The following is a 72,089-nucleotide window of genomic DNA, read 5'->3' as shown; positions in this document are numbered from 1 at the left end:
AATGATCAGATTTGACTTTGGTTAGGGTGTGAAAACCACAGTACTGCAAGAGTCAATCAGATCCAAGTTGCAAATGACTCTGTCTAATCTTTTCTTAGTCAAATTTCGGCCTTTTCTCCCATTAGTCCAAGTAAAAAAATTACCAATAGCTGGTAAATGGATCAGGTGATTAGAGTCTGACCAATGAAAGAAGTCATTCATGGGAATGCTGGCAGTGGTGTTGGATCCCTTATACTCCTCAGCACTAATGATGGCATTAAAGTCACCAAGGATAGACCAATGGAGATTATTATTAGACAAGACATTATTAAGATTATGCCACAAGTTTCTCATAGTAATGTAGCAAGTAGAAGCATAAATGACAGAGAATCCAAAGGTTTTATTATTAAGACTAACAGTAAATGAAACATGTTGATCATCAATAGATAAAATGTCAGGATTTGGGTAAGACTTACAAAAACACCAGAGATTAGGTAAGAATCCACCTCTGTTATTAAAAGCAAAGGTTTTTAGATCAAACCTATTTAACCATCTTTGAGGGAAATTGGAATAATCCATCCAAGGCTCAGCAATGAAGATAAACTCAGGAGAATTATTTTGAATTAACCTTCTTAGAGCCAGCTTAGATGAATTATTGGTAATGCCTCGGATGTTCTAGTAAAGGCTCTTCATAGAGATATGTTTTTAGGACTAGGCATTTGCCTAGTATTATCTGCAGACTTAGCCTTTCTATTTCTCCTCTTTTTGCTGGTGACAAGCTGAAAGTCTTTTTGTTGGAACAAATCTACTCCTAGATCTTCCATATCAGCCATATTATTCCGAGAATCATTCAGAAAACTTGTAACCTGTTCCTTGTATCTTTCATCAAGTTATGTTTCAGGAACAAAGTTCACCATTTGAGTAGCATCCATAAATTCTCCTTCTGAAGAACCATCAGTCTCCAAATAATTTCCTTGAGATAAGTTTGGCTGAATAGGAACAAGTATAGCCGCCTCATTCCTTACATGTAACTGCTCATTAGGAACTTCAACAATGTTATGCAACAAAGGTGTTTGATTTGGAGTAACTACATCTGCTTCAGCTCCATTGTTCAGATGTGGTCCATGTAGAACTTTAGAGCTCTCCCAGGTGTGAATTTTCTTCCTGTAGGAATGCACACATTTTTATCTTGCTTTTGCAAGATTTCTTTTTCTTTTCCTTTGGCTTCCTTTCTCTTACAGTTTTCAATGGAATGCCCAATGCAATTGCAGAAGCTGCAGAACTCAGGGATCTTCTCATACTCAATATCCACAAAGAAAGCGAATCCCACCCTTTATACCAAAATATTGTAGCTAAGCTCTTTTGTTAGGTCCAGATCTACCAAGATACGAACAAAATGTCCAAATGGCCTTTCAAACGCAGACTTATTTGAGGCAGATTCAATACATATCAACGTCCTGATACTACTAGCTATCGCAAAGAGGATTCGGGGTCTCCAATATTCTTGTGAAAGCCCATGAATTCTGATCCACACCTGCGCTGAGGTTTGTTTTAGAGTAGATGGAATGAAGTCTTTAGTCCACGGGAATAGCTTTAGGACGCCATTTGATAAGGTCCAGGCACTGACTAATCTTACTCTTTGAACATCTTCAAGGGAGGAGAAAGCAACTTCGGAGAATCCTTTACCTAGCGATGTGACACCCCATTTTCCAATCGAAGGCAAAATTTCTATGAGCTTGTTCCGAAGATTGATCACTGTGAGCGGTTGTGACCCTTCAGACCAAACCACATGCCCGGTGATGCTTACAAGCTTCCACCCCCAGAGCGTACTCCTCCTCCGGTATCTGAATGGCTATACGATCACCTTTAAGTCATGGCACCGGTAGCTGGCTTAAGGGTATGTCACAAACGTTGTTTGAAACGACGTTGGCGAATGACTTAGCTTTCGGTTGACCCGACGAGGCATTAGTTACCAAATTGATTTTCTCAAGTCTGGGCGTAGCGTGAGTTTCATGGAATAGTAGAGAAGCATCCATGAGTAAAAGAGGAATATTAAATTAAAAGCATTAGTTGTCAAAAACTTATTATATTTTTTTCTACTTAAATATTAAACTAAAAGATTAATAACAAAAATTAATTATTGAATTTTATATAATAATTAATTTTTATGTGAATCTTAAAGTTAATAATTTAAACGTTTGCATGAATTAGAAATAAATAATAAAAAGAATGAAGACCCATTTTAGTCTGTCACAAATATTATACAAATCAAATTAGTCGCTCATAAAATAAATCGATTTGAGTTAATCCATTACAAAATTTAACCGGACCATATTAGTCTTTTTGTTAATATTTTTTAAACCAATTTTTTTCCAGTTTTAAACCGTGACTGGACTGCCACGTTGAATTTTATTTATTTCTCATTTTTAAATATTAAATTGATTTTTATTTTTAATTTAATTTTTAAATAATGATGAATTAATAATATAAAAAAGCAAAAATTATTTCTTATAAGGAGTTACATTCATGATAAGTAATTCCCATGATTTCTAATATTCTTAAGAAATTCTGAATTTAAAACAAAAAATATAAAATTTGTACCAGTAGGGTCTCGAACTCAAGTCCCTTCAAATTAAATGAGTGTCAATTTACTACAATAGAAATTGATTTGTCTATTTGTAAATGATAGTCACTTTAATAACAATAGAAATTGATTTGTCTAGTTGTTTTTTATAGTCACTTTACTAACCGTAGAAATTGACTTGTCTAGTTGTAAATGATAATCACTTTATTAATTACATCAAAAAAAAAAAAGATAATCACTTTATTAATAATAGAAATTGATTTTTTTAATTGTAAATGATAGTCACTTTACTAACAATAAAAATTGATTTGTCTAGTTGTAAATGATAACCACGTCATTAACAATAAAAATTGATTTGTCTAGTTGTAAATGATTTTCACTTTATTAACAACACAAATTGAGTTATCTTGTTCTAAATATTAGTCACTTTACTATCAATAGAAATTGAATTTACTAGTTGTAAGTGAAAGTCACTTTACTAACAATAAAATTGATTTGTTTAGTTGTAAAGTAAATATTATTAATCTATGTACATAATTTATTAATATTAGTAGAAATTATGAAAATATTTGTCATAAATATACATTTTCCTAGTGGTTAAGACAAAGAGATGTCTTTTAAACACACTAGATTCGATTCTTTATAAGAAACAATTTTGGCTTTTTTGATATTATTAACTCATAATTGTTTAAAAATGAAAATCAATTTAATATTTAAGAAATGAAAAATAAAAAATGAAATTTAACGAGGCAGTTCAGTGACGGTTTAAATTTGGTTTTTTTTATATTATTAATTCATAATTGTTTGAAAATGAAATTAAAAAGTAAAATCAATTTACTATTTTAAAAATTGAAAAATAAAAAATAAAATCTAACGTGACAGTCCAATCACGACTTAAAAGTATGAAAAAATACCAGATTAAATTTACGAAAAAACCGGTTTGTGAAAAATATTAGCAGAAAGACTAATATGATCTGGTTAAATTTTATAAGGGATTAAGTCAGGACAATTTTTTTGTGAGGGAATAATTTGACTCGTGTAATACTTGTAAGAGACCAAAATGAATCTTCACTCTAATAAAAATATTGTCTTAATTTATTTTTTGGTCTTCAGAAAAAGGATCTTTATTATATATTTTTGATTGAAAATAAATAAATTTTCACAAAAATAATCCCACGAAAATTCAAACAAATAAATGATATTCAAAATTACAATGCCTTAGTAAAATTTATTCCTATATTTTCTTTAGGCAAAATATCCTTTTTGGTCCCTTATGTTAACCTCGGGGTTTATTTTGGTCCCTTAACTTCAAAAAGTATCACATTGGCCCCTTAACTCTTCAAAAGGTGTCATTTTATTCCTTTTTGTCACATTGGCCCCTTAACTCTTCAAAAGGTGTCATTTTATTCCTTTTTGTCACATTAGCGACGGAAAAACTCAAAAATTGGCCGCTATTTCCATCGCTAATATGACAAAAATGACTAAAATGACACACTTTGAAGAGTTAAGGGACCAATATGACACTTTTTGATGTTAAGGGACCAAAATAAACCCCGAGGTTAACATAAGGGGCCAAAAAGGATATTTTCCCTTTTCTTTATCAGAAATCTTCAAGTTAAAATTAGCATGTATCTAATTTTCCTAGAAGCTGTCCCATATCAACTAAAAAATATTTTCATTCATAATAGGTTATAAGGATGGAAGTGATAAAATCTAAGGTTAAATATGTTTTTGGTCCTCCTAAATATTTCAGTTTTCGTTTTTAGTCCTTTAAAATATTCTTTTTAGAGAATAGTCACTACGCCAAAATTAAGCTACTAAAGCGCAGCTACTAAAGCGCTTTTACATAAAAGCGCTCTCGTAGGTTTCGCTAAAAACAAAATTAATAAACAAAGGGAAAATGATGAAAAAAGCGCTCTGGTAGGGGGGGTATGAGAGCGCTTTTGAAAAGCGCTCTGGTAGGGGGGGTGTATGAGAGCGCTTTTAAAGAGCGCTTTGGTAAGGGGGGGTATGAGAGCGCTTTTCAAAAGCGCTTTGGTAAGGGGGGCTATGAGAGCGCTTTTCAAAGCGCTGCTATAGGGGGGTTTAATGAGAGCGCTTTTTAGTCAAAAGCGCTGGTATAGACCAGGCTATGAGAGCGCTTTTCAGAAGTGCTTTAGTAGCCTTTATTACTAAAAATTAAAACCAAAAACACGCGTTACTGTTTCTCACTTTCTCTCTTTCGTTTTCTGTTCTAGAACCCTTCCGTCCACCACTGTTCTTCATCCACTGCACGCGAACCCTTCCGTCCACCACCATCGGCCACCACCGTCGGCGTCCCTCCGTCGGCTTCTCCTCCGTCACTCGTTTTCTCCACCGCCGGTGAGTTTTAGGCGTCACTTATTTTAATTTTCAGTGAAAATTTTATTTGGTATCAAAGATTGAACTTGTGCCTGCAACTTGTTTGATGAAATGCCTGAAAGAAATGATTTGAGTTGATAATTGTTGAAATGATTTGAGTTGTATAGCTACTGTTTTCAAGGTTGTTTATTTTCATTTTATTATTAGTTACAATCGTGAGAGCCATTTGATTCTTCTTCAGCCAAAGTGTTGATGTGGGAGATAACACTCGGAACTGCGTATTTCTTGGGGCTCAAACGAACTTACAAGCTCGCTCTCAAGATTCAACGGAAACTCGTTAGCCCTAAGTACCCGAAAACCCGTCGATTTCTTCACAGGTTCGTTTCTTCTCGTTTTTCATCAACTTTTCGGTTATGGGTTATGTGATATTGTTGTCGAGATTCTTGATTCTCTTGCGAAATAATTGTTTCGTTGTGACTTGTGCTGAATAGAACTTCTTGAGGTTAAATATTATTATTTTTAGATTATTAGTTTTTGATTCTCTTGCTGAATAGACAAGTCTGTATACAAATTTATTGTCATATTTCTTCGTAGCTAAATACTATACAGCAATGTACCAGCTCCTTTGAATTATTTTGTACTCAAACTTAAAAAACAGACAAACTAACATATGTAATGCCAATTTTGCTTCTGAATTAAGGACTTGTTGATTCATGAATCTTTGAATTGGTCATCTTAGCAAGATTCATATATTATTCAATTGTATTAAGTATCTAAGGTAGTAGTAATGTATTCTATTATAAGATGACTTATGATTGTCTCTTTGTATCTGCAGAATCTGAATCTCTAAAAGAAAATTGCTTAACCTTGTTCCCAATATATCACCACTCTTCTTTCTCCTTAGTTCAGGTTTGTGCTCTTAACTATACTTAAGTATACTTAAGTTAGGTTGTTATGCTTCAGGTTTTGTTGACTTATTGGAACAATGTTTCGTGAGGTTTTATATAAAAGTATAAGTTTTGAAGTTCTACTGTTATTTTGATTACATGAAAACTTTGGCATACTATTTCGTGAGGTATATTTATATATTTACTTATTTGTGGGATTGAGAATGAAAATTCTATCTTTATTCTAAACCATGATGTAATACGGGGAACTGACTTTTTATCGATCGAAATGTCGCGGTTAAGCAAGAGTCGCCACCGACTTTTATTTTATCCAAACAAATTCAGAAAGGCTAAAAGAAACAGAAAAAACCTTTTAAAGAAATCTAAGTTCGGGGGGTAATTTATGCAAAGGGAAGGTGTAAGGCACCCTTTGCATCCATGGTTTCCCATGGGCTCTTAATTGCTTTGCTTGCTCGTTTGTTTTTAGAAAAAAGGTAGATGAAAGAAAAAGTGGACTTTAGCTCGTAAATGAGCGTAGCCTGTTTTCGAAGAATTGTGAGAAAGAATATTAAAGATGAGCATTGCAAGGCAATTAGGGGCAATTACCTTAAACTCAGATGATAGGTCTCTTTTTAGCCTTTCAGAGTGAAAGGGTCTATCCTTGCCATAAGAGGACAGGAAGCCTTTCGTTTGGAGGTTGAAGGGTCGTCGAAGCATCCTTTGCCATAAGACTGTCCCATGCCATAGAAGGGCAGGTAGTCTAAGGCAAGGATCAGAATAAGCCATTTTTGTTAGGCAACCAGAAGATACCTCAGCCTTTTCCGTAGGCAACTTCCGAGGGTCGAGGTCATATAGTGTATCGAAGGCGGCATCATTAGGGTCGTATGACCTTTATTTATCGAGGCAGCACGGCTGAGGTACCCTCGTATTCGAGGGACATGGCTTATTCTGCAAAACAAACATAAAAGCAACAGGCAACAGGCAACAAGGCAACAAGGCAACAGAGAGGTTACCCCAAAAGGGTGCGTGTGTGCAACAATCACGTGGTTCAATTCAGTTATTTATCTTATAATTACTGACTCTAATCCAGTTTAAATTTGCACTCCCTAAATTACTAACCACGCAGTATATAAACAATTTATGGGAAGGGGGAAAATGAAACCAGCGGATCCCAACAGGGTTTGACATGAGTAATAATAAAAGAAACAGAACAGATTTAGAGTTTAGGGTTACCAATGACGTAGCTTTGGCATTCGACAAACCCTGAAAAGGTGGGAAAAATGGCAAACAAAAGAGGGTGAGTGCGTTATCAGGTTCGGAGGCAAACTTTATTAACCCTAAAAACAAAAGAATAAAGAAATTAAAAGCAAATGAATAAAGTGTACTTAGCTTGGCGTTTGCCTTGCCAGGGTTGGTGGGCAAAGGTTTGCCTGAAGCATTGACTCTGACCATTGAGAATTGAAGGAAGAAACAACAAGGCGTGAGTGTACAGACAGTTCATTGGCATTTAAAATAAACCCTAATTTTTAAAATAGGGAAGATAAACAAAGGAAACAAAAGGAAAGAATAATTTTGCATTAAATATATATATAAATAACAAGAGTTGAATCGAAACTTAGCTTTTAGTCTTGATCGGGTGCATGGTTGGAATGAACCCTGTTGATAACCCTGAAAAGGCGTAAACAGAAAAGAACATGTTTCAGTGTATTGGAATGTTCGTCTTAAACCCTGATTAGGGCATGATTTAAATAAGAAAACAAACGATTTAATTAATTATTGGTCTCGCGACCTAATTAATTAAATCGGGAAGAGAAAAAAAAATCGGACACACAGATATTTTTTTATGAAATTTTTAGAATAAAATAACATATATATGAATTTTGAATGAATATAAATAATTAAATATAATTTTAAGTTAAATAAAAGAAAGGATAAATATTAAATAAATAATTAAAACAAAATAATGATTATACAAAAAGGTTTTTTCTTTTGAAAATATATAATAGTTTAAATATGATAAAAAAATAATTAAAAACAATTGTTAATATGTAAAGAAGATAAATTTATGTAATTAGAAATAAAATAATTTATAAAAATCTTAGCTCTGATTCAATGCTACGCAGGCCTGAGAGTACATGATGCATCCTCGCTTCTGATGCGGTGCATCTATTGCCAGCAAGATCTGATAGTTGTTGGTACGAGGGTATACGGTAGGCGTGCGTGCATAGGAAGCATTGGATCTGCAAGAGGCTTAAAGCATACAAAATAACAAAATTTAAGGGTCGCGTGTGGGGTTCGAACACGCACAATCCCCTTCGCCTTCACTTGTCTATGCCATTCGAGCTGCAATGGTTATTTGAAAATATACGCCTTAATATCAATATTGTAAAAAAAACGAATCAAAGAAATTCAAACTGAACTGCTCGCGCCCAGCTTCTTCATCTTCAACCTTACGTTTTTCTGGAAAACGCAGACTTTTACCAACGGTTCTGCGCGTGGGTATATCTCTGCAACAACGAAACTCAACAAACATGCAGCATGAATTACATCCAAGTACATGAATCGAACGGAAATCGCATTATGAATTCAATGGTGCTGATAATTAATCCTAATTTTTCTTGTATCCAGAAACCCTAAAGCAAAACCCTAATCATCACCAATGGCATATTGCAATTTAGGCACGAAAACAAAGAATTAAACACTCAAAAACATTCCAAACTTCACGATAATCAACAATATGCAGTCGAAATGCAATTATATGCGACGAATCAATGAGAACGAAACCGAATTAGAAATTTGCAAACCGTGTGTTTATTAGCGCGATTCAGAACGTGTTGGTGAAGGGTAATGGCTTGGACCGCTTCAGAACGCTTCAAGGATCCTTACTTGATGCTTGGGATAGCTTGAATCTTCCCTTATTTCCAAACTCGAATTCCACTTGTTCTTGAAAATTTTGCAGTTTGTATGCTATTCTTGGTTGCCAATCCTTATGAAAATTCGTCCCTAATGCCTTGGCCATGTTATGACTATATAGTAGAGCAATTAGGTCAACAAAAATCTTGCTAAAACTTCTTGAATCCAATATTGAAAGATTTAGAAAATTTGATTTGTGAAAGTTTCCAACTTTAATCAATTTCAATCCAAATTATTCTCAATCTTTCCAGTTTTAATTAGCACGAAATTTGCACTGAATATTGACGGTTATATTTGATTAGAATCAAAGCAAATCAAATTTCTTTTGTATTTTCCTCTTAATTACTTGATTAAATTGATTTTAATGAATAAAAATTCATATAAAAATCAAATAATCACAAATAAATCGTGGCAATCAGATTAGGTCTCCTTAATGTCTTGAGGAACAAGATTGGGCCATAAAAACTTGGGCCCCTTTGCAAAAGAAATCAATTTGAGGCCCCTTTATTTCACATTTTTCCCTCCAAAATAGTCCAACTTTGTCAAGGCCTATCTCTCTCAATTTTTGAGATATGGATGTGTTCTAAGACTTTTTAGAAACCTTAGAGAGTCCTCTGACCAATGTCTTTGGTCTCATCTCAAAATGATTCTCCATGCTCCTTGTGTGTCCTTTTGAAAAAAAATGTCTTTTTGTTGACTTTTGAAAAGGACCTATAATGTATGAAGCCATATCTCTTAAACCATTGACCTATGAGCTCTGATTCTTGGACCATTGGATAGAGGAATGAATTCCCTTTAAAATGAGCTTTAGTGGGAATTTTTCTGATGAAGTATGAATATTTGGTGAATTTTCAAAGTTTGGTTGACTTTTCAGTTCATGCCCAAAAATAATAACTTTTGTCTTTTGACTTTTCTGATATTTCCTTGCAGCATCATGATCAACCCTTGATCAAATGATGATTTTAGGCTTATGAGGATGTCGTTGACCAAATATCTTGAACTTTGACTGTACATTGACTTGAAATGACTATTTTGCCCTTGAGAGTCGACTGTTGACCTAATCAGGATTTGAGGGACTCAATTTGCTCTGATTGACTTGAAACTTTACATGGAGATTCTTTGGGATGTTGGTGACCCTATGGAACCACCTTGAGCCATTGATTCAGTGATTTTCCTTTGAATGACCCAAACCCTAGTTCAGAGCCTTTGTGCAGGAGAATGTGTTTAGGAGCATTATGTTCTGATTTGATCTTGCATATGAGAAATAGTATGGGCAAATTTTGGGGTATGACAGCTGCCCCTGTTCAATTATCTTAGACCTAAAGATGTAGAATGGTTAGTATGCCAGTCGGTATCTGAAGGTAGAAGGTGATTGAACACTAGAATACCCAGAAATTTGCCCTTGCTGAAGTAGGGACCTTTGTCGGAGATGGGTTTGAAGATGCCATCCAAAAGATACCATCCAGCTTTGATAGAATTGAGAACCAGAATACGTCGTACATTAGATCATTTCTGGAGAATAGATTGAGTCATGCGTTTAGTCTGAATTTAGTTTGCATCATCAGATGATGTCTGGAAAACCGTACGTTAGGCTCGAAGGATGAGTCATGCATTAGACTGTATCCAATTTGCATCCGTAGATGTCTGGAAAACTGTGTGTTAGGTTGAAGGATAAGTCGTGTGTTAGACTAAATCCAATATGTTGAGAAGTATTGAGAAGTATTTGTTGGTGATGATAGAAACGGGTCATTCATTAGAGCATATGTGATAGAGGACGTCAGAGCGAATAGACCATATATATTGAAGGATGTCAAAACGAGTCATTCATTAGACCATATCTGAAGAGGAATAGTGAAACGAGTCGTCCATTAGACCATATCCGTCGGAGAGTGTTAGAACGAGTCACACATTGGACCATATCTAAGGAAGGATACCAGAACGAGTCGTACATTTAGACCATATCTGGAAGTAGGACATCAGAACGAGTTATTCATTAAACCATATCTGAAGGAGAATGTCAGAACGAGTCATACATTTAGACCATATCTGATGAAGGATGTCAGAACGAGTCATTCATTAGACCATATCTGAAGAGGAATACCGGAACGGGTCATACATTAGACCATATCTGGTTTGAGAATACCGGAACGGGTCATACATTAGACCATGTCTGATAGAGAATGCTGGCTCGTTAGAGTTGATAAGTTTTTTGATGAAGTTTTGGTATGTAAAAAGACTTGTCAGAATGAATCTTAGGCTTGATTATTTCTGAGAAGAATGCTTGTCGGGGCGGAACCTGAAAACAACGTTAGAAGTATGCAATGTCATGATGCATGTATTATATAGTAACGTATGCAATGTATGTATATGATGTATGACTGATGCTGTTGAGAGTGTTTTGAGAAAATAAATCTCTGTATCATTGTGACTTGGATATTTGATCTTGTTTTGAAGATGTGTAGCTGGGGATTTATGATTTCTGCTTGGGGATGGAAGCGATTTGAATGATTCGTCTTGATGTGCCCTGACTGGGGATAAGAGAGATGAATAACTCTGTTTAGAGAAGAGCAAAGGGTCGGGGAACTGGCAGTTGTCGAAGATGTAAACTCTGTTGGGGAGCCATATCTTTGTCGGGACGAGAGCATTTGAAGATCTCTTCTTAATGATTACTCTGTGGGGATATGATCTTGTGAACCCAGCTCTATGGGGAGACATGGGTGTCTTAAAAGTTGCCCCTAGTATTATAGTAACTACCAATCCTGGATGTCAAACTGGACTTGCGTATATTTGCCTCTGCTAGTAGGGACTTCGGAAAGATTCGCCTCGCGAGGACTTTATGAGATGTGTACTATGGGTGACATGCCCCTAGTAATCATAGGCCCAAGACAATGTCCTACGTTGGTTAAGAAGTAGTTTCAGACCTTCTTGGATGCATGCCCTTGATTGTTCGACACTCCTGAGAGATTCTCTGAATCTTGACTTGATTGCCCCAGATTGATTGAGCAAAACGTGTCATGCCCCTTGTACACGTAGGAGACATTGCTTCTCGGAGTAATCTTGTCTGTCGGGATACTTTTAGTCATTAGTTGTACCCTGTGCCAATTCTTTGCTAACATTTGAAATTATGTAGCAGAATATGTTTAATAATAAATTCATGAGATGCAATGCATACATTTGTCTTGAGTTTTTGAAAAACATTAAAACAAGAGATGTAAAAGCATGATATTTGTAAAAACATGTTATTTTTGTAGAAGCGAAATATCAACTCAGCATTTTAGTAAACCTTAAGGAGTCGGGATACCCTTTTGGTGACAGTATGCTTTTGAACTAACCATGCTTCAATTAGGACTTTCAAGGGTTGTAACGTGGCTTGGTTCACGGTTTAAGAAACAAAGGATAAAGGCTCAAAATTTGATTGTACCCACCCCTCTTCGTGATGATCTTCAATCCTAAGCTCAGTTGATTCAGCTTATGCATTCAGGTTCCAAGAGACTTTTGGATTTGCACTTTTGATAATGATGATGGTTCACAAGCAAAGAGCTTTTTTGAGATGGCAGTCACTTCTTCCTTTTGGTAGTCACAACTTTGTGTTGTTCAGGAATTTATTGACTTCTCTTTTTCATCTTTTTGATATCCTTAACTTTTGCCTGAACTGTCTATTTTGAGCTTACAGTCAGCGGGATGCCTTGATTTTGCCTAAGTCTTCTTTTTGATTTTTTTTTTGACTTAGCAGGCTTTTCTTTGTATGTTTTTCATCATTTTTTTTGAAAGATATTGACTGCCTTACTTAATGATGAACCATCATTGGCTTTTGATTGACATCTCCAACACTTCTTTGATGTGTGCGGATGAACGCTTGTAGTTGAAACCTTTGTTGAAAGGTGTACTGAATAATTCTCTTGAAATAGAATGCACAACCAAATTAACTGAGAACTACCCTGCCCCAGGTTATGATCAAGGGTTTTAATTAGTACAAGAAAGAAACTTCTACTTCTTAGGCTCAAAGGGGGTTGACGAGGGATTAACATCCTTATATCTCCATTGTTTAAGAATTGAACAAATGCCTGTACATCGTCAGCATAGTCTACTCAAAAGCATACTGTATGAGGTTGCGGTATCGTCTTCGTCATTCTCCCTCAAAAGGCATACAACTTTAACAGGAGTTGAATATCACAAAACACATGCAAAGTGAAGACATAATTAAAAAAATGAGTGATAGCGAAATAATTAATTCAAGACAAGCATATGCAATGCACTGATGATGATTATTAAAGCAAATAATGTCTATCATAATTTGAATGTTTAAACAAACAGGAAAGAAATTGCAAATGAAAGCAAATCTAATGATCTAAAAGTCTATCTTTCTAGCCATCCACAGCATTAGCAATCTTGTTGTGATTAGGCATGGTTGCAGGAGAGTCGAACTCAATTTCTCCAGCGTCAATCATATCCTGGATTTTGTTCTTCAACGGCCAACAATCATTAGTGTCATGCCCAATGCTGTCAGAATGATAAGCGCATCTTGCATTAGGATTATATTGATGAGATAAGGTATTGGGCTTCAGAGGAGGATCCTTTAAAGTAATCAACCCTGCTTTCAGCAACTGTTGTAACGCTTCAGCCAAAGTTATGTTAATCTTTGTGAATTGTCTTTTAGATGTGCCTGGTTTACGCTGGTTGCCCCCTTGTCGTATCAGCACTTGATTAGAGGCTAGGACCGTCCCCACAGTATTAGATTCATTCCTCTCATTGTGCGCTTTCTTTGAGGTATTAGAATAGGTAGCCACTTGAATTTTACCGCTTCGAATACCGCTTTCAACACGTTCCCCAGTCAGTATAAGCTCAGTGAATCCAGATGATGAACTTCCCAGCAAATGACTATAAAAAAGGCCAGGGAGTGTATTCATGAACATATCTACCATCTCTCTGTCAGCCAAGGAAGGTTTGACTCTTCCAGCTAGATCTCTCCATTTCTGAGCATACTCCTTGAAACTTTCCTTAGGTCCCATAGACATGCTTTGTAGTTGCATGCGAGTTGGTGCGAGATCGGAATTATATTGGTATTGCTTATAGAAAGCAACAACTAAATCTTCCCAGGTATGGATGTTGGTACTTTCCAGTTGATAGTACCATTCGAGTTGAGTTCCAGATAAGCTTTCCTGAAAGAAATGGATCCAGAGCCTCTTATCAGCAGTGTGAGGCTGAATCTTCCTTACATAAGACCTCAAGTGTAGTTTAGGACAAGAGACTCCATCATACTTAGCAAAGGCGGGAGTTTTGAATTTTGGAGGAATAACGACCCCAGGAACAAGTCCAAGCTCTTCAAAATCCAGCCCAGGTATCTTCTGAATTTCCACGCTTCTCAGACGCTCTTCTAACATCTTGTATTTGTCATCGGGATGTTCGTCCTCATGGTAATAGTCCTCTTCTTCTTCAGAGAGTTTGGCAGAATCGTGGTTACTTTTTGCCTCAGTTTTGGTACTAGCATCATCATCTTGCTCATCTTCGTCACTGTCTTTAGAGGTTTCAGCATCCCTGAGTTGCAAGATCGGTCTAAGCTTTTTCACCTTAGTCTTCTTATCCTCTTTGGGAGTTTCAGCTTCTTCAACCTTTTTTAGAGGGCCTTTGAACCTTCTTCCCAGATTAAGAACACCTTTAGGTTTCTTGGTCTTCTTTTCCTTCTTAGTCAGAAGGGATTTCAGCTCATCTTGCCCCTTGGACAAATTCAGGATCAAGGCTTGGAATTCAGTATTTTGAACTTGGAGATTCTTCACAGATTGTTCGAGATCCATGATGCTGAAATAAACAGCGAGGAAGGACGAGAGACCTATTGTAAGAAACCTGTTATGCGATGTTATGAATGCAAATGCAATATTTTCAAGGATCTTTAGGAATTTAGTTAGCAACATTAGAAATGGTTTAGTCGCGTCTTTGTCAGAAGAATTCTGATTTTTGTCTTTGAACGTCTTTCTTTGAGAATCAAGCTCACCATATCGAGTGGGTCATCGCCTCTGATTCGAGATACCTCTGAATTTGAAAGTATATGGCTAGAGGAAAATAAATCCTCTTGCCCCTTGATAGGTATTGAGTCTCTGAATTGGAAGGCATGTGGCTAGAGGAAAATAAATCCTCTTGCCCCTTGATGGGAATTTAGTCTTTGATAAAAGCACCTGAAATTGCGCGCCCTAAATTCCTAAGATCCTTGAAAGGGTTAGTTAAATTATGTTATGCTTATGATGCCATGATGTCATGAATGTTATGCGAATGCAATTCATTAGGCATAGTGTGATATAGTAAGGGCAAACACGTCCTTTTAACAAAACCTGCAAAGAACGAAGGTTAGTAGCAAACACAAACAAGTCACATAAGTCACGCAAGTCACACAATTTTGCCTTAAGGTTAGGCTTGCACGTGGTCCAGAGGTATGTACCCTCCCCCTGAAGTTTAGTTGGTTCAAACCTGTCCTATATAAAGATCGGGTTCTAGGGAGCTCATATCATTGACCTTTCTCGAAGGCGCTTATCTCAGTTCGGCAATCGAATCGCCAACTGAAAAGGTCCTGAAAGTCCAGTCCATATGAGTGTAGCTTCGAGTATCAACCAACTTCGGTCGGAACCAAAGCCAGCCATCTCGCTACTTTCTAATAGGCTAAAGTCAAGTTCGACTAAGGTTCTAAGGGCGGATTAGTGCTTAATGACACCACGCGGCAGCCAAGCATTTCCTTAGGTCGGATCCCAAGGAACACCAGGACAAACCAATGTGTCACACTAACGATGGCCATCAGATCAACCACATCAGTATACGCTGTGCAGTCTCCTTGATCTCATGCCATATACTTAAGGTACTCAGATCCGGGTTAGGATCTTTCATACAGCAAAATACCCAAAACAGCCCTGCAAGATTAAAGCAAACAAAGCAAACAATAGAAAACATTTAAGGTGAATCCTAAACTTTTAAGGTAACCCCTCTTTTATTGAAATAAATCCCCAGCAGAGTCGCCAGTTCTGTAATACGGTGAACTGACTTTTTATCGATCGAAATGTCGCGGTTAAGCAAGAGTCGCCACCGACTTTTATTTTATCCAAACAAATTCAGAAAGGCTAAAAGAAACAGAAAAAACCTTTTAAAGAAATCTAAGTTCGGGGGGTAATTTATGCAAAGGGAAGGTGTAAGGCACCCTTTGCATCCATGGTTTCCCATGGGCTCTTAATTGCTTTGCTTGCTCGTTTGTTTTTAGAAAAAAGGTAGATGAAAGAAAAAGTGGACTTTAGCTCGTAAATGAGCGTAGCCTGTTTTCGAAGAATTGTGAGAAAGAATATTAAAGATGAGCATTGCAAGGCAATTAGGGGCAATTACCTTAAACTCAGATGATAGGTCTCTTTTTAGCCTTTCAGAGTGAAAGGGTCTATCCTTGCCATAAGAGGGCAGGAAGCCTTTCGTTTGGAGGTTGAAGGGTCGTCGAAGCATCCTTTGCCATAAGACTGTCCCATGCCATAGAAGGGCAGGTAGTCTAAGGCAAGGATCAGAATAAGCCATTTTTGTTAGGCAACCAGAAGATACCTCAGCCTTTTCCGTAGGCAACTTCCGAGGGTCGAGGTCATATAGTGTATCGAAGGCGGCATCATTAGGGTCGTGTGACCTTTATTTATCGAGGCAGCACGGCTGAGGTACCCTCGTATTCGAGGGACATGGCTTATTCTGCAAAACAAACATAAAAGCAACAGGCAACAGGCAACAAGGCAACAAGGCAACAGAGAGGTTACCCCAAAAGGGTGCGTGTGTGCAACAATCACGTGGTTCAATTCAGTTATTTATCTTATAATTACTGACTCTAATCCAGTTTAAATTTGCACTCCCTAAATTACTAACCACGCAGTATATAAACAATTTATGGGAAGGGGGAAAATGAAACCAGCGGATCCCAACAGGGTTTGACATGAGTAATAATAAAAGAAACAGAACAGATTTAGAGTTTAGGGTTACCAATGACGTAGCTTTGGCATTCGACAAACCCTGAAAAGGTGGGAAAAATGGCAAACAAAAGAGGGTGAGTGCGTTATCAGGTTCGGAGGCAAACTTTATTAACCCTAAAAACAAAAGAATAAAGAAATTAAAAGCAAATGAATAAAGTGTACTTAGCTTGGCGTTTGCCTTGCCAGGGTTGGTGGGCAAAGGTTTGCCTGAAGCATTGACTCTGACCATTGAGAATTGAAGGAAGAAACAACAAGGCGTGAGTGTACAGACAGTTCATTGGCATTTAAAATAAACCCTAATTTTTAAAATAGGGAAGATAAACAAAGGAAACAAAAGGAAAGAATAATTTTGCATTAAATATATATATAAATAACAAGAGTTGAATCGAAACTTAGCTTTTAGTCTTGATCGGGTGCATGGTTGGAATGAACCCTGTTGATAACCCTGAAAAGGCGTAAACAGAAAAGAACATGTTTCAGTGTATTGGAATGTTCGTCTTAAACCCTGATTAGGGCATGATTTAAATAAGAAAACAAACGATTTAATTAATTATTGGTCTCGCGACCTAATTAATTAAATCGGGAAGAGAAAAAAAAATCGGACACACAGATATTTTTTTATGAAATTTTTAGAATAAAATAACATATATATGAATTTTGAATGAATATAAATAATTAAATATAATTTTAAGTTAAATAAAAGAAAGGATAAATATTAAATAAATAATTAAAACAAAATAATGATTATACAAAAAGGTTTTTTCTTTTGAAAATATATAATAGTTTAAATATGATAAAAAAATAATTAAAAACAATTGTTAATATGTAAAGAAGATAAATTTATGTAATTAGAAATAAAATAATTTATAAAAATCTTAGCTCTGATTCAATGCTACGCAGGCCTGAGAGTACATGATGCATCCTCGCTTCTGATGCGGTGCATCTATTGCCAGCAAGATCTGATAGTTGTTGGTACGAGGGTATACGGTAGGCGTGCGTGCATAGGAAGCATTGGATCTGCAAGAGGCTTAAAGCATACAAAATAACAAAATTTAAGGGTCGCGTGTGGGGTTCGAACACGCACAATCCCCTTCGCCTTCACTTGTCTATGCCATTCGAGCTGCAATGGTTATTTGAAAATATACGCCTTAATATCAATATTGTAAAAAAAACGAATCAAAGAAATTCAAACTGAACTGCTCGCGCCCAGCTTCTTCATCTTCAACCTTACGTTTTTCTGGAAAACGCAGACTTTTACCAACGGTTCTGCGCGTGGGTATATCTCTGCAACAACGAAACTCAACAAACATGCAGCATGAATTACATCCAAGTACATGAATCGAACGGAAATCGCATTATGAATTCAATGGTGCTGATAATTAATCCTAATTTTTCTTGTATCCAGAAACCCTAAAGCAAAACCCTAATCATCACCAATGGCATATTGCAATTTAGGCACGAAAACAAAGAATTAAACACTCAAAAACATTCCAAACTTCACGATAATCAACAATATGCAGTCGAAATGCAATTATATGCGACGAATCAATGAGAACGAAACCGAATTAGAAATTTGCAAACCGTGTGTTTATTAGCGCGATTCAGAACGTGTTGGTGAAGGGTAATGGCTTGGACCGCTTCAGAACGCTTCAAGGATCCTTACTTGATGCTTGGGATAGCTTGAATCTTCCCTTATTTCCAAACTCGAATTCCACTTGTTCTTGAAAATTTTGCAGTTTGTATGCTATTCTTGGTTGCCAATCCTTATGAAAATTCGTCCCTAATGCCTTGGCCATGTTATGACTATATAGTAGAGCAATTAGGTCAACAAAAATCTTGCTAAAACTTCTTGAATCCAATATTGAAAGATTTAGAAAATTTGATTTGTGAAAGTTTCCAACTTTAATCAATTTCAATCCAAATTATTCTCAATCTTTCCAGTTTTAATTAGCACGAAATTTGCACTGAATATTGACGATTATATTTGATTAGAATCAAAGCAAATCAAATTTCTTTTGTATTTTCCTCTTAATTACTTGATTAAATTGATTTTAATGAATAAAAATTCATATAAAAATCAAATAATCACAAATAAATCGTGGCAATCAGATTAGGTCTCCTTAATGTCTTGAGGAACAAGATTGGGCCATAAAAACTTGGGCCCCTTTGCAAAAGAAATCAATTTGAGGCCCCTTTATTTCACATTTTTCCCTCCAAAATAGTCCAACTTTGTCAAGGCCTATCTCTCTCAATTTTTGAGATATGGATGTGTTCTAAGACTTTTTAGAAACCTTAGAGAGTCCTCTGACCAATGTCTTTGGTCTCATCTCAAAATTATTCTCCATGCTCCTTGTGTGTCCTTTTGAAAAAAAATGTCTTTTTGTTGACTTTTGAAAAGGACCTATAATGTATGAAGCCATATCTCTTAAACCATTGACCTATGAGCTCGGATTCTTGGACCATTGGATAGAGGAATGAATTCCCTTTAAAATGAGCTTTAGTGGGAATTTTTCTGATGAAGTATGAATATTTGGTGAATTTTCAAAGTTTGGTTGACTTTTCAGTTCATGCCCAAAAATAATAACTTTTGTCTTTTGACTTTTCTGATATTTCCTTGCAGCATCATGATCAACCCTTGATCAAATGATGATTTTAGGCTTATGAGGATGTCGTTGACCAAATATCTTGAACTTTGACTGTACATTGACTTGAAATGACTATTTTGCCCTTGAGAGTCGACTGTTGACCTAATCAGGATTTGAGGGACTCAATTTGCTCTGATTGACTTGAAACTTTACATGGAGATTCTTTGGGATGTTGGTGACCCTATGGAACCACCTTGAGCCATTGATTCAGTGATTTTCCTTTGAATGACCCAAACCCTAGTTCAGAGCCTTTGTGCAGGAGAATGTGTTTAGGAGCATTATGTTCTGATTTGATCTTGCATATGAGAAATAGTATGGGCAAATTTTGGGGTATGACACATGATCGTTGTGCACTATGAGCATGTTTGAATGTAATACAAACATTTCAACTCTTCCTCTTGCTATTTTGTAAATTGAAAAAGGTGTCTTAGTTTGGTCTTGGATTTAATGTATGAGTTCATATTGATGTCTCTACTTTATTGCAACTTGGTTTATGGAATTCTACAAGTTTTGAAATGGATTGAACTATATTAAAACATGCTCATATATTAATTTGACTTTAAGAGATAAGAAGGAAATATCTATATTTATTTCTGAAATGAAATGAGATGGGAAACATTCACATTATTCTCTTTCAAATTTTACATTATTCTCTTTCAAATTTTTACTAGTGATTTCATTTTCAACCAGTTTTTTGGTTTGTGGACTTATATTACCTTGAAATAAGGTAATGTCTTCTTTAAGAAATCGGGTATTCTGATTAGGTATTCTATTATGATGATAGCTATTTATTATCTTGACAGAATTCCTTAGTACCTGATAGAGAAACCAAGAAGCATTTGTTTAGCTTAATTAAGACATGGATAAGACATGGATGAATTCAAACCGATTGTCGAAACAGTACGAGAAAGGGGTATGGGAATTCGTTGAGTTTGCGGTTAAGCACTCCGAAGACCCGCTTCGAATGCCGTGTCCTTGCTTGGGTTGCTGTTATGGGGATAAGGTTGACGGGGAACAGTTGGGATCCCATTTACTACGGTTTGGAATTGATAGAAGTTATACATGTTGGACAATGCATGGTGAGAAAAGTAACGGGAATGCTGAGTCGAGGTGTAATAGGAAGTATGCTTCAAACGACGATTGCACAGACACATACGATTGCGATCGAGTCGAAGAGATTGCAGAAGCGCTTGAAGAAGATCTTGCGGATTGTCCCAAAATGTTTGAGAGGTTGGTAAGCGATGCAGAGAAACCGTTGTATGATGGTTGTTCAAAATTCACAAGATTGTCTGCGGTGTTAAAGTTGTACAACTTAAAGGCGGACAATGGATGGTCGGATAAAAGTTTCACAGAGTTATTAGCCCTTATGAAAGATATGCTACCAGAGGATAATGTTCTTCCCAATCGAACGTATGAAGCCAAAAAGATGTTGTCCTCTATTGGCATGAGCTATGATAAGATACATGCATGTCCAAACGATTGCGTTTTGTTTCGAAACGAGTATGCAGCGTTGAATGAGTGTCCTAAATGTGGTGCCCCTCGATATAAGAAAAAGTTGTCTCCTGCTAAAGTCTTATGGTATTTTCCTATAATTCCGAGATTTAGGTGCATGTATCGTAGTGAGACCGATTCAAGACACTTGACTTGGCATGCAGATGAAAGAATTATTGATGGAAAGTTGCGACGTCCGGCAGACTCACCACAATGGATGAAAGTTGATACTGATTATCCTGAATTTGGAAAAGAAGCAAGAAACCTTCGGTTGTCATTGTCTACTGATGGAATGAACCCGCATGGTATTCAAAGTATCTCGCATAGCACATGGCCTGTGATTCTTATGATCTATAACCTACCTCCGTGGCTATGTATGAAGCGTAAGTACATGATGTTATCTATGCTAATTTCTGGGCCTAAACAACCAGGGAATGACATAGACGTATACTTGGCACCGTTAATCGAAGATTTAAAGTTTTTGTGGGACAACGGTGTGGAGGTTTACGATGGGTATAGGAAGGAAAGTTTCAACTTGAGGGCGATGTTGTTTGGAACAATTAATGATTTTCCAGCATACGGAAATCTATCCGGGTACAGCAATAAAGGTCAAAAGGCGTGTCCCGTTTGTGAAGATGAAACCGATACGACACGATTGGAGCTTTGTCAGAAGAATGTCTTTCTCGGCCATCGTAGATTCTTAAATTCTAATCATCACTACCGTGGGTGGAGAAAAGCATTCAACGGAAAGGCCGAACATGGTACAGCCCCGCCTTTTTTGTCAGGTGATCAAATTTTTGAAAAGGTGAAAGATGTGAGCACTCAGTTTGGCAAGCCTTTTGCACATTCACTTGTCAAGGGTGGGTGGAGGAAGAAGTCCATTTTTTTTTAACTTCCATATTGGAAGTCGTTGTACGTAAGACATTTCCTGGATGTTATGCATATTGAAAAAAATGTATTTGACAGCGTCATAGGTACGTTACTCAATATACAAGGAAAGTCTAAGGATGGCCTTAACATAAGGAAGGACATGGTAAACATGGGGATGAGAACTGAATTGGGACCCGTGACGAAAGGAAGACAAACATATCTGCCACCTGCTGTTTACACTCTATCTAGAAAGGAGAAGAAAACATTGTGTAAGTTCCTCAGTGAAGTTAAAGTTCCAGAAGGCTACTCTTCAGATATTAGAAGACTTGTGTCCATGAAAGACCTCAAGTTAAAGAGTTTGAAGACGCATGATTGTCATGTTATAATGGAACATTTTTTACCAATAGGTATACGTTCTATTCTGCCAGAAAAAGTAAGAAGCGCAATAACTAAGCTGTGTTTCTTCTTCAGGTCAATTTGCAGTAAGGTGGTCGATCCCGCGATCTTACCAACATTGCAAAAAGAGATAGTTGTTACTTTATGTGATCTTGAAATGTATTTTCCTCCCTCGTTTTTTGACATAATGGTTCATCTAGTCGTTCATCTTGTGAAAGAGACACAATTGTGCGGACCAGCTTATATGAGATGGATGTACCCTGCTGAACGTTATATGAAAATATTAAAAGGGTACGTGAAAAACAGAAGTCGACCGGAGGGTTGTATTGCCGAACGATACGTTGTTGAAGAAGCGGTTGAGTTTTGTACTGAATATCTGTCAAATGTTCAATCAATTGGACTCCCCAAATCTCATATTGTCGAAAAAAAAGAAGGAAAAAGGCTAATTGGAAATAAAGTTGTGACAGTATCAATGGTCGAACGGGATCAAGCGCACTTGTATGTTCTGCACAATGAGATTGAGGTTGAGCCGTATGTTGAAATGCACAAGGTTGTTCTCCGAGATTTAAATCCAAATAGAAATGAGAACTGGATAGTACGAGAGCACAATCGAAGTTTCATACCGTGGTTTAGGGATCATATTTATTCAAAGTATCGTTCAGATCCTGCTTCAGTAACAGAAAGGTTGAGATGTTTAGCCTATGGTCCAACTGTAATTGTGCTTTCTTATAGCGCATACGCTATTAATGGATACACATTTTATACCAAAGAACAGGATGATAAAAGTACTATGCAAAATAGTGGTGTTACCTTGGTAGCTGAAGCAATGCACATATCAAGTGCGAATGACTTAAATCCGAAATTTGAAAATTTGTCATATTTTGGGGTTATCGAGCGCATTTTGGTGTTTGATTACGCGAAGTTTCAGATTCCTGTATTTGGTTGCAAGTGGGTTGAAAATAATAGCGGCATACGAATGGATAAGTCAGGATTTTTGCAAGTGGATCTCAATAGGGTAGGGTACAAAGATGAGCCTTTCATTCTAGCCTCTCAAACTAAACAAGTGTTCTATGTCAATGATCCGACAAGTACGAAATGGTCTATAGTGCTTTTATCTAACAAAATAGTTGATGAAAACATTGAAGATCAAGGTGATATTGGTGTTGGCATTGAATCTTGTACAAGAAACGATCAAAATGAGAATGAATCTTGTACTAGAAATGATCATAATGAGGGTATTTGGATCAATCCAACCGTCCGCGTTATTAAGAGACGCGTAGAACACAATCCTACCAAGAAAAGAAAGAGACGTTAGTGATAAAGGTAATAGTATACATATTCCGACTAATTTGTTTTATTCAATTTGTACCGATTGTTTTAATCAATAGTATAGTACTTATTCAATTTTGGTGCATATTCTCGTTTTGTACATAACTTTTGAACCATGTATCCGTTTGTCGACTTCTTTACATGTAACTATACTATTTTGACGATTCCGGAGCTGCTCATGCACTTATCTTTACATTTCGGGACTGTTTTTTTATCGGTTTTGCTTCTGCCCGTAATCAAAAGTCGGGCTTAGGGTCTGAATTTCGGAAAACCGACTTTATTTTTGAGTCCGTGGGGACGTTTTACCATAGCCATGTAAATTTCGTTCAATTCCGACAACTTTCTTTTTTGACGCTTATTTTGATTTGTACCGATTTCGTTTCCGATACACTTGTACATGCATGGTTTGACTTCCATTTTACTTGTATAGATTGTTAGCTTATTAATAGTGTACTAATGTGCTTTAGTTTGTTTGATACAGGTTAAATGGCTCCGGATAGAGATGCTCCACCTGAAAACTCACAAGAAAACTCACAAGAAAGAGATGCTCAAGAAAGAGATGCCACGGATACAAATGCTCCACCTGATACTGAAGCAAAAGAAGTTGCACGAGGCATCACTATTATGAAGGGAATCGTTCGACATAGAGACCAAGGATTAGTATACCGTTTGGATTGGAATTCTGATAAACAAGCAATTGGTCCTAATTCTGCAAAGTTGACCAGCTATATTGGTACACTTGTTCGTATGCATATTCCGGTCTCCACAGCTAAATGGAATCTGAAAAGCGAAGAGTTGGATGCGAAAAAAAAAGCGATTTGGGACGAGCTTCAGGTATATATCATATATGGTTAATTGTTGTTATTATCTTGACGATAAATTGTTTAAATTACTTATACTAACACACTATGCGTATGTTTTTTTGCAGAGGACTTTTGAGATACCAGATGATCGTAAACGCTACATACTTAGTTTGGCCGGCAAAAGATATAGAGGGTGGAAAGCCTTTTTGACAAACACCTATCTTAAGGATAAAGATGGAAACTTTCTTGAAGAGGCACCGGGACGGCCAAAAAAGTATGAGATCTTCATTGGTGAAAAAGATTGGGCTGAGTTTGTAAATCAAAGAGATGAAGATTTTCGGAAAAGGAGTGCCACGAATAATGCGAGAGCATCCAAACCCGCGTATCCATACAAAAAAGGGCGTATGGGATATGCACGCTTAGAGGATAAACTTGTAAGTAAATAGAAATGCATTTTAATTAATTGCCTAAATGTGTTTTATTTGACGATTTTATCATTTGTGTCAATGCATAGTTAGAGGAGTCTAAAAGTGAGGAAACCTCACTTCCTGTACATGTGTTGTGGAGGGAAGCTCGTGTGGGCAAGAGTCAAGCTGTCGATCCCGAAGTTCAGAGAGTTTTTACTGAATGTGTAAGTATAATACTGTGTCTTTAATTAAATCAAATGTTTTTTAATATATAAATGATTTTTTAATGTAAATGAATTACAGGAGACCTTGTCGCAATCGGCATCCACCGGTGAGGGGAGCGTACTTAGTAGAGCACTAGATGCTCCTGAGTATCCTGGTCGGGTGAGGGGTAAGGGTCATGGTGTGACTCCAACCTCTTTTTACAAGAGTCCTAGGAGAAGAAATCCTTCAAATGAAGAAGTGTTGCAAAAGTTGGCGGAATTGCAAGCACAAGTCTCTGAATTGCAAAGAGATAAAGAAGTGTATATGAGAGAAAAGTGCAACACTTCATCGGTGAAAGAAACTAGTGATAAGGCTAGTATCAACTATCAAAGGAAATTTCCCGAGGTAATTATAATTTTTTTTCCTTTTAAATTGTTCTATTTTATTAATGATAATGACTTTATATTTACTATTGGTTTAGGGCATTTCATCTTGCCAACTATACTTATCGGAACCGAATTATCGACTAGTTGGCAAGGGAAAAATGCACAACACTTTGGGAGATTTACTTCACCATAGACCGCTCCCGGATGGACACCTGAAAGTATCGGTGGATGTTGTAGTAGATCATGATGCGATGCTACCGGTACCTGACATGGTCTCAGAGACGACATTGTTGCGAGATGCAATAGGATCATTTGTTGCATGGCCCTCGGAGCTCATTACCATTAGTGATGAGGTATATTGAAAACGATTATGAATCATTTAGTTTTTGAATGTCAATTCTAAACCGTTTATTAATTATTTTTTACATTTTAATTTTAGACTGCTCCTATAAAACCCACAGTTAAGGGTAAAGGGATTTTACAGGAGGAGGAGTCCGTTGCATCACTAAAAGAGGTACATTTAAAGTGTTAATAATTAATCTGAATCTAAATCTGCATGATTTTATATTTTACCTAACTTATATGATTTTTAGGCATCCGCTCGGGAGTCACAACAAGTGACGCAGCAAGTTCGTACCGTACCACCCACTGGTCCTCCGAAGCCAGCGGGAAAAAAAGGCGGTGCTTTTGTGCCTCGGTACCGGTCGACGCTCGCAACAATGGTTGATATGTCCGATTTGAAGGATGGTGCTTTACGTGAAATCGTTATGGATGAAAGTGTCTTCGGTATTGAATTCAAGTCACTTATTACAATTGATGACTTGGAGGAGATTTTTAAGCATGATCAACTAGGCGTCACTAACATGCACTCATACATCCGGTAATATTCACTCATCCGATATATTATTTAATTAGTCCCACAATATAATTTATTTACACATTTCAATGAAAATAATCTAATGTTTATTATGTTTTTATTTAAGGTTGTTGTATGACAGAGTGTTGCGCGGGACTCCGTTGTCTAACAGATTCCGTTTCGTGTCTTCCGCCCACTGCAGCGGAATGGCAATTGCTTCGGAACCGGAATCAGTTAGACAGCGCTTAGTAGATAGATTCATGTCCACCGGCAATACAGAAAGTCTGCATCTTTGGGAGTATAATACCCGACCAGTAGGGTTAGTTTCTCATTCTTTGTTCATCTAATCTCTGTTTCTTTTGTGTATAGCAAAATTTTCATATAACCTATTGTTTTAATTTATAGAGCACACTGGTTGCTGCTTGCTATCAACCCTATAAGGGAAGTCGTGTATTATCTGAATTCGGTAAATGGTGAATGGACCAATTATCCGGCCATGAAGGACATCGTTGATTTGTAAGTGGGATCGTTCTAAATATATATTCGTGTATATTTATATATTTACTTATTTGTGGGATTGATCTAAACATATGCTTTTATATATTTGTTAATTAGATCAATACAAGTGTTCCGAAGTCAACGGGACGCACAGGTATCCCGAACTAAATCTAACAACATTACTTGGATTCAAGTGCAGGTACATTATTTTTCACAATGTTGCTTATAATATATTTATGCTACTTGATAAAACAAGACAACTATAGAATCTTATTTGTTTTTCTATGTAGTGTCCGCAACAGCGAAACAGTTACGATTGCGGATACTTTGTTTTGAGGTATATGAAAGAAATCCTTCAGGCGAATCAATTAGAGATTCCGCTCACGGTATGAATTTATAACTTAAGATAATTTCATATAATTTATTACATTTAACTAAATATATCATTCATATTATGTTTTTGTTTTGTAGTACCTTGACGAATTCCGTGCTGCTGCGTACCCGAAGCTTAAGTTGGAAGAAATCAAAGAAGATTTGTGTCAATTTTATATTAAGCGCTTTTTCATGTAGGATTTGTGTCGATTTGAACTATAAAATTATTGATGTTGTAATGATGTATATATATAATTTTGGATATTATAATGGTATTATATTAGTATATATATATATTGTCTTACTGATGGCTGAAATAATATCGTCGAAAATAAATTACAGGTCGAAAATATTACAGGTTGAAAACATATTACAGGTCGAAAATATTACAGGTCGACTGGGAGGATTAAATTACAGGCTGCACATTAAAATACCTCATTTAGCAACGAAAGCGCTTTTGAAAAGCGCTCTTAAAGGCCCACCTACTAAAGCGCTTTTGTAAAAGCGCTGCCAAAGATTAATAAAAAAGCAAAAAAAATTAAAAAAAAAAAGCAACATACTAAAGCGCTTTTGGAAAAGTGCTCTTATAGGGGGGGCTATCAGAGCGCTTTTTCCAGAAAAAGCGCTCTTAAAGCCCACCCTATAAGAGCGTTTTTCCAAAAGCGCTTTAGTATGTTGCGTTTTTTTTTATTTTTTACTCTCACAGGGGGGCCTATCACAGCGCTTTTCTGGAAAAAGCGCACTTAAAGGGGGGCCTACCAGAGCGCTTTTTCCAGAAAAGCGCTCTTAAAGGGGGGCCTACAAGAGCGCTTTTTCCAGAAAAGCGCTCTTATAGGGGGGGCCTACCAGAGCGCTTTCAGAAGCGCTTTTGTTAGCTACGCCAGCGCCACCTTTCACAGCGCTTTTAAGCGCTTTTAAAGGCTATAAAAAGCGCTTTTAAAGCCCTTCCTCATTGTAGTGAGTCCTCCTAAAATTTTAATTTTAACTTTAAGTTCCTCTTGCAACTTAGCAATGGTTTTTACAATTTAACGACAAAAATTCACAACGATTTTAGCGACAGTTTTTTACTTAGCAACTGAATTAGCAACAATTTTGGCAGGAAGAACCAAAAGTTAAAATTTAAATTTTTAGAGGGACCATTCTTTAAAGAACATGTTTTGAAGAACTAAAAACGAAATTTGAGATATTTAGGAGGACCAAAACCATATTTAACCCTATAATCTATCGTTAATGAGGTATAGTTTCTTTATTAATTTAACCAAAGTGGGAAAATAAAAAATTATGATCCGTTTGTTTAAGTTTTAAAAAAATAGTAGTTTCTTACTCGACAACATTTGGTTAAGATGGTAAGGGTCTCTTCAAGTTTAACCAGAGAATTTGCATTCAAAATTAATTTCGAACACCCAATAGTGTTAAATCTTGTGAAGAAGAGTTTTCCCTTCTAATATAATGCCGCTTATTATGGTCTTCTCCAAATCGAGGTTAATCTTTACAATTGCACGCAGAGGAATTCGTTTTTATAAATGGAAAGATTAATTTTGACATCATATAATAAAAATATGCATTACTAAAAAATCAAAACATAGTAAAAAGTTAATTTTAAATATAATTTTTATAAAAAAATATTTGAAATAACTTTAAATTTAAAATTTAAGTAATTTTTCAAAATTTTAATTTTTTTAAAAAATTATAATAAAGAGATTAAATATCTAAAATAGTATTTTAAAAATAATTATTTAAACTAATTTTTTATTTAAAATTAAACAATTTTAAATAAAAATATGTAATTTTTTTATTAAAAAGCAAAATATATTTAAAAATCTAATCTATGGACAAGTTGTACAAAGAGAAATCCAGGTATATAATATTTTAAAAATTATTTAAAAAAACTTAAATAAAAAGACCATATATAGACATTGGCATGGCAAATAAACTCGTCCCGTCCGATTCCGGCCGCTCTCGTTCTAAAATTAACGGGGAAATTTGATTTAAACGAGGTCGAATGTAGGAAAAATCCGATTTTTATTTACGGGGGCGGGGAACGCTAGTACTCATCCCGCACCCACCCCGTCCCGCATCCCCCAATTAAATTAAATTTATTTTTATTAATTTTATTACTTATTTACAATTTTTAATTTTACAATATAATTTAAATAAAAATTATTCTTAAAATGATCCGTTGTTTAGTTTACTTATTAATTTTTATTGTAATTAATATACATATATATATATATATATATATATATATATATATATATATATATATATATATATATATATATATATATATATATATATATATATATATATATGACATATCATATGAGAATGTCTTCTTAATATGTGATAGTGAACATGAATCTGAACCATTAGATTTTAAAATAAATAATCGAGATTATGTGTGAATCTTTTCTTCACTTTTCTACATCATTTATTTTAAAAATGGAACAGAGATAATAAAAGATTCGCACATAATTTCCACAATTTATTTTAAAATCTAATGGTTCAGATTCATTTTCACATTCTCCATAATATATATATATATATATATATATATATATATATATATATATATATATATATATATATATATATATATATATATATATATATATGAGAAAATGGGTCATGCACTGACAGTGTAAAATAATTTTACACTGTCGACCAATCACAACCATGTATCTAATTTTTCCACACTTTTATTTTTAAAAAAATTAATGACATGGCATACTCCTTATTTTCTATTGGATGACAGTGTAAAACTATTTTACACTGTCAGTGCATATCCATTAAACCATATATATATATATATATATATATATATATATATATATATATATATATATATATATATATATATATATATATATATATATATATATATATATATATATATATATATATATATATATATATATATATATATATATATATATATATATATATATATATATATATATATATATATATATATATATATATATATATATATATATATATATATATATATATATATAAATTTAAACAGATGGGACAAAGCAGGTGCGAAAATACTCGTTTTTTGTTTGGAGCGGGGACGGAGAAACAATTATTATCTCCGACTGAGTTTAAAAACGGAGGCGAGTCTGGATCTAAAAGACGGGAGCAGGTCTTTAGAGGGGTCAAAAAAGCCCAAAATTGTAAAGCCCTAACAAATAGGCCCCTATAAGGCCCTTCTTTTTTAGGCCCTTTACAATATAAATAATTTTTTGGCCCTATATTTCAAAGCCCCCTTATATTTTTATTTTTTATGAGGCCTAAGTAAGGGCCCCAAATTATAATTTATTTGAAACTAAATAGTTTGAAATATTTTGGAAAAAAATGGATTTTTTGTCGAAAACATAAAAATTAACTTTTTCGGAAAAAATAACCGTTTTATTTTCAAAAATAAAAAAGTCAACTTTTTCCGGAAAAAAATCAGTTTTTTTCGAAAATACAAAAAGATGTTTTTTTCGAAACTGTAAAAAGTTGGCTTTTTCGGAAAAAATCAATTTTTGTCGAAAATACAAGAAGTCGGTTTTTCCGACAAGAAAACATTTTTTTCGAAAATTTAGAAAATCGATTTTTCCGAAAAAACTGTTTTTTTTTAAATATAAAAAATCGCCTTTTTCTGAACAGAAATCGATTTTTCGTCAAAAATACAAAAGTTGACTTTTGCAAAATCACAATTTTTTTATGAATATATAAAAAGTTGGCTTTTTTTTGAAAAAAACTGAATTTTTATCGAAAATATAAAAAGTCGATTTTTTCGGAAAAAATCGATTTTTGTCGAAAATACAAGAAGCCGATTTTCCAACAAATTTTTTTTTTTTGAAAATTAAAAAAATTGATTTTTTCGAAAAAACCGATTTTTTTGAAATTATAAAAAATCGAATTTTTCGTCAAAAATACAAAAGTTGACTTTTTCGGCAAAATCCCGATTTTTTTACGAAAATACAAGTCGATTTTCCGATAAAAAAAATGATTTTTTTCGATAAATATAGAAAATTTAAATTTTTGTGAAAATAAAAAAAAAATCGGTTTTACAAAAAAAATAAAAAAATAATTTATTTATTAAAAATAAAAAAATATTTTTTTAATGAAAAATTAAAAAGTTAATTTTTGGTGAAAAAGGTTGGGCTTAAGGCCTTACTTCAAATTTAGGGACCTTTATTTTAAGGCCCCATTTATTTTGGGGCTCATTTATATTTAAAAATTTAGGCCCTTTATATTTTTAGGGCCTTAAATATTAGGCCCTAGCTCTTTAAATTGACACCTCTACAGGTCTTAGTGTGCTTAAACCCATCTCCGTTCTCCTGTTGCCATGCCTAGGCCATATATTAAAAGGGAAATAATATTGAGAAAAGGACAAAATGAAATTATCTTTTCTGTTTCTTAACTATTAAGTTTCCAAATCAATTAAGATACTTTTTTTTTCTCTTCAATTGCACAATCTATTTTAAGTTAAATTGATTGATGGCAATTCCACATGCGAATTTCAATAGTAAAACACCGTAATAAAATACAAGAAATTTAATATAAGTTATTTATTAAAAATACAGCTGGTTAATCCTATTTTACTTTTTATATAGCCATATTGCTAGTGTAAAATTCTATTGATTTAAATCTTTATAGAAAATCTAATTCACAATTTTTAATGGAATACTCTTTCTAACCTACATATTTGTCTACCAGACTCAAATCATACTGTATTCAAAAAATTTAAAATGAGTTTCACTACCTGTTTGATTGAGAGTTGATTTTTGAAAGTTTTTTATTTAGAAGTTTAAAAAATCTATGTGTATATATATTTGTAAAAATAATCCGCACAATAGGATGATTTAGCCAAAAAAAAAATAATTTTTTACATGTAATGTTGTGCGAGAAAAGATAATTTTTTTTTTGGAAGTTAATTGACAAATGGGCTTAACCTCACTAGAAAAATGATTTTAGGACTTCAATTTCTCTTTAATTGAAGATGTTAGGTTAGTTAGTAGAATTTAAAGTCAGGCATCTTAAAGTTGTTTGTGTGGTCGGGTGATTTATACCGCAATATTCAACAACAATTTGTAACTCAAATTTGGATACTATATTGTTTGTTTTTAGTGTTGGAGATCCAAATTACTTTTTGTTGTATCTAGTAGTATCAGAACTCTAATTTGCTCAGACGAAATAACTAACAAGTCTAGGTTTAGAAGAATCTTTGGTCGTTTTGTTTGAATTTTAGTTGATATTAATCTATCCACATAGTTGAGGTATAAGATCATGGTTGAAAGAAAAGATTTTGCTTTCTTCGTTGAGATAGATTATGAAAATCCTCTTGGTTTTGTAATGATTGTAAAATAGTAGGTCGTCAGATTGAAAATTGTAAAAGAATTTCCCAAGATCAAAAAGAAATGTGGAACCTAGTGGAACTAAGAAACCAGAAAGAAAGAGAAGAATATAGGGAAGTAATTAATAAGGATTAAGTCCCATGAATTCAAACTTTGATGTTAAAACTTTATGGTAAAGCTCAATGAAAATAACTTATCAATTCATGTCACGAGGTGATCCTATTCGTAATACTAACGTTATTCAAAACACTCATGTTAACCAAGATCTCTAAGTTAAGAAGACTAATTCTTTGAAAATTCAAATTTCCCAAAATCTCGTTCGGAGTAGGCATGAAATACATTCTTTGAGTTCTCAATCTTAGTTTCTAGATTCTACCAAGATAGAAAATGTTGCGGATGATATTGAAAATATTATAAAGAAAGATAGGAAATCGGATATTGTATCACATAAACAATCTGATCTGATTCAAAATAACATGAACTTCCTAAAAAAATTTGGACTAATATAATTGAGATGGATTAGTATTTAAGTTAAAGTAATTAAAAGCATGAAGAACTATTCAAGCTAGTCATTTCTAGGAACAAGAGAAGGAAGAATATACTAAAAATTAATATTGATACAAGCGCATGACATCTAAATAGTTTTACAAACAGCAGTGCTATTCTTACACTGATATCAGTACACCGTAGCTTACACCGTACCCCATTTTCAAACATTTTCTGTGTTACACACAAACCGATGCAAAAAAGAATTATTAAATAAAACAAAAAGTATGTACAAGTGTATATAAATACGGTGTGTGTGTGTGTAATTTTTGGTGTAGATTTAGCATTTCTCTTTTACAAAATATGTATATACTGGTCAAGTAAACCCAACTTTTTCTTATGAAATAAATTTTCTAGAGTATAAGTGATAGAAAGTATAATTATAATATTTAACTTAATTTAGAATTTATATGAATATTTTTATGTATTGTTATTTAGTGGGCTCTTATTAATAGTTGGGCCTTTTAGTTTACTATCCATTAGAGGGTTATATAATGTAGTCTCATTGAGGCATTAGGGATCAATCAATGAAAAGAAATGAAGTTTAATTTTTATAGCTTAGTTTTATCTTTCTCTTAATTTTACAGCTTTTCATAGTTTTATTAGGTTTAGGGTTCTAGCATCCTAACATTGGTGCTTTCATTTTCGATCTCACTTCCGCTTAAAGTCATGACGATATTATTGTTTGATGGGGAAGAAGATGCCTATTGGTGGATCCTTTGTTTTGAGAAATATTTCAAGGAGCATGAAACACCCGAATCATGGAAGGTTTTGAAAGCTGTCGGAGCATTGAGAGGTTCTGCTCTCGAATGGTGGATATGGTGGTCTCGTATTCATTGCAGATATACTTGGGATACCTTTACCATAGCACTGTTATGGCACTTTAAACCGGAATGGCGTGAAATTTTACCACTGTTGGATGAGGAAGAGAAACTAGATCTAGTTATCGAACCAACTCCTACGATTGAAGTTAACCACAAACAAAACCATTCTACAGATCACGGCAAAGAGGAAGAAGATGTGATGGCAGATCGAGATTCAATGAATTTCATCAAGGAAACTTCTGTTCATGAAGATATTGCTGCTGAATCTCGAGTTGTTAGTGAAAGGGTTCAAAATCCTTTTCCAAATTTGAAGCAGCAACTAATTTCATATCCGATTGCAACTCAAACCTTTGTTCCGATCTTAACCCCATCCAACATCAATTCAGAGCTCCTTGTCGACAACGTTGTTAATATGAAATCTGAGTTCCTTTTTCCAGAACAAGTTGTTGATGAAGAACAAAGAGCAACAACATCTTTGTCGCTACCACCTCCAAAGCCACCAGATACTACTTCTAACTTTGTTGTTGAAGAACAAAGAGGTGAAAATAATGTTTCAGTAGAAACCCTTCTGCCAGATCTAACTCTGAAGCCATTTGAGTCTTGCGTCTTCAAACAAATAAGAGAGGGAAATAATGATACCGATATGGTTTTCAAGTTATCGATTTCTAGTCTATTACCACTAAAATCGATACCTAATAAACCTTTGGTAACTCCGTCGCTGCTTTCAGCAACAACATCTTTGTTGCTACCTCCTTCAAAACCTCCAGATCTTCCATGGAAACCACTATTACAAACAACACCTCTGACTTCGTTTTTTCCTCCATCACCATCTCTACCGAATACACTTTTAACATTCTTACATTCACCACCAAACAGAGTTTCGATTCAATCATCACGAGCTCTACCGCCGCCGAAGCCACCTGATTCAATCATGGTACCAGTCAACGCAGGTTTTTCAAATATGTACTTAATTGGATCCATTTTGGAAATCAATAGGGTGGTGTGGTTCAACATATACTATCTCAGTCGGCGAGCAGCCCACACCAAAGCACATCAAGTTTTCTCAAGCAGCGAGTATCTAGTAACCACATCCTTAATATTCAAAGAGGAAATAAGACTCTTCTTCCTTCTAATCTTAGCATAAGTGTGAATTTTTTTTGTGTTTCTGTCTCCCTTAGTATGCCACTTAATACTGGCTTTCTCCTTCCAGAACTCTTCTTCTAATATGAGTTCCTTTTGTAACTCATATTGAGCCTTGGCCTCTTCTTCCTGCAGGCAATCAGAATAGCCTGTAGAGTGAATTTTGTGCTGAACATCAGTTAAGGCTTTTTCAGCTTCAGCCAACTTAAATTTCACATCACCAAAATTGAACTTGTTCCAATGTTTCAATTTGTTTTTAAGAATTCTCAATTTCTTGTCCAGGATGAACATAAGGCAGTTATACAACTTAGTGTTCTAGGTCTCCTTTATAATTTTCTCACAGTCATCCTGCAGGGTCCACATCTTGAGGAATTTGAATTGGGATTTGACACTTATTTTATCTAAAACACAAGAATACAACAGGGGATAATGATCAGATTTGACTTTGGTTAGGGTGTGAAAACCACAGTACTGCAAGAGTCAATCAGATCCAAGTTGCAAATGACTCTGTCTAATCTTTTCTTAGTCAAATTTCGGCCTTTTCTCCCATTAGTCCAAGTAAAAAAATTACCAATAGCTGGTAAATGGATCAGGTGATTAGAGTCTGACCAATGAAAGAAGTCATTCATGGGAATGCTGGCAGTGGTGTTGGATCCCTTATACTCCTCAGCACTAATGATGGCATTAAAGTCACCAAGGATAGACCAAGGGAGATTATTATTAGACAAGACATGATTAAGATTATGCCACAAGTTTCTCATAGTAATGTAGCAAGTAGAAGCATAAATGACAGAGAATCCAAAGGTTTTATTATTAAGACTAACAGTAAATGAAACATGTTGATCATCAATAGATAAAATGTCAGGATTTGGGTAAGACTTACAAAAACACCAGAGATTAGGTAAGAATCCACCTCTGTTATTAAAAGCAAAGGTTTTTAGATCAAACCTATTTAACCATCTTTGAGGGAAATTGGAATAATCCATCCAAGGCTCAGAAATGAAGATAAACTCAGGAGAATTATTTTGAATTAACCTTCTTAGAGCCAGCTTAGATGAATTATTGGTAATGCTTCGGATGTTCTAGTAAAGGCTCTTCATAGAGATATGTTTTTAGGACTAGGCATTTGCCTAGTATTATCTGCAGACTTAGCCTTTCTATTTCTCCTCTTTTTGCTGGTGACAAGCTGAAAGTCTTTTTGTTGGAACAAATCTACTCCTAGACTCCATATCAGCCATATTATTCCGAGAATCATTCAGAAAACTTGTAACCTGTTCCTTGTATCTTTCATCAAGTTATGTTTCAGGAACAAAGTTCACCATTTGAGTAGCATCCATAAATTCTCCTTCTGAAGAACCATCGGTCTCCAAAGAATTTCCTTGAGATAAGTTTGGCTGAATAGGAACAAGTATAGCCGCCTCATTCCTTACATGTAACTGCTCATTAGGAACTTCAACAATGTTATGCAACAAAGGTGTTTGATTTGGAGTAACTACATCTGCTTCAGCTCCATTGTTCAGATGTGGTCCATGTAGAACTTTAGAGCTCTCCCAGGTGTGAATTTTCTTCCTGTAGGAATGCACACATTTTTATCTTGCTATTGCAAGATTTCTTTTTCTTTTCCTTTGGCTTCCTTTCTCTTACAGTTTTCAATGGAATGCCCAATGCAATTGCAGAAGCTGCAGAACTCAGGGATCTTCTCATACTCAATATCCACAAAGAAAGCGAATCCCACCCTTTATACCAAAATATTGTAGCTAAGCTCTTTTGTTAGGTCCAGATCTACCAAGATACGAACAAAATGTCCAAATGGCCTTTCAAACGCAGACTTATTTGAGGCAGATTCAATACATATCGGCGTCCCGATACTACTAGCTATCGCAAAGAGGATTCGGGGTCTCCAATATTCTTGTGAAAGCCCATGAATTCTGATCCACACCTGCGCTGAGGTTTGTTTTAGAGTAGATGGAATGAAGTCTTTAGTCCACGGGAATAGCTTTAGGACGCCATTTGATAAGGTCCAGGCACTGACTAATCTTACTCTTTGAACATCTTCAAGGGAGGAGAAAGCAACTTCGGAGAATCCTTTACCTAGCGATGTGACACCCCATTTTCCAATCGAAGGCAAAATTTCTATGAGCTTGTTCCGAAGATTGATCACTGTGAGCGGTTGTGACCCTTCAGACCAAACCACATGCCCGGTGATGCTTACAAGCTTCCACCCCCAGAGCGTACTCCTCCTCCGATATCTGAATGGCTATACGATCACCTTTAAGACATGGCACCGGTAGCTGGCTTAAGGGTATGTCAGACGTTGTTTGAAACGACGTTGGCGAACGACTTAGCTTTCGGTTGACCCGACGAGGCATTAGTTACCAAATTGATTTTCTCAAGTCTGGGCGTAGCGTGAGTTTCATGGAATAGTAGAGAAGCATCCATGAGTAAAAGAGGAATATTAAATTAAAAGCATTAGTTGTCAAAAACTTATTATATTTTTTTTCTACTTAAATATTAAACTAAAAGATTAATAACAAAAATTAATTATTGAATTTTATATAATAATTAATTTTGATGTGAATCTTAAAGTTAATAATTTAAACGTTTGCATGAATTGGAAATAAATAATAAAAAGAATGAAGACCCATTTTAGTCTGTCACAAATATTATACAAATCAAATTAGTCGCTCATAAAATAAATCGATTTGAGTTAATCCATTACAAAATTTAACCGGACCATATTAGTCTTTTTGTTAATATTTTTTAAACCAATTTTTTTTCCAGTTTTAAACTGTGACTGGACTGCCACGTTGAATTTTATTTATTTCTCATTTTTAAATATTAAATTGATTTTTATTTTTAATTTAATTTTTAAATAATGATGAATTAATAATATAAAAAAGCAAAAATTATTTCTTATAAGGAGTTACATTCATGATAAGTAATTCCCATGATTTCTAATATTCTTAAGAAATTCTGAATTTAAAACAAAAAATATAAAATTTGTACCAGTAGGGTCTCGAACTCAAGTCCCTTCAAATTAAATTTGTGTCAATTTACTACAATAGAAATTGATTTGTCTATTTGTAAATGATAGTCACTTTAATAACAATAGAAATTGATTTGTCTAGTTATTTTTTATAGTCACTTTACTAACCGTAGAAATTGACTTGTCTAGTTGTAAATGATAATCACTTTATTAATAATAGAAATTGATTTTTTTAATTGTAAATGATAGTCACTTTACTAACAATAAAAATTTATTTGTCTAGTTGTAAATGATAACCACGTTATTAACAATAAAAATTGATTTGTCTAGTTGTAAATGATTTTCACTTTATTAACAACACAAATTGAGTTATCTTGTTCTAAATATTAGTCACTTTATTATCAATAGAAATTGAATTTACTAGTTGTAAGTGAAAGTCACTTTACTAACAATAAAATTGATTTGTTTAGTTGTAAAGTAAATATTATTAATCTATGTACATAATTTATTAATATTAGTAGAAATTATGAAAATATTTGTCATAAATATACATTTTCCTAGTGGTTAAGACAAAGAGATGTCTTTTAAACACACTAGATTCGATTCTTTATAAGAAACAATTTTGGCTTTTTTGATATTATTAACTCATAATTGTTTAAAAATGAAAATCAATTTAATATTTAAGAAATGAAAAATAAAAAATGAAATTTAACGTGGCAGTTCAGTGACGGTTTAAATTTGGTTTTTTTTATATTATTAATTCATAATTGTTTGAAAATGAAATTAAAAAGTAAAATCAATTTACTTTTTTAAAAATTGAAAAATAAAAAATAAAATCTAACGTGACAGTCCAATCACGACTTAAAAGTATGAAAAAATACCAGATTAAATTTACGAAAAAACCGGTTTGTGAAAAATATTAGCAGAAAGACTAATATGATCTGGTTAAATTTTATAAGGGATTAAGTCAGGACAATTTTTTTGTGAGGGAATAATTTGACTCGTGTAATACTTGTAAGAGACCAAAATGAATCTTCACTCTAATAAAAATATTGTCTTAATTTATTTTTTGGTCTTCAGAAAAAGGATCTTTATTATATATTTTTGATTGAAAATAAATAAATTTTCACAAAAATAATCCCACGAAAATTCAAACAAATAAATGATATTCAAAATTACAATGCCTTAGTAAAATTTATTCCTATATTTTCTTTAGGCAGAATATCCTTTTTGGTCCCTTATGTTAACCTCGGGGTTTATTTTGGTCCCTTAACTTCAAAAAGTATCACATTGGCCCCTTAACTCTTCAAAAGGTGTCATTTTATTCCTTTTTGTCACATTGGCCCCTTAACTCTTCAAAAGGTGTCATTTTATTCCTTTTTGTCACATTAGCGACGGAAAAACTCAAAAATTGGCCGCTATTTCCATCGCTAATATGACAAAAATGACTAAAATGACACACTTTGAAGAGTTAAGGGACCAATATGACACTTTTTGATGTTAAGGGACCAAAATAAACCCCGAGGTTAACATAAGAGGCCAAAAAGGATATTTTCCCTTTTCTTTATCAGAAATCTTCAAGTTAAAATTAGCATGTATCTAATTTTCCTAGAAGCTGTCCCATATCAACTAAAAAATATTTTCATTCATAATAGGTTATAAGGATGGAAGCGATAAAATCTAAGGTTAAATATGTTTTTGGTCCTCCTAAATATTTCAGTTTTCGTTTTTAGTCCTTTAAAATATTCTTTTTAGAGAATAGTCACTACGCCAAAATTAAGCTACTAAAGCGCAGCTACTAAAGCGCTTTTACATAAAAGCGCTCTCGTAGGTTTCGCTAAAAACAAAATTAATAAACAAAGGGAAAATGATGAAAAAAGCGCTCTGGTAGGGGGGGTATGAGAGCGCTTTTGAAAAGCGCTCTGGTAGGGGGTGTATGAGAGCGCTTTTAAAGAGCGCTTTGGTAAGGGGGGGTATGAGAGCGCTTTTCAAAAGCGCTTTGGTAAGGGGGGCTATGAGAGCGCTTTTCAAAGCGCTGCTATAGGGGGGTTTAATGAGAGCGCTTTTTAGTCAAAAGCGCTGGTATAGACCAGGCTATGAGAGCGCTTTTCAGAAGCGCTTTAGTAGCCTTTATTACTAAAAATTAAAACCAAAAACACGCGTTACTGTTTCTCACTTTCTCTCTTTCGTTTTCTGTTCTAGAACCCTTCCGTCCACCACTGTTCTTCATCCACTGCACGCGAACCCTTCCGTCCACCACCATCGGCCACCACCGTCGGCGTCCCTCCGTCGGCTTCTCCTCCGTCACTCGTTTTCTCCACCGACGGTGAGTTTTAGGCGTCACTTATTTTAATTTTCAGTGAAAATTTTATTTGGTATCAAAGATTGAACTTCTGCCTGCAACTTGTTTGATGAAATGCTTGAAAGAAATTATTTGAGTTGATAATTGTTGAAATGATTTGAGTTGTATAGCTACTGTTTTCAAGGTTGTTTATTTTCATTTTATTATTAGTTACAATTGTGAGAGCCATTTGATTCTTCTTCAGCCAAAGTGTTGCTGTGGGAGATAACACTCGGAACTGCGTATTTCTTGGGGCTCAAACGAACTTACAAGCTCGCTCTCAAGATTCAACGGAAACTCGTTAGCCCTAAGTACCCGAAAACCCGTCGATTTCTTCACAGGTTCGTTTCTTCTCGTTTTTCATCAACTTTTCGGTTATGGGTTATGTGATATTGTTGTCGAGATTCTTGATTCTCTTGCGAAATAATTGTTTCGTTGTGATTTTTGCTGAATAGAACTTCTTGAGGTTAAATATTATTAGTTTTAGATTATTAGTTTTTGATTCTCTTGCTGAATAGACAAGTCTGTATACAAATTTATTGTCATATTTCTTCATAGCTAAATACTATACAGCAATGTACCAGCTCCTTTGAATTATTTTGTACTCAAACTTAAAAAACAGACAAACTAACATATGTAATGCCAATTTTGCTTCTGAATTAAGGACTTGTTGATTCATGAATCTTTGAATCTTTGAATTGGTCATCTTAGCAAGATTCATATATTATTCAATTGTATTAAGTATCTAAGGTAGTAGTAATGTATTCTATTATACGATGACTTATGATTGTCTCTTTGTATCTGCAGAATCTGAATCTCTAAAAGAAAATTGCTTAACCTTGTTCCCAATATATCACCACTCTTCTTTCTCCTTAGTTCAGGTTTGTGCTCTTAACTATACTTAAGTATACTTAAGTTAGGTTGTTATGCTTCAGGTTTTGTTGACTTATTGGAACAATGTTTCGTGAGGTTTTATATAAAAGTATAAGTTTTGAAGTTCTACTGTTATTTTGATTACATGAAAACTTTGGCATACTATTTCGTGAGGTATATTTATATATTTACTTATTTGTGGGATTGAGAATGAAAATTCTATCTTTATTCTAAACCATGATCGTTGTGCACTATGAGCATGTTTGAATGTAATACAAACATTTCAACTCTTCCTCTTGCTATTTTGTAAATTGAAAAAGGTGTCTTAGTTTGGTCTTGGATTTAATGTATGAGTTCATATTGATGTCTCTACTTTATTGCAACTTGGTTTATGGAATTCTACAAGTTTTGAAATGGATTGAACTATATTAAAACATGCTCATATATTAAATTGACTTTAAGAGATAAGAAGGAAATATCTATATTTATTTCTGAAATGAAATGAGATGGGAAACATTCACATTATTCTCTTTCAAATTTTACATTATTCTCTTTCAAATTTTTACTAGTGATTTCATTTTCAACCAGTTTTTTGGTTTGTGGACTTATATTACCTTGAAATAAGGTAATGTCTTCTTTAAGAAATCGGGTATTCTGATTAGGTATTCTATTATGATGATAGCTATTTATTATCTTGACAGAATTCCTTAGTACCTGATAGAGAAACCAAGAAGCATTTGTTTAGCTTAATTAAGAAATGGATAAGACATGGATGAATTCAAACCGATTGTCGAAACAGTACGAGAAAGGGGTATGGGAATTCGTTGAGTTTGCGGTTAAGCACTCCGAAGACTCGCTTCGAATGCCGTGTCCTTGCTTGGGTTGCTGTTATGGGGGTAAGGTTGACGGGGAACAGTTGGGATCCCATTTACTACGGTTTGGAATTGATAGAAGTTATACATGTTGGACAATGCATGGTGAGAAAAGTAACGGGAATGTTGAGTCGAGGTGTAATAGGAAGTATGCTTCAAACGACGATTGCACAGACACATACGATTGCGATCGAGTCGAAGAGATTGCCGAAGCGCTTGAAGAAGATCTTGCGGATTGTCCCAAAATGTTTGAGAGGTTGGTAAGCGATGCAGAGAAACCGTTGTATGATGGTTGTTCAAAATTCACAAGATTGTCTGCGGTGTTAAAGTTGTACAACTTAAAGGCGGACAATGGATGGTCGGATAAAAGTTTCACAGAGTTATTAGCCCTTATGAAAGATATGCTACCAGAGGATAATGTTCTTCCCAATCGAACGTATGAAGCCAAAAAGATGTTGTCCTCTATTGGCATGAGCTATGATAAGATACATGCATGTCCAAACGATTGCGTTTTGTTTCGAAACGAGTATGCAGCGTTGAATGAGTGCCCTAAATGTGGTGCCCCTCGATATAAGAAAAAGTTGCCTCCTGCTAAAGTCTTATGGTATTTTCCTATAATTTCGAGATTTAGACGCATGTATCATAGTGAGACCGATTCAAGACACTTGACTTGGCATGCAGATGAAAGAATTATTGATGGAAAGTTGCGACGTCCGGCAGACTCACCACAATGGATGAAAGTTGATACTGATTATCCTGAATTTGGAAAAGAAGCAAGAAACCTTCGGTTGTCATTGTCTACTGATGGAATGAACCCGCATGGTATTCAAAGTATCTCGCATAGCACATGGCCTGTGATTCTTATGATCTATAACCTACCTCCGGGCCTAAACAACCAGGGAATGACATAGACGTATACTTGGCACCGTTAATCGAAGATTTAAAGTTTTTGTGGGACAACGATGTGGAGGTTTACGATGGGTATAGGAAGGAAAGTTTCAACTTGAGGGCGATGTTGTTTGGAACAATTAATGATTTTCCAGCATACGAAAATCTATCCGGGTACAGCAATAAAGGTCAAAAGGCGTGTCCCGTTTGTGAAGATGAAACCGATACGACACGATTGGAGCTTTGTCAGAAGAATGTCTTTCTCGGCCATCGTAGATTCTTAAATTCTAATCATCACTACCGTGGGTGGAGAAAAGCATTCAACGGAAAGGCCGAACATGGTACAGCCCCGCCTTTTTTGTCAGGTGATCAAATTTTCTAAAAGGTGAAAGATGTGAGCACTCAGTTTGGCAAGCCTTTTGCACATTCACTTGTCAAGGGTGGGTGGAGGAAGAAGTCCATTTTTTTTTTAACTTCCATATTGGAAGTCGTTGTACGTAAGACATTTCCTGGATGTTATGCATATTGAAAAAAATGTATTTGACAGCGTCATAGGTACGTTACTCAATATACAAGGAAAGTCTAAGGATGGCCTTAACATAAGGAAGGACATGGTAAACATGGGGATGAGAACTGAATTGGGACCCGTGACGAAAGGAAGACGAACATATCTGCCACCTGCTGTTTACACTCTATCTAGAAAGGAGAAGAAAACATTGTGTAAGTTCCTCAGTGAAGTTAAAGTTCCAGAAGGCTACTCTTCAGATATTAGAAGACTTGTGTCCATGAAAGACCTCAAGTTAAAGAGTTTGAAGACGCATGATTGTCATGTTATAATGGAACATTTTTTACCAATAGGTATACGTTCTATTCTGCCAGAAAAAGTAAGAAGCGCAATAACTAAGCTGTGTTTCTTCTTCAGGTCAATTTGCAGTAAGGTGGTCGATCCCGCGATCTTACCAACATTGCAAAAAGAGATAGTTGTTACTTTATGTGATCTTGAAATGTATTTTCCTCCCTCGTTTTTTGACATAATGGTTCATCTAGTCGTTCATCTTGTGAAAGAGACACAATTGTGCGGACCAGCTTATATGAGATGGATGTACCCTGCTGAACGTTATATGAAAATATTAAAAGGGTACGTGAAAAACAGAAGTCGACCGGAGGGTTGTATTGCCGAACGATACCTTGTTGAAGAAGCGGTTGAGTTTTGTACTGAATATCTGTCAAATGTTCAATCAATTGGACTCCCCAAATCTCATATTGTCGAAAAAAAAGAAGGAAAAAGGCTAATTGGAAATAAAGTTGTGACAGTATCAATGGTCGAACGGGATCAAGCGCACTTGTATGTTCTGCACAATGAGATTGAGGTTGAGCCGTATGTTGAAATGCACAAGGTTGTTCTCCGAGATTTAAATCCAAATAGAAATGAGAACTGGATAGTGTCGCGGGGAAAAATCGTTGTCTTTTTCGGGATGAGACACCTGATGCCTTCTTTGGGCTCGAGTGCTCAAAAAATGATGTTTCTTTTGTACGGACCAAACTTTTTATTGTTTCCAAAAGAGGAAAAGGAAAAAAGTTGCAATAACCTAAAAGTGGGGGAGAGATCTTTGGGTAAGAGGGTTGGTTATACGAAGGGAAGGTATTAGCACCCAACGTATCTATAGTACTCTATAGGTTTCTTTGCTTTATTTTTCATTCCATGTTATTGAGAGGTTCTTGTGAAATAGGTGGGACCTAAGGTGTTTGTTTGATTATGCTCGCAAAGATCATCGCGATCCTCTGCATACATATCCCTTAGAGGGAATCAGAGCATCTGTAGCTCGGGGTCTACGGGTGCTAAGGTTTGAATGGTTTTTTTTGTTTTGTTTTATTTTGCTCGCCAAGGATCGACCTTGTGCCTACGTATTCTCAAAGGGATGTTGAGAAAGTCAGAGCAATCGTAGTTCCCACTTATGCTAGTGGAAGCAAAGGATAAGAGACAAATGTCATCTAAATGTTCGATGTATCTAATCTATATCATCACATACATCTGTTTGATTTTTGTTTGAAAATCTTTTCATTATAAGCCCGGGGCCATGCCACTTAGGGTGCTTAGAATGATAAAGATGTTTTTGTTGTTTAACCAGCCTTGTGGCAAAAACTTTTAATGAAGTCAGCCTTGTGACAAAAAGTTTTAATTAATCAGCCAGCCTCGTGGCAAAAGTTTCAATGAAGTCAGCCTTGTGACAAAAACTTTGATTAATCAGCCAGTACGGTGGCAAAACTATTTGATTGATTAGCCAGCCTTGTGGCAAAAAAGTTTGATAAATTAGCCAGCCTTGTGGCAAAAAAAAGTTTGATTGATTAATTGTTTGTGATGATATAGAAGAGATACTCCTATCATAGAGATGATAAATGTCTAATCTCCTAGGGTATTTGTTTTGGATATTGGGGATGCTTATAAGAAGCCCGTGGGTCCTTGTACGAAGCCCAAGAGGAGGCTATCCGAGGGTCCTTGCATTGTAAGCCCAAGAGGAGGCTATGGGAGGGACAATCCAGGGTCCTTGCATTGTAAGCCCAAGAGGAGGCTATGGGAGGGTCACTCGTTTGTACAAAGCCCAAGGGGAGGCATGGTATAGTTGGTCTGAGCTCTTAGAGCGATTTCACCGGGAAACCATACTCTATGTCCTAACCTAAACTAGTGGAGATTCTTTGCACGAAGCCCAATAGGAGGCTATGGGGAACCTAGTGTTGTACTAAGTTGAACAAGCACACATATCACACATATGAACAAACATGAACAAGTATGAACAAATATGAACAAGTACATGAACAAGTTATGAACAAGTATGAACAAGCACATATATATGACAAAGTGTGTGTATATAATGGAGTTTATGAAGGAAATATACCTGTAAGCATGATCCATTTGTATACACAGGGGCTCGGGACTCACACTCGAGGAGAGGTCCACTTGAGTTTATTCAAAGCTATGTAAACAGGTATTTACAAAGGGGCTTGGGACTTATACCTACATGGAGGCCCGTGGTATTTTTGGGAAGATTTAAAGAAACCTTCATTTTGGTTTGTTATTTAAAAATCAAACTGATCGAGGTATGTACAAAACGGTGTGTGTACAATGAAATACCTAATTTCATGTACAGGGATGGGTATGTACAAAAGGGGCTTGGGACTTATACCTACGTGGAGGCCCGTGTTTTATTTACAAAATATGGTTGATTGTTTATTTACAGACGCGTCGTTCGAAAAAAACTGTTTGAAAGTTGTTTGAAAAGTATTGTTTTGAAAAAGTTTTCTGTACAAAGAAAAACTGTAAAAAGGAAAAAGAGTGGGTCTTATACTCTCTAATATTCGAGAGGCCCCACTTCATTTTGAAAATCATTTGATCAATTAAAAGAGTTTAATCAAAAGTTTCAAAAAGAAATGGTTTATCGTTTTGAAAAGAATCGCGATCGCTCGTTTTAAAACGATTTGAATTTTGAAAGAAGTCAATTTAATCAAGATAAACAAAAGATCGTCTTCAATTAACACTTAGATGATTAGGGTTTATTCAAAAAATATTTACAAGTGATTAACTTTGAAAATCAAATGAAAAACAATATTTTAAAGTATTAAAAAAACACTTAAAACATGTCATTTTAAACCTATTTAAAAATGTATTAAATAAATCTTTTTTGATGATTTTTTTTGGTATTCATAAAATATGTATATTAAACAAAGAGTATGCAAAAAATGAAGTGAAAATAATGAATTTTGATTGGTTAAATTAATTGGTGAAGTTGTGAAGAAAATGATGAAAAATAGTGATAAAAAAAATTGGTTTTGTCTTCCAAAGGGCTTGAACCCACGCACTCTTGCTCACTAACCAAAACAACAACCAACTGAGCTGCGCGTGCAGCTTGTTTATGATACGCGTTCAACACATTATATTTTAAAACAATTATTTGAATTCTTTGAACGAAAATCTGGCGCCAAGAACACACCCTAACTGAAATTCAAAAATCTTCAAAACTGTGTTATTATGTTCAATCAAAGGGTCTATCTCACTCGGTTTTGGACGAGGAACATGAAGATGATCTCATAATTCATTTATTTTTGCTCTAAGGTGATCAATTTTGTGATGAACACTAAGAACCCTAAAACTGAATTTGATCGTGAAATGATGTATGATTGATGAATTATGAAATTGATTGGGGGCTAATGATCAGTGATAGTGCAGAAACAAGATAGCAACTCAATTTTTCATTTATGATGCATGTATGTATGAGTTTGAAGTTCATAGCACTTACCTTCAAAAACGGCCAAGCTGGGATTCGAATTCTGCAATAGAGGTGTTACAGATGCTTTGTGATGATCTGGATAGCTTCAATGGACCTTATGGAAGGTGTCTGGATGCTTGGAACCATCTGAATTCATCTGGGCATGGCTATGGTACCCGACCTGCATAAGCTTGGAGTGAGAATCGAATCTGATGATGGAGGTGTTTCAGGTCATGTATGATGATTGGTATAGCTCATATATGGTATATGGAATGTGTTTGGATGATTAACTTGGACAGAAATGAGCTTGTGTGGATTTTGGCATGATAAGGCTCATTTCATGCATTTTTGGAGGTTGAAGAGTGATTCTGAGTTTTGGGGCAATTTGAGGTGTATGAATGGATCAAACAACTTCCATATGATGTTTAGGAAGTGTTAGAAGCAACACTTTGCTCAGAACTTGCAAGAGATGGAAATTGCACTTTCTCCTCTTTGAAACTCATGAAACTTGCATTCTAAGAAAGAAGAGATAAAACCTATAATTGTGAGGTTTTGGTGTGAATTGAAGAGTGATTTGAACCTCTATTTATAGGCCAAAGTTTCTGAATGAAGAGCTCTTGCAAGTTGATCAAGAATGATGACTTGGCTTAAGAGATAAAATGGCATCTTTTGCATTTAATGCATATGGTTAAAAGTAACTAAACCATGGTTATTTTCCAAGCTTCTTATCTCTTTCCATTCTGATCTCAAACCAGAAAATATCTATCAATTATTGCATTGGTGTGTCATCACTTGGATCATTGGCCATATAGTATAGAAACTTAGTGAAAATGGCTTGAAATTTCAAGTGAAAAGTTCACTAATGTCAAAATTCAAAACCATAGCTATGCTCCATATTTTTTCATGCTCTTGGACATTTTGGAAAGCTCATGTTACACACTTCAAAACCCTAGTTGAAAGTTTCTTCAAGACTGTCGCTACCGCGAAAATTAACAGAGTCGCCACTAACATATTTATCCTGAAAAGGAAGGGAATGCCAGCAAACCACAAAACAAAACAACGGTCTCACGACCAGAGAAAAAGGGTAAGGGAGTCGGTTACGCGAGGGGAAGGTATTAGCACCCCTCGCGCCCATCGTACTCGATGGTATCCACGCCTGTGTCTAAAACTATGGGTGTGTAACAAATCTACGCTAATCTGGACTAAAATGAATGCAGAATGTAGGGAAAAGAAGGGATTATGCTCGCACGGGCCCTACCCCGCTGCCTACGTATCTGTTTTGCAGAATCAGAGCTACCGTAGCTCGGCTAACTAATTTCTGTTTGTTTTGTGTTTTTTTAGGTGAACGAGTTACATTCACACTCCGCTGCTCGACCTTTGGAGACTTATGCTTGGGAATGGAGCAGAAATAACAAGCTCTTAAGAAAAGAAAATCAAAGAGTGTGGTTTGTGTTTTAAAGAATGCATGAGGAAGACCTAAGCTAAGGGGGAAAGCTTGCTACCTAATGTTATCATACAAAGGGTACAAGTCTAAGCTAAACTAAACAACCTACGGGGGAAAAGCGAATGCAAACAAGTAGCACACAAACGAGCATCCACTCGTAAAGCAAACAAAACCAACGGTACTGACCGAATGGTATAAAAACGGTCCCGCCATAGCCAAGGGGAGCAGCTCAACCCAAGTCAACCAAGCATTAGACCTCGCGAAAATGATCGGGCCATAGACAAGAAGGCGGACCCCTCTCAGCAACCAAGCCGTCACGGATCGTAAAGGAAAACGGTGCGTGCGTACACCGAGCATCAACGTCGAGCGACGCGAGCTATAAGAAAGGCGGGGGTCCGGCTACATGAACCCTTTTCCTGACATACTCGATAACAAGATCTTGTGCAGGTTCAGAAGCGAGCAACGCGTAGCGTGCGCATACTGAACAGACTCGATGAGACTAGGAGGGGGTTGATTACGAACCCTTGACCGCATGCCTTCCATGAGGACTTAACGGAGTGCCATATAGGACTTATTACACCGTGACTCCCTGCCGCAAAGCACAAATGTAAACACACCAACAAAAACAGAGCCTCTTTCGAGGGCTTGGCCAGATGCATGTCTAGGTCCTACTTCTCATGTTATTGGATGATGCGGTAAAGCGATAAAATGCGAGAAAATAAAATGAAATGGGATCAATACCAAACGGATGATGATCCGTAAACTATAGCGAAGCAACGCGAAGAAAGTAGAATCCCGCAAGCGAGCTAGCAAAGCAAAAGCAAATGGTCAGCACACCGATTAGCCACAAAAGCGCACAAATGTCGACTCGCGCGTCGAGCATAATCACGATACACCTGCAAGAGGAACAAGCAAACCAAACAAGCAAGTATAAAGTAATAAGATCGTGTCTCCAAGTCGAGAGCACGATACAAGTCAATGAGATATAATCGTATTCCGCAAGTGAAGCGGAACACTCAAGCAATGGGTATCAATCGGTGACCATCCAAAAGCCTTGCACACTAGCACACAGGTTAGAGATAACAAACACCGCAATCGGAATTGCGTTATTACCATAAAACGAAAGGAACTCGACAAGTAAGGTAAACATGAAATGGACAATGAAACATCAAAGAGAAATCAAACATGAATGATCTACAAATTAATGCAAACAAAGCATCTAACAAGATAGTATGTCTCATAAGCTTTCCGACGATATAAAGAACGTGCAAATCGGAGCTACGAGCGAAAAGTTACGCGAGGTAGAAGTTAAAAGGAAAACACAAAAATTGCACTCAGGAACCGGTTCCCACCTAGGGACAACCCGGTTCCCCATACAAAAAACCAGAGGCAGAAACTGGGAACCGGTTCCCACCTAGGGACAACCCGGTTCCTGGTACAAAAACACAGAGAATGGCCAAATTAGCAAGCTGGGAACCGGTTCCCACCTAGGGACAACCCGGTTCCTGGTACAAAAACACAGAGAATGGCCAAATTAGCAAGCTGGGAACCGGTTCCCACCTAGGGACAACCCGGTTCCTGGTACAAAAACACAGAGGCAAAAACAACGCAGGAACCGGTTCCCACCTAGGGACAACCCGGTTCCTGGTACAAAAATCCAGGGAATCAGCATTTTGGATTGAGTGGGAACCGGTTCCCGCCTGGGACAACCCGGTTCCTGGCGTGTAAAAACAGATTTTTAAGCATTTTAAAGGCCTTGGAGCCATTCGCACTCAATCCAAAACGTACCAATTAAGCACAAGCAAACATCAACAACACAATTTACATACATTCACGCATCAAACAATCTACATGTTAACAATTATGTCGAGTGCAACGCGTCAAACAAGTCAAATATCAATCAAAAGTACGGCACATGCATTTATACAAACACGTTAAGTACATCGCAAGCAACACACATTATCAACAACAATTATACACACAAATTCACCACCAAATCAACGGATCCGAACACGAATAACACAATTCATCAACAACGAAACATCAATTCTAACCATAATCCATATGAACACGATCAATTTCGAGCAAAAATACACAAATTCACCGATCAATCATTATCAATCATCCATTAATCAAGAACAAGAGGTAGATCCGGATTCGAATTCACATAATGATCAACAATTAAGCACTTAATTCAAGATCCGAAAGCTTACCGAATGAAGATCTAACCGAAGCGCGAACACGAACACGATACGAACGCGAACACGACACGAACGCGACACAAACTCGAACGAAATCCGGAGGGAGAGAGAGAGGGAGTGGCGCGAGATCTATGTGGAGAGAGGATGAGAAATTCGAACTTCGATCTTGATTCTTCAATCCATGTTCTTGATCTTGATGAAGATTGATGAATTTTGATGAAAGTTTTATGTGATTTGTGGTTTTGATCTATGAGAATTGAGAGAGAATTGAGAGAATGTGTTTGTGAAGAATAGGTGAGTTGAAATTATGAGAGTTCTCCTCCTTGATTTGTGAAGAGCAAAATGTTTATATATTGTCAACGCGAAATGTCTAAATTGCCCTCGGTTCGTCTTGTTTTGGCTCGTTTTTAAGGAAACTCGGTTAGGCTCTAAATCTCGGAACGAAACCAATGTCCACTCGAAGGTGACTAAAATCGTAGATCATAGCCGCGAGAATCGCCTCAAACGGATAAGCGACGAAGAAAATACGCGCGTTTGAATGACGAGAAACGTCGGTCCAAACAAACGCGACTGTGCAGAATTTTGCGCGTACCGCTCAAAGAACTCGATAAAAACCTATCTTCGGCTCAGAATCTGAACATGCATGTGTGACGAAGAATCGAAGCTAACGAAATTTCCAAGAAAATGCCACCGGAATGGGCTTCATACGATAAAAATCGAAGAAGTTATGAATTTTCAAACTCGGTGCGACACACTCGAAAACATACTTTTTACCGAAACAACGCGACGATCCTTAAAATGCTGGGAGTTTTCAGTGCATAATTGGCCTTCGGTCCGAACATATGAAATGTTGGTAATGACACCACGGAGCTCCAGTTAAATTTTCAAGCGAATCCGGCGAGCGGATTAGGAGATACGAATTTTCCAAGGTCCGAAACCATACTTTCAGCACTATTTTCTACCACGAATCCTCGAGTAATTTGCAAATCTGACGACCTTCCTCAAAGAATTAGCTTCCGAACCGAACGCGAAAGTTGTAGATATCGTGGAAACAGTCAAGATAACGCGGGAACTAAGCTCATATCACCTTCCAAATATGACTTGCGAATTTTTCTCGTATTTCCACCGTTTAAACCATTTTTCACGCTTTTCTTCTTAAACCCATGAAAACTCTTTATTATTTTTCTTCAATTTTGAAATGACGAAATAAACGTCATTATTAACTTATAGCTCAAATAAAGAGGGCAAATTTTGGGGTGCAACAGCTGCCCCTATTCAAACTTCTTGAACCTGACGAGTGAGAAACGAAAGTTTCGAACCGTTGAGGTGGAAGGAGATTGAATACCGGAATGAACTCGAAAATTTGCGCTCTTGATCAATAGAAGATTCCAACTTGCAATGAAGAAGGAATGTACCACCCCGCAGGCGAGGAGAAAAAACTTCAATTGATCCGGATAATAAATATGCTCCAACTTGTGAAAAAGGAGGAACGGGCACCCACAGGCAGGGGAAACACTTCAAATGATCTGGTTATCAAGAGAAGGAACATCTCGAATGATCTGAGTATCAAACGTAGCAGATGTCTCCGAACATGCATCGGGATAGATGTCTTAGGTCGATCTGGGAATCGAAGGAGATACATCGGTTGATCTGAATATCAACGGGTAATAAGTATCTCTGATCTGGGAATCATGATCTGGGAATCTGGGCAGACATCTCTTCTGATGCAATTAAAATCATCAGGTAGATATTCCTACTAATTTGGGAATTAGCGGCTAGCTCCTTCGTAAGACCACGGGGATCCGGAGGCGGTTCCTTCAACTGAACTGGTAATCAGGATAGGAACAATATCTCTTCCGAACTGTGTACGCCGGGGAAAGAATGCCTTTAAACTGATCTGGACATGATGCCAGAAAATAAGTAGGACAATCTTCATCTGAAAGACAAAGTCGATCAGGCAAACATCTCCATCTGATCTGATGATATCAGTGGCTTGCTCCTTCGTAAGATCACGGGAGATCCGGAGGCGGTTCCTTCAACTAATCTGAAACTGGATATTAGGATAGGAACAGATGTTTCTTCCGAACTGTGTACGCCGGGTAAAGAAAACGTCCTCAACTGATGGTTAAGCATCAGGACTGGGCAAACGAATTTCTTCTTCTGAACGAACTAAATCGTCAGGGAGTAGATATTTCCAACTGATCTGATGTATCAGAGGGCTTGCTCCTTCGGAAGATCTATAGAGATCCGGAGGCGGTTCCTTCAACTGAGCTGAATATCAGGATAGGAACAAATATCTTCCACCGATCTGGGGACATCGGGAATAGGAATGTCTTTGAACTGATCTGAACTGTGCCAGAAAATAAGTAGAACAATCCTCTTCTGAAAGACAAAGCATCAGGATAAGCGCCTGTAATGACTAGGCGAATATTGCTCTCTGGGGGGCATTTGAAATCTGGGTAACTTTCCTGCAGAAAAGAGACAGACATGATATGATTTATGCATGATGTATGTATGAATGTGTATGGAATAACGTTCCCTGAGAAGGAAGACGCTACACGCTTTTGAGCATGCTATGCAAATGATGCATGATTCAGACGCTGCTTGGGGAAACAGCGGAGGAGCACTGATTTGCTGAAGAAGTCCTGGAGAGAGCATGGAACTCTGCGGGGAGGACAAGATGAGTGACCAGAAGTCACAAACTGCGAGCTGGCAAAGATGGATCAGAAATCTACTGGAGACGATCAAATCTGGATGCGAGCTCTGCTTGGGGAATGGATCCTGCTTGAGGATAAGAGCATCCCACTGAACTCGGGGAATATCCTGGCGAACCTTGCTGGGGAAGCCAATCTTCGACACACTGGGGATGTGGAGATAGAGCCAGTCATGAAGATAACTCTGGTGAGGAGTGACAGACTTGCTAGGGGATAAAGTATTCCGCTGGGGAAATCCTCGAAGGATGCAGGTTCTGCTGAGGATGCATGCGAACCTCTGCTGAGGAGAGAACTCAGTGGGGAAGATGAATACTTCTGCATATCGATCCGCTAGGGATACGAGAAATCCGCTGGGGATAAGAAACTTAGCATAAGAACCTTTTGTTAAGACAACTCCACTGGGGCATAAGATGACTCTTGTGGGGAAAATAGGTCAATCTGTTGGAGAGAGAAACGCTCTACTGGGAAAAATGAGGCATTCGGGCAAGGAACCTCATTAAGAGCTTACTAGGGAATCAGATACCATTCAATCATGATTCGACTTGGGGGAGAAAATACTCCACCAGGGAATAAGGCTTCTGAAACACGGAGTTTGCATTGATATGTGCTTTGCTGGGGAGATGGGTATCTTGGAACAAAGAAAACCTCATCTAGATGCACTCAGCTGGGGAATGAGAATCTCTCATTTGGCTAGATCCGTCACTGCGCAGACATATCATACTTGAAAGGATGGTACCTGCGAGGTAAACACATGAAGACGCCCCAAGATATAGCATGGCATCTTGGTTACACAAGACTTTGAAGCAAATTCAAGGTCTTTTATCATTTCTAATCATGTATTGTAAAAGCCATGCAATTTTCATATGCAAAGTTTAACACAAACTCAGGACGTTTTATGCAAACAAAACAGTAAAAGAAAACAGCTGTTTAAGATAGAAAGATCTTTATTAATTGAGAACGAAAGCGCTCGTAAGAAAGGCATATAATTTTCAGAAGTAGTTCCTAGTAAGAGGTAACCACACAATTTTTGAATACAAGAGAAATGGCAATGTGAAACGGATATCCATTAGTTTCGATCCCGCTATCACTTTTATAATCTCGACGTTCTCATCTCCTTGCTTTGGAAGACCGTACTCATTAGGATTGATCACTGCCCGATCTGATAATGTCACCGAACTTGTGGACCCGACGGGGTTTGGTGGGTGCTTTAGGGATTTGAGTTGCCAGGTGCAAACTCAAGAACACGGAGTCTTGCTTATCCCTCGGTCGGGAGCCCTAAACACGACGATTGGAATTGGAGAATGCTTTAGGGATTTGAGTTGCCAGGTGCAAACTCAAGAACACGGAGTCTTGCTTATCCCTCGGTCGGGAGCCCTAAGCATGTATGAAGAGTGATTGCCATGGTGGCATGCGAGATGTAGTCGTTCGCTTTGTCCCTTTTTTGCCTAAGCCGCCCTTTCGGGTTTTCAACTTAGCGGGTATATTAGTTTCTTTTTCATTCTTTTGCCTGATTCATTTTCTTTTCTCTTTTTTTCTTTTCTTCTTTTTTCTTTCTTTTTTTTCTTCTTTTTTTCCTTTTTTTTTTCTTTTTTTTTATCAGGTCTATGCGAAGTATTTTTTGACTACATCTGCGTTCACAGGGTGCGGAAAGTTCTCGCCATCCATCGTTGCAAGCATCATGGCGCCGCCAGAGAATACTTTCTGCACAACAAAGGGGCCTTCATACGTCGGAGTCCACTTGCCTCGAGGATCGCCTTGAGGGAGAATGATTCTTTTGAGTACCAGATCACCTGGCTTATAGCTTTGAGGTCGCACCCGCTTGTCAAAAGCTTTCCTCATCTTCTTTTGAAACACCTGACCATGTCCGATGGCCGCTAAGCGCTTCTCATCAATGAGGTTTAACTGATCCAAACGATTTTGCACCCATTCTGACTCGTCAAGCTCGACGTCTTTCATAACCCTCAGGGAAGGAATCTCAACTTCAACAGGCAATACCGCTTCCATGCCATAAACAAGTGAGAAAGGAGTTGCCCCAGTCGATGTACGCACAGAGGTGCGATAACCATGCAAGGCGAAAGGGAGCATCTCATGCCAATCTCGGTAGGTCACTACCATCTTCTGCACAATCTTCTTAATGTTCTTGTTGGCCGCTTCAACAGCGCCATTCATCTTTGGACGATACGGAGAAGAATTGTGATGCTTGATCTTGAAGGACTCACAAAGCTCCTTCATCATCTTGTTATTGAGATTTGATCCATTATCAGTAATGATCTTCTCAGGAATCCCATAACGACAGATTATATTATGCTTGATAAAGCGAGTAATCACTTGCTTGGTGACATTCGCATAAGATGCGGCTTCAACCCACTTGGTGAAGTAATCGATGGCAACCAAAATGAAGCGATGCCCATTAGAAGCAGTAGGCTTAATCTCTCCAATCATATCAATGCCCCACATTGCAAAAGGCCACGGAGAAGTCAAGACATTCAACGGCACAGGCGGCACGTGCACTTTGTCAGCATAAATCTGGCACTTGTGACAAATTCTGACATGGTTATGACAATCAGTTTCCATAGTGGACCAATAGTAACCAGCCCTCAAGATCTTCTTAGCCATTGTATGCCCACTAGAATGGGTACCAAACTCGCCTTCATGCATTTCCTCTATGATTTTTGAAGCTTCTTCCTTCACAACACATCGGAGCAACACACCGTCATGATGCCTCTTGTACAATACACCACCGTTGAGGTAAAACTTAGCTGCAAACCTTCTCAGAAACTTCCTATCAGTCACCGACGCTTCGGGAGGATACTCTTGAGTTTCGAGGAACTTTTTGATATCATGATACCAGGGATTACCATCCAATTCAACATCAGCCTCAAAGCAAAATGCTGGTTCGTCCAATCTGTTGATGGTGATGTTAGGCGCTTCATCGGCCCATTTCACTTTGAACATGGAAGCCAAGGTAGCGAGAGCATCAGCAAGATTGTTCTCTTCTCTAGAAATATGCTCGAATGTGATCTCATCAAAATACGGAATGAGTCTCATCACATGCTCCCTGTATGGAATCAGATTCTGATGGCGAGTTTCCCAATCTCCATTGATCTGGCTAATGACAAGATTGGAATCCCCATAAACTTTCAAGTACTTGATTCGCAAATCAATCGCAGCTTCGATACCATAAATGCAGGCTTCATATTCAGCCATGTTATTAGTGCAATCAAAACAGATTCTGGCTGTAAACGGAATATGAAAACCTGAAGGAGAAATAATTACAGCTCCAACACCATTCCCGAGTGCATTAGAGGCACCATCGAACACGAGCGTCCATCGCGATCCTGGTTCGGGTCCTTCCTCTGGTCCGGGAATGTTACAATCTCTGATGTACAACACATCCTCATCGGGGAATTCAAACTTCATCGGTTCATAATCTTCGACCGGCTGGTGCGCAAGATAATCCGCCAACACACTACCTTTGATAGCTTTCTGGGTAGTATACTGGATGTCATATTCAGTCAAAATCATTTGCCACCTGGCTACTCTTCCGGAAAGAGCGGGCTTCTCAAAAACATACTTGATAGGATCCATCTTGGAAATCAACAAGGTGGTGTGAACCAACATATACTGCCTCAGCCGGCGAGCAGCCCACACCAAAGCACAGCAAGTTTTCTCGAGCAGTGAGTATCGGGATTCACAGTCGGTAAACTTTTTGCTAAGGTAGTATATTGCATGCTCTTTTCGGCCAGACTCGTCATGTTGACCCAGCACACATCCCATTGAGTTTTCAAGAACTGTGAGGTACATAATCAAAGGCCTTCCTGGAACTGGAGGCATTAGTATCGGAGGTTCCTGCAGATACTCTTTCACTTTTTCGAATGCTTTTTGACAATCATTATTCCACCTGGCCGTCTGATCTTTTCTTAGCAACTTGAATATTGGTTCACAAGTGGCCGTAAGATGAGAGATGAATCTAGCAATGTAGTTCAATCTCCCTAGGAAACCACGAACCTCTTTTTCTGTTCTCGGCTCAGGCATCTCTTGTATAGCTTTTATTTTGGCAGGATCGACCTCAATACCTTTTCCACTAACAACAAAATCCAACAACTTTCCGGATCGCACTCCGAAAGTGCATTTGTTCGGATTCAACCTCAGTCTGAATTCCCGAAGCCTTTCAAACAACTTCTGCAAGTGAACCAAGTGCTCTTCTTCAGTGTGAGACTTTGCAATCATGTCGTCAACATACACTTCAATCTCTTTGTGAATCATGTCGTGAAAAAAGAGTCACCATGGCGCGCTGATACGTTGCCCCTGCGTTTTTCAACCCAAAAGGCATAACTTTATAGCAGAAAGTTCCCCACGGTGTGATAAACGTTGTTTTCTCCATGTCTTCTGGTGCCATCTTGATCTGATTGTACCCAGAAAAGCCATCCATGAAGGAAAACACTTTGAAAGGAGCAGTATTATCCACCAACACATCAATGTGAGGAAGAGGAAAATCATCCTTTGGACTCGCCCTATTAAGATCTCTGTAGTCCACACACATCCTGACCTTTCCGTCCTTCTTAGGCAGAGGAACAATATTCGCAACCCATGGCGGGTAATTCACAACTTGTAGAAAGCCAGCATCAAATTGTTTCTCAACCTCTTTCTTAATCTTCTCAGACATATCTGGGCGAGTCCTTCGAAGCTTTTGCTTGACAGGAGGACTATCTTCCTTGAGAGGCAGGCGGTGTACCACAATATCTGTATCGAGACCAGGCATATCCTCATAGGACCAAGCAAACATATCCGCATACTCTTTCAACATAGCAATAAGCCTCTGCTTCACACTATTCTCAAGCGCAGCCCCTATCTTGACTTCTCGGACTTGCTCTTTAGTACCAACATTTACCATCTCGATTACCTCTTGATGCGGCTGAATCGCTTTCTTTTCCTGTTTCAACAATCTGGCCAACTCATCGGGGAGATCACAATCTTCATAAGCTTCCTCCTCGGCTTGGTAGATCGGATTGTCAAAATCATAATAAGCAATAGCGGAACTGTTACCAATGAAATCCGTGGTAGTGGAACATCTGCATGATTGATGTTTTTATTTTAGTTTTATTTTTATTAAGCTATGTGCAAGTGTGTGCAAAAACATTGCCATTTAAAGGAAAAAAATTAAAAGAAAGACAAAGAGCAAAACATTTGAATGCAAAAACGTCCTTTTATTTCATGATTAACTTTGAAAATGCGAACTGCATGGCCCTACAAATGATTCACTACGCCTTGGGCAGAGCGTAGGAATTATGTCATGATAAGAAAAGTAAAAAGAAGGAATTTACTCCTGAGCTTGTGTAACTTGAATGACATCTTCAATTGTCCAGTTGCAAGGCATCTCCCCAGGAATACTTGGACAAATCCAGCTATCAAAATCGCAATCACTATCCACCTCCTCGCCATTGACAATGGCATTAACCTGGCCATCTTGAATGACACCACCACTCACAAACTTGATCGGGCTAAGGATATTAGGCTTTGGCGACGTAATCTGCTTCCCCGGACTGAAACCAAGACCATTCTTGTCAAATTTGGGACGCACATCAATTACTTGCCCCCAGCCTTCCACCTTTCCAGTCTCAACAACAACCTGAGCGTCTTTCAGAGAAGACATAATCGTTTCTGGCTTCGTTATCTCATAAGGAGGAGTTCTCACAGCGTTTACAGCTTCAAACGCTTGGAATGGCGTCTCATGTATTTCACCTTCGATCTCCACATACCGGAAAGAGGACAAGTGACTCACGATGTAATCCTCCTCACCACAAACCGTCACCACTTTACCGTCAACCGGATACTTCAACTTCTGATGAAGAGTGGATGTCACAGCACCAGCCTTGTGAATCCACGGTCGTCCCAACAGACAACAATAAGCAGGTTGAATATCCATCACATAAAAGGTTGTAGTAAAGATCTGAGGACCAATCTGGATTGGTAGATCTACCTCTCCGAAAACAGACCTCCTTGAACCATCAAAGGCGCGCACTACCAACTCACTAGGCCTTAACTCCACACCGGCATAGTCAATTCTCATTAGAGCTGATTTAGGAAGCACGTTCAAAGAAGACCCAGTATCAACCAGAACACGGGACAAAGTCGTCCCCTTACACTCAATCGAAATATGCAAAGCCTTGTTATGGTTTCTCCCTTCTGGAGGAAGATCACGATCCGTAAATCCCAAACCGTTCCCAGCGGAGATATTATTGGCTACCGCCTCTAGCTGATTCACAGATATTTCATGCGGGACGTAAGCACCATTCAGGATTCTCAAGAGAGCATCTCTATGACCTTCTGAACACATCAGCAGTTGCAAGATGGAAATCTTTGACTGGGTCTGACCCAACTGCTCAACAACTTTGTAATCAGACTTCCTGATGATTCTCAACAGTTCCTCTACATCCTTGGAAGACACAGCACTATCAGGTGCCCCGTTCTGAGTTGGAGGATTCTGGCGAAGTCACATGGAATTTTGTAAGTGCTTTAGGGATTCGAGCAATGCAAATGGTGCAATGCTCAAGATAGACAATGTCTTGCTTATCCCTCGTTCGGGAGCCCCAAGCAACTTCAAAAACTTGCAGATACTAACATCAAGACCAGGTGCCCCAGAATGGAATTCACACCTAGTGTCATCATCATCAAGTAGAAAACCTGTAGACATTCATACAATACGGAGCTTAACCAGTTGCAAATAAAGCAAGCATGGAAGCAAATGAGCATAAGACAAGTCTTCAAAAAGAACCCCAACTGAGCCTTCCTCTTGGTCACCCCACAAATTTGTTTCATGACTAATCTTTGAACACACAATAAGAACGAATCAAGTCTCTGAGTCTGGAGAGAATACCAAGTCAGAATAAGATATCCTCGTTCCTGAACACCTATTATGAAATGTATGATATGCATGATATGAATGCAATGCCATGTTCATTTGATTTCCAAGGAATCCTCATACTTTGATTTTTTAGATAACAAAAGATAGAAGAGCTCGACACGAGGCTTAAAGAAACGATTCCTTGGAAATGGAAGGAACACGTATGCTAGTATGCTAGTTATTTTTTTTTGTACATCATTTTTGGGAAAAGTAAATATGCAATGATGCAAGGTGGTGGGATTTTGGATGTCTCCCACCGGACATGTCTGGATAGCCTCAAAGTTATACGATCCAGGTTCAAAGGTTCGGCACCAATTCAGAACTCCCCGTAGATCACGGGCCATAATCAATAGAAACAGAACCATAGTCATCATAACAGGAACAAAACCACTCGAACAAGAACCATAGTAACCCTCGAACAAGAACAGCGGTCACCCACGAACAAGAACAGCGGTAACCCACGAACAAGAACAGCGGTCACCAACAATGTACCTGTTATATAATCATTGATTCCCGCCCCACTCACGGGTAAAATCTAGGCCAAGGTAAGGTCATGAAACGCAGTATACGGTCCGCCCGAAGGTAAGCATCATCACAGCGCGTAAGCGGGTGACGATAATACCTCCGTTTGAAACCACTACTCTGCTCGTGTTCACATAGTCCATCCCGAGACGTACACCTCGAGACAAACCATGCTCCCACTCTATCCTAGGGTTCCTATGGTTCACACATAGCCTGGGTATTGGGCCTTTTACCTCTTGAAACACCCACCCAACAGACAGAGATCCAGACAGTCCAGAATATGATGCAGAAAAGTAAAAGCGCACATAGAATGCAATGCAAACAGATAAATATGCAAAGCAGTAAAAACACCCAAAGATAAACACACAAGCGCTAGGATCGACTTGCTGAGTCCGGACCAGCAACAGGTCGAGACGTCCCCAGCAGAGTCGCCAGCTGTCGCTACCGCGAAAATTAACAGAGTCGCCACTAACATATTTATCCTGAAAAGGAAGGGAATGCCAGCAAACCACAAAACAAAACAACGGTCTCACGACCAGAGAAAAAGGGTAAGGGAGTCGGTTACGCGAGGGGAAGGTATTAGCACCCCTCGCGCCCATCGTACTCGATGGTATCCACGCCTGTGTCTAAAACTATGGGTGTGTAACAAATCTACGCTAATCTGGACTAAAATGAATGCAGAATGTAGGGAAAAGAAGGGATTATGCTCGCACGGGCCCTACCCCGCTGCCTACGTATCTGTTTTGCAGAATCAGAGCTACCGTAGCTCGGCTAACTAATTTCTGTTTGTTTTGTGTTTTTTTAGGTGAACGAGTTACATTCACACTCCGCTGCTCGACCTTTGGAGACTTATGCTTGGGAATGGAGCGGAAATAACAAGCTCTTAAGAAAAGAAAATCAAAGAGTGTGGTTTGTGTTTTAAAGAATGCATGAGGAAGATCTAAGCTAAGGGGGAAAGCTTGCTACCTAATGTTATCATACAAAGGGTACAAGTCTAAGCTAAACTAAACAACCTACGGGGGAAAAGCGAATGCAAACAAGTAGCACACAAACGAGCATCCACTCGTAAAGCAAACAAAACCAACGGTACTGACCGAATGGTAGAAAAGCGGTCCCGCCATAGCCAAGGGGAGCAGCTCAACCCAAGTCAACCAAGCATTAGACCTCGCGAAAATGATCGGGCCATAGACAAGAAGGCGGACCCCTCTCAGCAACCAAGCCGTCACGGATCGTAAAGGAAAACGGTGCGTGCGTACACCGAGCATCAACGTCGAGCGACGCGAGCTATAAGAAAGGCGGGGGTCCGGCTACATGAACCCTTTTCCTGACATACTCGATAACAAGATCTTGTGCAGGTTCAGAAGCGAGCAACGCGTAGCGTGCGCATACTGAACAGACTCGATGAGACTAGGCGGGGGTTGTGTCGCGGGGAAAAATCGTTTGTCTTTTTTTTTTTTTTTGGGATGAGACACCTGATGCCTTCTTTGGGCTCGAGTGCTCAAAAAATGATTTTTCTTTTGTACGGACCAAACTTTTTATTGTTTCCAAAAGAGGAAAAGGAAAAAAGTTGCAATAACCTTAAAAGTGGGGGAGAGATCTTGGGTAAGAGGGTTGGTTATACGAAGGGAAGGTATTAGCACCCAACGTATCTATAGTACTCTATAGGTTTCTTTGTTTTATTTATTCCATTCTTGTTATGGTGGAGGTTCTTGTGAAATAGGTGGGACCTAAGGTGTTTATTTGATTATGCTCGCAAATATCATCGCGATCCTCTGCATACATATCCCCTAGAGGGAATCAGAGCATCTGTAGCTCGGGGTCTACGGGTGCTAAGGTTTGAAAGGTTTTTTGTTTTGTTTTGCTCGCCAAGGATTGACCTTGTGCCTACGTATTCTCAAAGGGATGTTGAGAAAGTCAGAGCAATCGTAGTTCCCACTTATGCTAGTGGAAGCAAAGGAAAATAGACAAATGTCGTCTAAATGCTAGATGTATCTAATCTATATCATCACATACATCTGTTTAATTTTGTTTGTTTGTTTAACCAGCCTTGTGGCAAAAACTTTCAATGAAGTCAGCCTTGTGACAAAAAGTTTTGATTAATCAGCCAGCCTCGTGGCAAAAGTTTCAATGAAGTCAGCCTTGTGACAAAAACTTTGATTAATCATCCAGTACGGTGGTAAAACAGTTTGATTGATTAGCCAGCCTTGTGGCAAAAGATTTGATTGATTAGCCAGCCTTGTGGCAAAAAAGGTTTGATTGATTAGCCAGCCTTGTGGCAAAAAAGGTTTGATTGATTGTTTGTGATGATATAGAAGAGATACTCCTATCATAGAGATGATAAATGTCTAATCTCCTAGGGTATTTGTTTTGGATATTGGGGATGCTTATAAGAAGCCCGTGGGTCCTTGTACGAAGCCCAAGAGGAGGCTATCCGAGGGTCCTTGCATTGTAAGCCCAAGAGGAGGCTATGGGAGGGACAATCCAGGGTCCTTGCATTGTAAGCCCAAGAGGAGGCTATGGGAGGGTCACTCGTTTGTACAAAGCCCAAGGGGAGGCATGGTATAGTTGGTCTGAGCTCTTAGAGCGATTTCACCGGGAAACCATACTCTATGTCCTAACCTAAACTAGTGGAGATTCTTTGCACGAAGCCCAATAGGAGGCTATGGGGAACCTAGTGTTGTACTAAGTTGAACAAGCACACATATCACACATATGAACAAACATGAACAAGTATGAACAAGTACATGAATAGATATGAACAATTATATATATGACAAAGTGTGTGTATATATAATGGAGTTTATGAAGGAAATATACCTGTAAGCATGATCCATTTGTATACACAGGGCTCGGGACTCACACTCGGGGAGAGGTCCACTTGAATTTATTCAAAGCTATGTAAACAGGTATTTACAAAGGGGCTTGGGACTTATACCTACATGGAGGCCCGTGGTATATTTTTGGGAAGATTTAGAGAAAAGCCTTCATTTTTGGTTTGTTATTCAAAGTTAAAAATCAAGTTGATCGAGATATGTACAAAACGGTGTGTGTACAATGAAATACCTAATTTCATGTACAGGAATGGGTATGTACAAAAGGGGCTTTGGGACTTATACCTACGTGGAGGCCCGTGTTTTATTTACAAAACATGGTTGATTGTTTATTAACAGAGCGCGAGGTTTCGCTTTTGAAAAACTGTTTGAAAGTTTGTTTTGAAAGAAGTTTATTCTGTTGGAAGAAAAACTGTACAAAAAGAAAAGAAATGGGACTTACACTCTCTAATATTCGAGAGGCCCCTGTTTTATTTTCATAAAACAGGGTGGGTAGTTTTGAAAAAAAGATGTGAGATTTATTGTTTTAAAAACAGTTTGAAAAGTATTGTTTTGAAAAAGTTTTCTGTACAAAGAAAAACTGTAAAAGGAAAAAAAAGAGTGGGTCTTATACTCTCTAATATTCGAGAGGCCCCACATCGTTTTGAAAATCAATTGATCAATTAAAAAGATTTAATCAATAGTTTCAAAAAGAAATGGTTTATGGTTTTGAAAAGAATGATCGTTTGTTTTAAAACGGTTTGAATTTGAAAGAAATCAAATTAATTAAGATAAACACAAAGATTACACTTAATTAACACCTAAATGATTAGGGTTTGATCACAAAATATTTACAAGTGATTATGTTAAAAAAAAACAAATGAAAAATAATATTTTAAAGTATTTAAAACACTTAAAAATAAGTCATTTTAAACCTATTTAAAAATGTATCAAATAAATATTTTTTGATGATTTTTTTTGGTATTCATAAAATATGTATATTAAACAAAGAGTATGCAAAAAATGAAGTTAAAATGAGTTAATTTGCTATGTTAATTAATTAAGTGAAGTTGTTAAGAAAATGAATGAGAAAAGTGGCAAAAAATAAGCTTTTGGTCCTGCCAGGGTTTGAACCCACGCCCTCTCTCTCACCAGCCAAAACACACAACCAACTGAGCCACGCTTGTGGCTTGTTAATAACACGCATCAAACTGATTATATTTTAAAACTTGGATTTGAAATTTCTGAAACAAAAATGGCGCCAAGAACACACCTTCAACTGATTTTTTGAAAATCTTTGAAACTGGATTGTTTTGATCAAGTAGATAGTCTATCTTGCTCGGTTTTGGACGAGGAACACAATGGTACCAATTAATTGCATTTATTTTCACTCTAAGATCATTGGTTTTCTGATGAACACGAAGAACCCTAATCTTATGATTCAATCTGAAATTGTGTATAATTGATGAATTGTGAAATTGATTGAGGGCTATTGATCAGTGATAGTGCAGAAACAGGATAGCAACTCAATTTTTCATTTATGATGCATGTATGTATGAGTTTGAAGTTCAAGAGAGCTTACCTTCAAAAACGGCCAACTGAGAATCGAATTCTGCAATAGAGGTGTTACAGAAGTTGTTTGATGATCTGGATAGCTTCAATGAACCTTATGGAAGGTGTCTAGATGCTTGGAACCATCTGAATTCATCTGGGCATGGTCATGGTACCCGACCTGCATAAGCTTCAAGAGTGAATCGAATTTGATGATTCTGAGGTTATTGGCTATATGTGATGGATTGGGTAGTTCATATGTGATATATGGATGATGTTAGAAGTGATAGTTTGGACAGAATTGAGCCTGAATGAAAATTGGCATGATAAGGTTCATTTCATGTTCATATGGAGGTGAGATGATGATTCTGAGTTTTGGGGTGATTTGGGGTGTGTGAGTGGTTCAAACACTTCCTAATTGATGTTTAGAAGTTGTTGGAATCATCACTTTGGCCAGAACTTCAAGGATTTGGAGGTTGGAATTTCTACCTCCTTGAAACTTAAGAAACTTGCATTCTAAGAAAGAAAGAGAAAACCTATAATTTGTGAGGTTTTGGTGTGAATGGAAGAGTGGAAATGACCTCTATTTATAGGCCAAGCTTTCTGAATACCAAGCTTTGCAAGTTGCTTCAAGAAGTGATGATTTGGCATTTGGAGATAGAAAGGAATCTTACCATTTAATGCATATGGTTAAAGTGACTTAACCATGGTTATTTCTCTAAGCTTCTTATCTCTTTCCATTCTGATCTCAAATCAGAAAAATATCATTCAATCATTGCTTTGGTGTGTCATCACTTGAATTATAGGTCATGTAGTCTTGAAACTTAGTGAAAAATGGTGAAAATTCAAGTGAAAATGATCACTAAATGCATAATTCAAAACCATAGCTATGCTCCATATTTTTTCATGCTCTTGGACATTTTGGAAAGCTCATATTACATACTTCAAAACCCTAGTTGGAAGTTTCTTCAAGACCTTTAAGGAAATGGGTGAAAAAGATCCATGAACTTTGAAGAAAATGAGATTTCAAGTGAAGTTTTCAAAAAGTACCAACTTTGAAGCTCCATATCTCTTAAATGGTTGATCTTATGGAAAAAATTTATATGTGTCAAAGTTGTTTATTGGATCAAAATCTAAAACTTTCATGTTGGAAGTTTTTTTCAGTTTGTAGGTGAAATTTTGAGAAATTCCCTTCCAAAGTTTGGAAAAAACCATTGAAAAACACTTAGAAAAATTTTCTAAGTATGAAAGTCAAACTTTTGACTTTTTGATTCTTGGTTGATTTTCTTGATTTTTCTTGATCAAATGACTTCTCATATCATATATTGATGATTCAAAACTTCAAAAGTCATGGTTGACCAAAATTCCTCAAAAGTCAATGGTAATCTTGTACAGTTGACTTTTCAGACGAATCGCGTTTCTGGAGATTTCAAATGAAACAGGCTACCCTCATCAAATGAATGGTATGAATGAATCATATTGAAGCATTAGAGGATATTGAGCCATGGTTTGAGTTGTGACACCATGTCCTGATTAAAAAGTCAGTGGTTTAGTGAATTAGGTCAAAAAACCCTAATTGTCGATCTGATGAAATTGATGACTGTGGATCTTGAATTGAGATGTAATTTCCATTGTATATTGTCATAGGGATTATTTGAGGATGATTGAAACCTTTGATTGACTTCCTGGAGATTTTTAGGGTTTCCCAAATGTGATCCCTGATTTCAGTCCCTGATAGTTCAAAACCCTGATCTGAGGATTTGTCTGATCAATCTTTGTGCAGAAGATGTTATGAGCCAATGGATTAAGTCAAAATGGTGCACTTGAGGTCTTGATATCATGTCCCAAGTCATTAGATCAAATCCTGAGCAAAAGTCAGGAGTATGCTAACTTCAGTCAAAACCCTAATTCAGTCGATTCAGAGCCTTTGAGCTTGTTGAGATGGATTTTTAGGACCAAATGTTAATTGTTGATGAAGATGATTCATTTGAGATGAAGGGAGAACAAAACCCTAATTGATTGTTACTTGTACTGATGAGTGTTTTCTTGATTAAACCCTGCTGAGTCACAAGTAGCAAACACAAGCTAATGCAATTTGTTAGAGATGCAAATGATGCATATGCAATGATATGAGGTGGTATCTTAGGTCAAAAATTGGGGTATGACAGATGCCCCTATTTAAGTTTCTTCAACCTGAGATATGAAGATTGAAAATCTTCGTTTTGATAGGGTGGAAGAGACTTAAATATCAGAAGACGCGAATTTTGGACCTAAGATACCAAAATTGCGAATGATGCAAGGATATCTTTACCGAGGGATATCAAAACTTACTCCACTGGGGAAAAGAGATTGGGAAGGATGTCTCAATCCGTTTTAGGAAGAGAATCCGTTTTATCGGGAAAGCAAGTGTATGCTTTACCTGGGAATGATAGCTTTGTAAGAAAAGCTTACCTATCGGCATTATCGACTATCAGCACAGGGATAGACTTGTTTAATAATGCGAAGGTGAAAGATATGAAACTATATTACCGACTATCAGCATGGTGACAGACTTGACATGGTAAAAAGAGTTTCAAAGGTTCGGTTAATATTATCGACTATCAGCATTGGGATAGACATGTTTAATAATATAACCAGAACAAAAGGTTACCGACTACCAGCCTTGTGATAGCGATTTTGAAGACTTGATCAATTATCAGCCGAGTGATAAAATGATCTCGGAGACTTTGCTAGGGAAATTACTGGTTATTCAGCCTTGTGAACAGTAATGAGGCCCTGATTGTCAAATGGTCTTCATGATTGATTTCCTTGAGAGGAAAAAGCTTTTGAAAGAGACATAAGCTGCTCAGATGACGAGGCTATTGCTTATTGTCTATTTTTTCACGACTTTGTTTGAGGAATCGGAGTTTGAAATTTCTAGTAAGGACAAGGTTCTAACCAAGAATGAATTGGAAAGAGACAGTCAAACAAGACTTTGTACCCATGAGGAATGAACTCGAATGGGGATTTTCTCCTTTGTTTTGAGAGGAGAAAACTAAAGCAACCTTCTTCCACGAGGAATTATCTCAGTGGGGAACTGGAGAAAGAAGATGTTCTTTTCTGCTTATGGGTGACAACCTACTTGGAGAGATGACACGCCCATATTTGTTTCTTCTTTTTTTCTTTTTTTTTCTTTTTGAGGATAGATATATCCTAAACAAGTGATTCTAAATCAAACATTGAAAAATGCAAGAATGCATAAATGATGCAAATATGTATGAATGATGAATGTCATGAATGTCGCATGCATGCTAACAATACTGACAGACAAAGAAGTATATACTGGAGAGGGACCGACGTCGCAATACAACCAGATACTTGGCAAATGTTTTTCAACACGGTGTAGATAACACGGGTGATGAATGGTGTTGCGTGCTTTAAACTTCTCTGGGGAAGATAAGCATCTTTACTGAGATGGAAGAGCTTCTTTACTGGAGATTGGAAATCTTCGTCACTGGGGATAAAAGACCTTCTTCACTGGGGATAGAAGAGCTTTTTCACTGGGGATAGAAGAGCTTCTTCCTATGGAGATAGCTGTTGATGTTCCTTCCGTTGTTCACAACTCAAAGGAAAATTTCGCTTTTATTTTGAAAAAGAAAAGTGAAGTAAATTCATTTAAAACTTTTTTTCTTTTTTTTCAAAAGTAAATAACACAATTAAAGCGTCATTTTGAAAGCTAAAAGAAATTAGAGATTGCAAACAAATGGGCACAAGGCTCAAATTTATTTAATAGGATGGAAACCAGCTAAAGGCGTGATTCCATAGAGTATTTACAAAAGTTGGAAATGGTAATTATGCGGAAAAGGCTACATTGAAAGCAATAACCACTATTCCCTCTAATAACTTTGAGTTCCAACTGTGCTTGTCGCTTCAGATTGGTGATGATTTGATTGAAGATCCTTTGATGGAAAAGACGATTCAGGTGACGAAGTATGGACTGATGCAGTTACTTTGTCATAAATCCCTAATTTTTGCCTAGATTGCCTTTTCAGGTTTTCAATCTACCAGGATGAATTTTTTTCTGTTTATTGTCTCTAATTTTTGCCTGGACCGCCCTTTCGGGTTTTCAGTCCACCGAGACGCTCATTTTTGCCTAAGTCGCCCTTTGCGGGTTTTCAACTTACCGAGCTGTTCTTTTGTATTTTTTTTAGACAAAGTATTTCTTGACTGCATCAGCATTCACAGGATATGGGAGTTCATCACCATCCATGGTTGCAAGAGTCATGGCGCCGCCAGAAAATGTTCTTTTGACAACATACGGGCCTTCGTAATTAGGAGACCATTTGCCCCTAGAATCTGTTTGAAAAGACAAGATCTTTTTAAGCACGAGGTCGCCTTCTCGAAATTCACGAGGTCGAACCTTTTTGTTGAAGGCTTGATTCATCCTTGCTTGGTATAACTGTCCATGGCATAGAGCAGTCATACGTTTTTCTTCGATTAAGTTCAACTGATCGTATCTGTTTTGACACCATTCAGCCTCTGATAACTTAGTCTCCATGAGGACTCTCATTGATGGGATTTCAACTTCTACGGGGAGCACAGCTTCCATGCCGTATACTAGAGAAAAGGGAGTTGCCCCTGTTGAAGTACGCACTGAAGTACGGTACCCATGTAAAGCGAATGGCAGCATTTCATGCCAGTCTTTGTAAGTGACGACCATTTTCTGGACGATCTTCTTAATGTTCTTGTTAGCGGCTTCCACGGCGCCGTTCATTTTTGGCCTGTAAGGAGAAGAGTTATGATGCTCAATCTTGAATTCCTCACATAATTCTTTCATCATTTTGTTATTCAAGTTTGAACCATTGTCAGTAATGATCTTGCTGGGAATACCATATCGGCAAATGATGTTATTCTTGATAAACCTCACAACCACTTGTCTTGTAACATTGGCGTAAGATGCTGCTTCGACCCATTTGGTGAAGTAATCAATTGCTACCAAGATGAAACGATGACCGTTTGAAGCTTTTGGTTCGATCATTCCAATCATGTCGATACCCCACATGGAGAAAGGCCACGGAGATGAGAGAACGTTGAGTAGAGTCGGCGGTACATGGATCTTATCTGCGTAGATCTGGCACTTGTGACATCTCTTCACGTGTTTGTAACAGTCAGATTCCATTGTCAACCAATAGTATCCTGCTCTTAAGATCTTTTTGGACATCGCATGCCCATTTGAATGAGTTCCAAAGGACCCTTCATGCACTTCATGCATTAACATGTCTGCTTCGTGTCTGTCCACGCATCTGAGCAAAACCATGTCGAAGTTTCTTTTGTATAGCACGTCTCCGTTCAGGAAGAAAATGCCAGAAAGTCTCCTTAGAGTCTTCTTGTCTTTGTTTGATGCCCCAAGCGGGTACTCTTGAGTTTGAAGGAAGCGTTTGATGTCGTGGAACCACGGTTTATCATCGATGACTGCTTCAGTTGCAAACACATAAGCGGGCCTTTCAAGGCGCGTGATTCTGACTTTAGGCACATCATTCCAGTGATTGACTTTGAACATGGAAGATAGAGTAGCCAAGGCGTCTGCCATTCGATTCTGATCTCGAGGTATATGATGCAATTCAACCTTGTTGAAGAAAGTCAACAGACGTCTTGCATAATCTCTGTAAGGAATCAAACCAGGGTGGTAAGTTTCCCACTTGTCTTTGATTTGGTTGATCACGAGGGCTGAATCTCCATATATGTCGAGGATCTTGATCCTTAAGTCAATGGCTTCTTCGAGACCCATGATACAAGCTTCATATTCTGCGATGTTGTTGGTGCACTCAAACAGTAATCTGGCGGAGAATGGGATATGAGTACCCTTGGGAGTGATGATTATTGCCCCAATTCCATTGCCAAAAGCGTTTACTGCTCCATCAAAAATTAGGCCCCATCTTGATCCAGGCTCAGGACCTTCTTCGGGTAACGGTTTGTCACAATCTTTCATCTTCAAGTACATGACATCTTCATCAGGAAAGTCAAACTTGAGAGATTGATATTCATTAATTGGTTGATGCGCCAAATGATCGGCGAGAATGCTTCCTTTGACCGCTTTTTGGGCACGGTACTCAATGTCATATTCGGATAACAACATTTGCCATCGGGCAATCCTTCCTGTTAAGGCGGGCTTTTCAAAGACATACTTGATCGGATCCATTCTGGAGATTAACCAAGTAGTATTGTTGATCATGTATTGGCGGAGACGTTTTGAAGCCCAAGCCAAAGCACAACATGTTTTTTCGAGCATGGAGTAACGAGACTCACAGTCTGTGAATTTCTTACTCAGGTAATAGATGGCATGCTCCTTCTTACCGGTTTCATCTTGTTGCCCAAGCATACAGCCCATGGATTCTTCCAACACGGTAAGGTACATGATTAATGGTCTTCCTTCAACTGGAGGAATCAATATTGGTGGTTCTAACAGGTATTCTTTGATACTGTCGAACGCTTTCTGGCAATCTTCAGTCCATACAACCCCTTGATCTTTGCGGAGAAGCTTGAAAATTGGCCCACAAGTAGCAGTCATTTGAGAGATAAATCTGGAGATATAGTTCAATCGTCCGAGAAATCCTCTTACTTGTTTTTCAGTCTTTGGTGCAGGCATCTCTTGAATAGCTCTGACTTTGTCGGGATCTACTTCGATACCTCTTTGGCTGACAATGAAACCCAAGAGTTTTCCAGATCTAACCCCAAAAGTACATTTATTAGGATTCAAGCGAAGCTGATATTTCCTTAGTCGTTGAAACAACTTCAAAAGGTATTCAATATGTTCTTCTTCTGTGCTGGACTTGGCTATCATGTCGTCCACATAAACTTCTATTTCTTTATGCATCATGTCATGAAAGAGAGTAGTCATTGCTCTTTGGTAAGTTGCGCCTGCATTCTTTAATCCAAATGGCATCACTT

General features: G+C 37.2%; 1 protein-coding gene across 1 annotated transcript; it reads right to left on the bottom strand.

Annotated features, from left to right (window-relative positions):
• Positions 1-41,363: 41,363 nt before the first annotated feature.
• LOC131597528 (uncharacterized) lies at positions 41,364-71,658 on the bottom strand (the record flags this gene model as incomplete). The annotated part of the gene is made up of 2 exons (XM_058870220.1): positions 41,364-41,393; positions 70,426-71,658. Coding segments are annotated over 2 exons (1,263 nt in total), but the record flags the coding sequence as incomplete, so codon positions are not given.
• Positions 71,659-72,089: the final 431 nt, after the last annotated feature.

The sequence above is a fragment of the Vicia villosa genome, linkage group LG4, assembly GCF_029867415.1.
Source record: "Vicia villosa cultivar HV-30 ecotype Madison, WI linkage group LG4, Vvil1.0, whole genome shotgun sequence".
Lineage (NCBI taxonomy): Eukaryota > Viridiplantae > Streptophyta > Magnoliopsida > Fabales > Fabaceae > Vicia > Vicia villosa.
Note: the sequence above shows the minus strand (reverse complement) of the source record. Positions and strands in the feature narration are given on the sequence as shown.